Genomic DNA, 72089 nt, shown 5'->3' on the forward strand with positions numbered 1-72089 from the left:
CCTCCCGTCTGATGTTCCTTTTATCCAGGGTATGGACAGATGAGTGAAAAAAAATAAGGATAAAAAATAAATAATGGGGGGTTAAAGGGTAAAAATTTGGGTAGATTGAAATGGTCAATGAGAGGGAGGGGTAAAGGGTATGGGATGTTTGAGTTTTTTCTTTTTTTTTTTTTAATTTTTTTTTCCTGGAGTGATACAAAAGTTCTAAAAATGATCACGGTGATAAAAACACAACTATGTGATGATATTGTGAACCATGAATTGTGTACCATGGGTGGACTGTATGTGTGTGATGGTTTCTCAAGAAAATTTTTTGAAAAACTTCTCTTTAAAATATTTTTATCATTTTATTATTAAGGGTTATGATCTTATATATTCACATGCATCAACAAATCCAAACCTTATAATACATGGATAGTGCTCGAGGTCTCTCTGTTTTTAAAAAGGTAGGAAGAGGGAGTTACTGCTAAATGGGTGCAGAGTTTCTGTTTGAGATGATGAATTGTGAACATAATTAGTACTACTGAATTGTATACTTGAACATGGTTAAAACGGGAAACTTTGAGCTGTTATATATGTTACTAGAATAAAAACTTTTAAGAAAAGTTATCCTGTAACTTTCAGTGTCCATTAAATGTGTGAGCAGTTAAGTTTAGTTAATGAGTTTTAAAATCTCTCTGCTTACCCAAACTCATGATGTAAAAGGAACATGTGAGGTGGGAGGTGAAGGAGGGAGGAGAGCTGCTGGGAGAGATTTCACTTAGTGACTGTTGCCATGGGAACCATTTACCAGTTGCTCAAGATATCAGGAAGAAGGAATCGCAAACAAAATAAAATCAACAAATGAAGAAAACAAAGGGATCTGGCAACAGAAAATATGAAACATCTTTTTATGAGCATGTGTTTGAGAGGATGGTGTCTTCTCAGGAAAAACAAGGGTGAACAGGGGGTTAACAAAAGTGTGGTGACCATTTCCTTTTTCAATGAGCAGTCAGTGAAGTGTTCAGAGGGCCTGCTTAGCCGCCACATCTTCCTCCATAGCTCACTACCATTCTCTGGATCAAACTCGAGATCACGAACTTCAACTTTTGATGGCTTCTGGGTAAGAGAAGTGAGGCAGCCCTACACCTCCTTCAGCCAATACCCCCGTTCCCCCCAAGTCTGCACAAGCATCCCTTTTGTTTAGTCAAAAGCAGTTAGTGCAGAAAACTTTGTGTGGAGGATGTGTATGAAAGAGAGAGAGAGAGAGAGCCAGCCAGCCAGACACGGTGGGAGAGGGTGGTTCTAGATATATCCTTAGCTTCCCTCTGACCCCTCTTTCCTTCACTGTTCTCTCCAAACTTGCTCCAGTCAAAGGACCATATAGCCAACTTCAACTTGCAGACAGAGAGCCAAGGGAGGAAACCAGGAAGAAAGTCACGTACCTACTGTGATACCTGCCTACCCACTCCAGTGGTTGAGGCCAGGACAAGCAGCAGTCAGAGCACTCACATTTCAGGATGACACCACTACTACTTTAAATCCTGTTTCCAATAACATTATGAAGACAGAGATGAGCTCCAGAGCTCCAGAGCTCCAGCTCCATGGTGAGTTCCAGAGCAGGTAAACTCAAGTTGAAATCTTGACTCTGCCATTTACCTTGGTGCAAATGAATATGGACGCGAATGAGCTTTCCTTCAGTACCTTACTCAACCTCGCTCAGTTGCAAAATCCTTGTGTGTAAAATGGAGTCACATTTGTTTGAGGATTCAATGATATAATGAATGCCAGATGCATAGCACATAGTAGGTATTCAATGAATGATAGCCTTCTTTCCTTTCCCCAAGTCACATGTTTGCTAAAACCATTCTAGGGGATTTGGTTCCTTCCCTTCTCTTAAGACACTTTCAGCATTGCCCTTACTTTTTAAAAATACATTACTCAAAAAAAAAAAAAACCTTCATTTTCCCTCAATCTGTTGTCCATATCATAAACATTTCTTAGATCTTAAAGTCTTCCCTTAAAATGTTTTTTTTTTCCAAAACATATATTCTTAAAGATTCTGCATTTTTCTCTTTCTTTTAAAAAATTATTTTGTTGCTACATGAGAATCTTTTGGTCTTATTTTCAAAGTCCTTCATGGTTTCTGCATATTTGATACCTAAGACATCACCAAAAGGGCCAGTGACATAGACTGATTAAAATAAAACAAAACCAGGAATGACATTTAAACCTATGTAAATTCACATTTTTTTAGTTCCTTAAACACCCACTAATTTTTAAAACACTCTCTGCTTCACCCTAAAGTGTCTGGTTGCTGGTTTTTGTCTATATAAATCCGGCAGCAACAGACTCACATGTTCCTGTGTGACCTGGAAATGCCCAAACAATCACTTTTGAGTAGCAGATGTTTAGATAAGCTAACAAGTTCTTGGGGAAATAAATCCTTTTATGATTATTTCAGAAGGGATCTGTATATTTGGTTTAAAATTTTAGCAGAACTGTGCTCGCAACAGGTGAAAATAAATACATACAGAGCCAGGGTTTAAATCCAGAGAAGAGGATCTGGCATCTATTTTCTAGTAACTATGTAAAGCCAGGCCAGGGGCTGACCCCAGGATGGGTGTGGGTCAGAGGGCAGGAAGGGAATCTGCTTGTCCTCCTGATCTCTTTAAAGTCCTGTAAGTGCAAATACATGTCACTTTTTTAAAAAGAGGCTTGGGAAAGGAAGCACTGTTAGTAGGATAACAGAATATTTATAAAGATTATCATGTGTAGGACTAAGTGGGGGAAATAATATAATTTATCAATACCATCAGCTATTTATTACATATCCTTGGGAATATGTCAGCACTGGACAGGGTTATGGAGACCCATGTATTTCAGTAACAATGTTGGTAGAGAACCATTTATTACTACTATGGGTTTTGTATGATATTGTGTTTTGTCTCTGATAATCCTTAATCCTTTCAATTTCTACAGTACAAAAGGTTTTGAACCTCTAATACTTCCTAGAAGAGAGAGAGAGAGAGAGAGAGAGAGAGAGAGAGAGAGAGAGAGAGAGAGAGAGAGAGAGATGAAAGCAAGAAGGAGGGAAGGAAGGAAAGAAGGAAGGAACGAAGGAAGGAAGGAAGGAAGGAAGGGGAGAGGAAAGGAAGGGAAGGGAAGAAAGAAAGAGAGAGAGAGAACGAACATTATTCAGTAGCCTTTTGTTTTAGGCAAAACCAAGTGCTATGCTTTAGTTCTCTACTCCAGATAAAGCTTAAATCTTCCATTTTGACGGGAGGCAAAGACAAAGGCAGAAACCTCAGATCCAGGGGCCTCCTTTCCTTTCTGTTTTCCCCTCCCTCCCTCCTCTTTCCTTCCTTCCCATTTCTTTCCTGTCCCCCCAGCGCCCTCCACCCCCGCCGCCATGACACTGCTTCACTCTTGGTTGTATTTCTCTTTGAACTTTTCTAATACCCAAGGATTATCCAAAAACCTCCTAAGATTTCTTTTAAAGAAGGACAAATTGTATTAATCTCAATAAGAGACTGCACATGCTTACACAATTTTGCCCACATTAGCATTGAGGTTTAAAAAAACACTAATTTTATTGACTAGGCAAACAACAAGTGCAACTGAGACCACAGACCCTACCTTTTCTAAAGAGAGAGAATAAACTCAGTGGTCTGGGGCTGTTGGTCAAAAAGACACCCTAGTCCTACACTCTTCAGATCTTTCCAATTAGAACTTGAAAGCCCATTTTCCTCCCAGAGAAATGCCAGATGCATTCTTCTTTAATGAGCTTAGGACCAAAACTGCAACATGATCTCCTGGTTCAGGTGGAACATGGATAACAACTTAGAAAGAAAGGAGAATGGGGTCTGGAAGAGGATGTAGATTGAAGGATTACCTTAATTAAATGTAAAAGTAGGATCAGAGATGTAGGAAGACCTTAAAGAAACTCTAGTTCTGTGGTCTGAGAGACAAAGCACTGTAGGGCAGCTGTTCCCATGTTTGGAAAAAATTAAAGTAAGTCTGAATGTTTATTCAATGTTTAAAGAAAATAAGATGGGCATGACAAACACCTCAGTACAATGTGGGCAACCCAGGATCAAAGCTTACTGAGAACTAATAACATCCTAAATGTTTTTACTTAATTCTATGTTCTAATTCCTGCATTTTATCCAAATCTAACTCATAAATTAGGTTATTTCCAATGATCCCTGACTCCATAGGTTCACTATATTTTCCTGTTTTAAAAATTCAGACTACGAAAGAGAAAAATTTAATTTACTGTCATAATATAAATGAAAATACTTACAGTTGATGGCTTGTCATATCTCATTTTTGCTGGTTTTCTAAGAGTTATACCAGGGTTTAAAAATGTGGTGGTTTGGATTAAATGCATTATAATACATTCAAACAATAGGATATTATGCAGCCGTTAAAGTGGGTGAGGAACTCATGTACTGAGATAATAATATCTCCAAGATATATTGTTAAGTGGGAAAGTAAGATAAAAAAGAGTGTGTGCTGATTTTTGGTATAAAAATGGATGAGGGGGCGGGCAGCGGTGGCTCAGTGGCAGAGTTCTTGTCTGCCATGCCAGAGACCCGGGTTCGTTTCCTGGTGCCTGCCCATGTCAAAAAAATAATAATAATGGATGAGTACAATAATATATATGTATATATTTACTTGAATATAGAAAAAGAGTCACAAAAACTTATAAGAGTGGTTATGCAGGGAAAGAGGAACAGGCAGGAGCCAGCTGACATGACTGGGGACAGGGGTAAGGAGACACTGTACCATAGACCAATTTTTTTACTTTTAAATTCTTAAGTCATGAATTTAGCTATATATATGGTAATTTTTAAGTTCTTTATTATACCAAAAAAACATAATAAGTATAATGTAGCAGTCGAAAAGAAGATTGTAAGCCGATGGATCTGTAGGGCTAATCTATATTATTGACCTATAGACTTATACGCAACCCCTGTCATCCTGTGTCTTGCTAATATCTCAAGGGTAAGCTACCAATTGCCGACAGTTTGACCCCTAGGTAAAAGGAGAGATCAGGAAACTTCAGAAAACACAACCACCTGATAATCTTCTTAGAAGCATTTGGAACTGCTCAGTGATCCATGAATGTCAAGGCAAACCTCTGATATGCCTCTTCCAAGTTTCATATAAATCTCGTTAAGGTAAACTTTGGGTCAATAAGAAATACCTGTGACCTTCGTTGTATACTCCTGAGTGTTTTAGAGGCATTATTTCACATATCCTGCTCATAGCTCAAGAAACATACAGCATTTCTAATATCTTTTCTTAAGCAAAGACGCTAAGGTACTGAATAGGTTGGAGCAACCAGCGTGGTTTAACAGTCTTAAGGCTCAGTGGTAAGGAGAACATATATTTGTTTGGATTCCTCTCCACAGAATTACAAAAATTCACAGATTTCCCCCTTCTATCCATGTCTTTATCAACCCCCCTTCCCCCAATAAATTCTCCATTCTCCAATTGCAGTGGCAGCTCCAGTATCATTTTTAAGCTTGTTTCTTTTGTACCTAGATTCCTTTCTTTTGTTCAGATGGCAAATTTGCCTCCATCTGATATCTGGGGAATGCTTATCATTGGAATTATTAAATATACAAGCTGACACAACAAACCACCAATTCGTTACTTTGATGAAAATATTTTTGTATTTTCAGCAGATGGCTAAAAATGTTGCCTTTGTTATGCATTCTTTGTTTTGACAAAGACAGAAAAAAAAGCAAGCAAGCAAGCTCTGGATCATTTTTCCTATGAAACTTAATCTAAAACCAAACAATTTGGCACGTGATTTCTGAGCGCTTTCCACATTTCACTTCTAGAGCCATTTCCCTGGCAACCTCCACCCTCTCCCAGCTGTAGAGGTCAACACAATAGACTTGTCACAGGTTTTAAGTCGGGTAACCACTTTTAATTTGGAGAAATTATTACCCGTGGAGAAAATAGGCTGGTCTTGTACTTCAAAGAAAAAAAATAGAAATCAAGATGCACATAGCCCCCTGAATTGGACTGACTGAGCATTGCTGTGTGCCTCATAAGCAGCTGTTCAAATAAGTAGCTGCCCCGAGGTAATGTATATTCAAATGCTCCTTGTCATTTGCCTCTCCTTGCTTCACACCTAAAAGCCAGATGCAAGCTCTTCCAGGGCTTACAAATAGATGCCTTCTGGTGGCTCATTATGGTAATTACTAGCCATATATTATTGCCATGTGAAAAGGGCTGTGAGCCCAGGGGCATTTACAAGTGGTTTATTTGTGTTGAGCTATTAAGAATCCTCAAGTTATCAGATCAACCACTGCTCTTTGGGTTTTACAAGCAAGTTGTTCAGTAACTATCTGATTCTTCATCTGCTACCTTTGTGATATATTTAAGCACCACTTATGGAGCTAACATGCTGCTCAGGAAAGTTACTTTACCGGTTTATAAAGGGTTCCCCAAGTCCTCTGTGTACTGTGAACACTTTCTGCATGACACCGCCCAGCTGCCCTCATCCCTGGGAAGGCTGCGAAGCTTTCTCCATCCTTTGATCTTCAACTGGGCTACACACCTCTTTGTTGGCCACAGACACCTTCTTGGTGTAAATGAATGTTGATGCAACTGGACTTTATGGGTTTGTACAACCTCAGGGTTGTACCCAGGTTATGTAGGGTCTGAAGCTCTCACAAATTGGGCGGGGGTAGGAGTGGATTGGAGGGTCTTTAACAAAAAGAACTAATTGTTTATGAATACAAAATTAGGTACAAAATGAATAGTTAGAACAAGAAACAAATTACAAAATTGTAAAAGCCAAACCTATAGGCATCACATAATTAGAAAATAAACAAACAAAAGAAAACACGTAACTTAAAAATTTAACTTCCTGACTCTATTATATGGTGTTTTTTCAACTTTGGTGGTATTGGTAGGGCCGGCGGCAGTCTTGGATGCCTTTTCATATGACTATGGTTTTATCATTTTTTATATTGGGAAAAGAAAGATAGTTCAATCTGTCCTCTAGCAGTATTGCTTGAAATTTGTTTTTCATTTGTTAGAAAAGTTGCTTTCAACGTCACAACTTATTATTGCTGATGTCATGTAAAGTTTTAGAATTCTCGTTAAACTTGGGAAAATGTTTATAGACTGTTTCCTACATGAACTATAATACTTCAGGATATTTTAAGTTTTATTTTGCAGTGACTAATCTTAAATATACTTTGAACTAAGGCCATTCAACAACTCATTGCTGTAGATGACATCAGAAAGTTGGAGTATTTGAGCTTTATGTTATCTTTGCGAATGTCAGTATTTTGTGCCAAAGCAGCAAAACATTTAAATCTTTTTTTCTTAATGAGTTCATTTGATTCATTCCTCTTCATTAACTGAGCTATCAAACAATCCAAGGATTCACTACTTCTATTTGGAAGTTCTCACTTTCTCTTAATCAATTGCTGCTTTTGTTTCAATCTGTAAAGTTTTCTCGTGGTAAATTGCTTCTCTGTAACAGAGAAATTGCTAATGGCTTCATCACTCATCTATATTGCTTTAATTTTCAAATTCTATTGATTATTTCTGAATTTCTTCCTAGTTCTTTAATATATTTATGGATGACAAAAAAAAAAAAAAGATACCCTCCATAGACATTCAAATCGAGAAGACACTGTGGATAAATTAACACCTGTTCTATTGAAGCCTTCCAAGACATCCTCCCGAATTTGTTTCTCAAATGTCAGACTCATTTTTCAAATTTTATAAAGACATAATATTTGGAAGGAATCCATGCAAAGTAAGAGGCCGTGAAGCTTAGGCTTCATTGAAGTCATGGAAAAACTGCCTTTGGGCCTCTAAGAGATGATGAGTTTGTAGTAAATGTGTTGTTGGGAATAGGTCATGCCCCACTCCTCTGTGCATCCCTGCTCAACGCAGTGGATCACTAAATGCACAGGTATTAAGCTTAAATTTAAAGTTAGGAGCCTTAAGCTAATTTGGGGGAGAGGGAGTGCATCTCTAAATTCCCCAAATCCTCATAAGATGAAGGATGGGAAATGGAGTTGGCAGGAGCTCTGGGTGTGGGGAGGCAGGGAATGGCTGAGAAGGAATGGCTCTGGGGACTCTCCCCATTTCATGCACAAGCTTATTTCCAATCTACTTCTAATTATGGGCACTTGGTTGTTTGCGGCTGTATGAATTCACTTCATACAAGACACAGACTATTCAGCAAACTCTTCCTGGCTGACACTACCAGCTCACTGGCTGCAACAGCAATGTTGGAAATCACCTCAATATTCAAAAATGGGGGTTAGTTGTATATACATGGTATACCATACAACAGAATATCATGTAACATCTAAAAGTGTTCCATAACAGTGTATTTAGTGACTTGAAAATTGGCCAAAATAGTATTTTTTTGCATGAAGCAAACAGAAAACAATATGAATGGTGAAATCCCAGTTTTATTTTTTATACAAATCTCTATTTCTCTGTCTATATGGATCTGAATGTATATGTGCCAAGGTGTTGACAATAGTTGTCCCTGGGCAGGTAGAATCATAAGATTTCAAATTAAAAAAAAATACTTATTTGAATCATTTTCACTCTTTTCCCCAATGACCATCGATTATTTTAGTAATAAGGGAAATTTTTTAATGAAAAAAAGAAAATATTGCTTCAACATTGGATTTCTTTGGCCTTTCCAAATAAAATAATTGCCTGAAATTTAAATTTTAGTTATGCAATTCAATATTCATGTTAAAATGCAATTTCCAAAAGGTATTAATCTATTTCTAAGAGGTGTTACCTTGCAGGACTTACCCTAGCCATTTGAGACAGGTCAGTCTCACACATGGCACACTGGAATCTGCAAATTCTATCCCTGTGATTAGGGAATAGGCCAACATTTCCAAAAATTAGTTCCAGGTGTCTGTAAGAGAAAACTTACATTTAATTGTGTTTTCTGGTATGTATGTATGTATATATATATATATATATATATGTAATATATATATATTTCAGTCTTTTCTGAAAAAGATTATATTTATTTCTTCACACTTTATATATATATATATAACAAGGAAAGGCCAGTACTCCTTTAGAAATTTGGGCTGTGTATAGATACTCAGCATTAATTTCTGAATGGCCATCAGGCAGGATTTATTGTTGTGACTCCATTGTGAACCACTTGGAAACTATGAAACTCAGAACACACCTATTTACATAACTTTATTCTTTTTTCCCAAGACAATGGTCATCCATCCTTGATGTGCAAAAGAAAAACCTAGGATACTTGGTAAAATGCAGAGTACAAGGCTCCACTCCAGAAAAGTCTGATTTGGTAGATCGCCTATCCAGGAATGGGCAATATCAACTGGGGTCCATACTTGGAGAAACACCACTTTCAGATGGTGGACCTCTCTCTTAAGTTTGGGAAAATGATAGTAGACAGTGATGAAGAGTCTTCTCTAGAGCTCCATGGACTGTGTGTGTGTTGAATAGCAGCAGCATTGCTTCCCGTTCTACTTACATGCTTTCTCCATCCCTCTTTCACTAGGTGATCAATGTGCCCCCTGAGTTATTTAATGTGAACCCTTTGACCAAATTAATCAATGCCTCAGACCCATGCTCTGGCAGTTCATGAAATCGTACTGTGTGGAAAAATCCTTTTTTCCTCAGAGTAGCTTGAAACCCTGTTAATATAATGACTTGGCCCTTGCTTCAAAATCTGCTGCATTTAGCCATCTATATTGATACACCTACAGATTGTCGCCCCAGTACATGTGCTTTGTCTCCACTTGGGCTAATGGTTTGCTATGTTCCATTCTAGACACGTGACAGCCTGGTGTCACAGTGCTGCTGAAAAATGCATTCTCTGTGCCCAGGAAGAACCTGTATAAATATTCTCAATAAATAAATAACAGTTGTCATTTTCAGAATACGACAATCTCCAGCTGCCTGTGCTTAAAGTGAGCGACGTGTCATTTATCCTAATAGATATGAACGCGTGTATTGTACATACCAGTGAGTTACCTAATTCTTATTCACTCCAGCCTTGGTCTCAGTTGGGGGCAAGTGCCTCTAACAGGGTTTGGCTGGATCAAATCACAAACTGAAAAATCTTAGTCAATTATGGAAGCCAGAGGGTAAGGGGCGAGTTGTCTTTTCATACCTCACAGACCCAAAGGCCTTCCTCTTCCCAGGCTTACCCAAGACGCCAGTCAACCTCCCATCTGTGGAATTTCTGGGAATCTTTCCCCCCCTGTAATTTAATGTGACTCAGTTGTTCTCTGTCCTGATAATACAAGTGGTGAGAAAGTCGCCTAATCTTACTGGCATCCCCTCTTGTCAGCACCTCTTCATTTCATTCTTTAAAGGCTCAACATGTTTTGATTTACAATCCGCACCAAGATGACTGCAGGTGCCCTCTCTAAAAAGCGAGGTTAACTCACCTGAGATGAATTCTTTTATTGCAAACAAAAGCAACACGTGAGCAGGAAATACAATTAATACAGGTGCTTCCCTGAAACTTAGCAAATGCCTGTCATCTTGAAAGGAGAAAAAAAAAAAAATCCTCACCATAGCCCCAAGGTTCCTTTCACACTATTTCAGTGAAGGAAGGATTTGAATTAGAATACATTTGAAGGGGAAAGTAATAGCCCTCTATGCACAGGAGACGCCCCAAGAAAGAACTTCGGGTAAGGAGCTGTAAATTGTTTTAAGGATTTAGGAACTTTAGGAATGAGTCAAATGCTGACCAAAACTGACCCTGAAGTCATTTCTCAGCACAGCCCTTTCAATGAAATCATCAAACCTATATTAGATACTTGTTTAAAGACTGTATTCTTGCTAAATGACTTTTTTAAAGTACTCTAGTTAAAGCAGCCTTTGTAGAACCTGTCATCTGATTCTCCTTGAAATATATAATGCACATATTAATTCAAAAAAGTATTTTCAATTCTCTTAGATGGAGCCAGATGTGCTACTTTATCTTCAATTCGCTTAAGGACCAAAGTTTGCCTTTCTGGTGGTTGATGGTTCATTACTTTAAAACCTCAGAAGTTAATTGAAAGTCTTCTATAGCGAGATGTAGGTGTATCTTTCCAGGTGGGGTTAAAGCTATTTGGTTTCATTTTAAGAAATCAAGCAAAATAAACGCTGCAATCCTACCAAATAGCTTAATTCATTGAGTCTTGTATAGTTTAAGAAAATTAAGATAAAAATCCACGAAAAACAAAAGGGGAAAATTGTAGACTTAACGAGAACACCTGACAACGAGTAACAATTAAGTTGCCAAGTATGTTACATCTATTTTTTAAAAGCCTGATCGCTTCTCTAAACAAGTAATGTGTCTTCTCTCTTTTGGCTCCTAGTCCTGGTATTCATTTAATTTGGTCAGTTTCATCAAGTAAAGTGTTACTCTTCAGCTTTGGCCAGGTACTTTCTAATATAAATTCACCTAGGGGCCCACATTCCTGTGTTTACAAACTCCCCCGCCCCCAGCAGTCTCCTCCTCCTCCAGCGCACACACAAAATAGGGTTTCAAGAAATGCTTTTGGTGTAACCACACTTCCTCAATGGCAGAATCTACCTGCTCTTGGAATGACAAAATGACAAGGCTGCACGCTCAATTACACCAGCTCCTCTTTCTAAGTAATTGCCTTAGATCTTGCCAAATTACGTGCTAGTTTTCTCAGGCATTCTAATTTAAATTAGAATGGAGGTGCTAAACTTTTATTAATTAGTACAGCCCGATCATTTGAAGCAATGTCTTTTTGTTTTGCGAAATTCTACTGTATTTTATGACCCAATTAGAAAAGGCTAAAAGAATCGTGTTATTTAGGACCTCAGTATATATTATTATATTACTTACTGCATATTCTGTGATGAAACTAGTCTATTTCTGAATTTTATTTTCTCTTTATGAATTAATGTAACAAAAAAAGCTACTTTGTGGATTTTTCTGTGACTTATAGAAATAAATAAAAGCAGTGAAGGAGTTGAGTAGGGTTGCCAGATTTAGCAAATAAAAGTACAGGATTCCCAGTTGAATCTGAATTTCAGATAAACAATGAATAATCTATTTGTATAAGTAGTTCTATGCAATCTTTGGGATATTTTTATACTATACTAAATTACTTGTTTATCTGAAATTCAAATTTAAAACCAGGCACCGAGTATTTTATCTAGCAATCTTAGAGTTAATTAAAGCCCAAATTGATTTTTATCTGTGGGTTTTCTCTATGAATAACACTTTATTAAGAAGCAAAGAAACGAAATAAATTTCAGTTTTGTAATTGGGAACTTATGAGAAGATTCATCTAAATAATAGGGAAAATTAAGATAATCTTGGCAAACTGAAGGGAGATTTCATGCTTTTTTTCACACTAGAGTAAAATATACATTTTCTCTCTATGTATTTCATGTATAAACATGAAATCGTCATTGTTTTCTCTCTGTATTAGCATTTTTTATTTTTGTGCATGACCGTGTAAAACACTTTCCATTATTCGAGTCACCTGCAGTCACTCAAAACTGGTGAAGCCTTATGAGAATAACAAATGGCGGGGTAATAGTCAGATTACCATTAGTTCAGCCTGGGGATGATAAGACGCTGCATTAAATTGAGCTGTCATAAGGACAATATTAGAAAACAGAAATATTTCACATGGTGTTTGGATCCCAAGAAAAATGTTCTAAGCCAATTTCTTTCAAAATCATAATTGCAGTAGCAGAATGTCCTAATTTTTAGTTTCATGGCTCAGGATTATTAGCAAAATAGTTACAAAATCAATTGAATGTGAGTTTTGCCTTATGATTTCTAACACAACAAATTTTATAATAAAGCCAGTTTTTAAAAATATATCTTAATAAATCTAAGACGTGCTAAATTGTTTTGTTTTTTGCATGCTGTATGGTGGGGATCACATTTCATTGTTTTTCTATGTGAGAACCCGTTATTGTGGCACCATTTGAATTTTTGTTTGTTTGCTTATTTTTTTGGATGTACATGGGCTGGGAATCGAGCCCGGGGCTCCCGCATGGCAGGTGAGAATTCTACCGCTGAGCTACCCTCACACACCCCTTCAGTCTGCTTTTTTTTTTTTTATTATTAATTAAAGAAAAAAAAAAGAAATTAACCCAACATTTAGAAATCATTCCATTCTACATATGCAATCAGTAATTCTTAACATCGTCACATAGATGCATGATCATCATTTCTTAGTACATTTGCATCGATTTAGGAAAAGAACTAGCAAAACAACAGAAAAAGATATACAATGTTAATATAGAGAAAAAATAAAAATAATAATAGTAAAAAAAAGACACAAACAAACAAACAAAAACCTATAGCTCAGATGCAGCTTCATTCAGTGTTTTAACATGATTACTTTACAATTAGGTATTATTGTGCTGTCCATTTTTGAGTTTTTGTATCTAGTCCTGTTGCACAGTCTGTATCCCTTCAGCTCCAATTACCCATTATCTTACCCTGTTTCTAATTCCTGCTGGACTCTGTTACCAATGACATATTCCAAGTTTATTCTCGCTTTCAGTCTGCTTTTAATAATTTTAATTGTGTTTTTTTCCTTACTCTTCTGATGAGTTCAAATTGGAAATAAATAGAGTATTGGTACTTCTATTATTGCAATGTAATGGGCTTTTATTATCAAATAATATACCTATTGTGTTAAACCTAATGTTGTCGTTATAATCTGAAGTGCCCAAATTAAAACTCCTTTCGTTTCCATTGGTTTGATGAAATATGAGGCAATGACAAGTGTTTCTGACCAGTGTGCTTAGAGGATGAACAATGGGCTTATACCATGTAGGATCTTAGTTAACGTGACAAAGGACAGATACTGAATTACTAGTATATTTTTCTCAGCATTCCATGGTCAATTATGTTTAAGAAATGTATTTACGCCCATCTTCGAGATCTGCAATAAATAATTCAACATCACAATTTCTGAGAGGTCCTATTGTTTAAAAAAATCTGTTTAATTTTAATAAATGTATGTATGTTTAATGTTTTTCTCAAATTTCTTTGACTACAGAATTCTTTTTATCAGACCACTTTGTACAGTCCCTTTCTATGATTATATGAAGCAATTAACTCTGCCGTTCTGTGAAATCACTTGGGAAGCCTGGATCAGGATAATGTGTCCATCTCAATGGTATCTGGTATCTGAAGTCATTGCTTTATTAATCCATGGTATTATTTGGTAACGACCAGAACAGCAAAGTGATTAAAAGGGTGAGTTTGAAGGAAGTAATTCCTGGGTTCAAATTCCAGGTCTTATGATTTGCCTTAACAAGCTCCCTGACCCCTTTAAGTCTCAGTTCCTCACACTTCAGTCATAACGACAGCAGAGTAATTCTTAGATTGTTGGAGGAATCCGATGAGATATTCGTTGTAAAGCACCTGACTTAACGCCTAGGGTGTGGGAACCAAAAAAAAATCCTCAATAGTGAAGATCCTTCTCTAGGCAGGGTTTTATCTGTACCACCACCTGCAAGCTCCTTGGGGGAGAGTCTATGTTTCACTCATCTTTTTTTGGCATGTGTAGGCCCCGCGTATCGAACCCGCGTCCCTCACAATGGCAGGCGAGAATTGTACCACCGAGCTACCCCTGCACTACCTACCGTCTTACTCATCTTTGAATCATCATCCGGGGACTACTCAAACAGTTTTCAAAGATGAAATGAGCAATGCATCACTCACCGAGGAGGCACACACAGGTGCCTGGGCCTATGGTCAAATGTAAATAAGAATGCTCTTTAAAAAAAGAAAAGATCTTATCAGCCTCGTGGTGGGCTGAGAGGAGTCAATGAGGTTATGTGGGTAAAGGGTCTAGTGATTTGATGGGCAAGTAGGGCGTTTTGACTGGGCAGTGAGGAACTGACGGTCTATATAAGTGGCGTGAAGGGGTCTCCCTTTCACAAGCTTTCAATATCTGCTTTGCTGAGAAATGGACTGGCTATGGCCTTTGTGTCAGCTCAGGTGGGAAGAGTCCTTCTTACCACTGAAGCTGGCTGGCACTGAGCAGGAAAGATGGGCGCATCTGGGCGAGGTGGTGAATCCTCAGCAACAACCAGAAGCCAAGCCGCCACTGTGCTTTTGCCCAGGGTCAAAGAAAATTCCCCAGCCTTTATCTTTTTTTTGAAATTGAGAGGTGAGGAAATAGATTTTTTTTTTTTTTGTAAGCTGTATGGTGGGGTCACATTTCATTCTTTTTCCATGTGAGTGCCGCCTTATTGCAGCACCACTGTTTGTTTTTTGGGAAGTGCATGGACCGGGAATCGAACCCAGATCTTCCTCATGGTACGTGAGAATTCTACCACTGAACTACCCTTGCACCCCCGGAAATAGGTTTTTTAAAACTTTTAGAAAAAATTATGGGTTCACAGAAAATCACAAAGGTGGTTTTCTAGACGTCCTGTATATCCTTTCCCCAGTTCCTTCCATTGGTTAGAGCTTACATAACTATGATGTTGAAACAGAAAATTTACATTGGTTTGAAGTGAGTGTTTGGTTTTATGTCACTTTTTATCACACGTAGATTCAGGTGCCCAATCACTATCGTCAAGATACAGAACTAAAGATTTTAAATTACCTGTTTTTCCCTTTCTAGAGGCAACATTTTCTTACTATAAAACTTCATTTTACTATGATCTTTTATTTGATTTTATTATTTGTATTTCAACTTTCACAAGTGGAGGTAGGTAGGAGTGAAAGCTAGTTTGATATCACACTCAAGGGTTTTTATTGGATTTTGAAAATTTCTTATTTGGTTACAATGTGCTTTCTCTTTCCTCTTTGTAAAACTGGACAGCATATGTAAATTTGGGGGAATTAATTTGCCTCTTAATTTTGTTCTTTTCCTCTCTCATCAGTTATGATTGCATTGGCAGAAATGTATGTGTTTTACAAAAGGCAAAATGTGCCGGAGAAAGAATGGTAAAACAGATCCCATTTAACAAGTCATAAACAAACTTACAACAGTAAGTGTGACATGAATAAATTGCTTTTGCAAGAAAATTCAGACTTGATATCATTACTAAGAGACAGCCAAAAGGCTTAACTATAGTTCAAATGGTGGTAGTGACTGGCACCACTGGGTTTGAAATGACCTCATGATGGTATCATAATGACTTTTCTTATTAAAACACACACACACGCACACACACGCACACACACACCAAAGGAAACCTTGGAATCTCATCATGGTTGTCATGGAAGGAAAAATTAAAATGATGATGTGACTGTTTTTATACTATATTCTTTGCCATGTTCTCCTGTGGTCTTTACTACAAATATGCCAAGATTTGAGAGACTAATTCTTATAATTTCAGTATAGCTATGGCTTTTAAGTTGATATATGACATAATGATGACATTCATAGGTTAAACTGCTGAACTTATAAGATGTCCAGACCTATGCACAGCATTAGCCAACAATTTCATCTTTAAAATGATTTCTTTATGTTCTAGTTTGTTCTAGTTTGCTAGCTGCTGGAATGCAATATACCAGGGACGGAATGGCTTTTAAAAGGGGAATTTAATAAGTTGCTAGTTTACAGTTCTAAGGCCGAGAAAATGTCCCAATTAAAACAAGTCTGTAGAAATGTCCAATCTAGGGCATCCATGGGAAAGACCTTGGTTCAACAAGGCCGATGAAGTTCAGAGTTTCTCTCTCAAGTAGAAGGGCACATGGCGAACACAGTCCGAGTTTCTCTCTCATCTGGAAAGGCACATGGTGAATAGGGTCAGGGCTCCTCTCTCATCTGGAACGGCACACAGCGAGCACAGCGTCATCTGCCAGCTTTCTCTCCTGGCTTATTGTTTCATGAAGCTCCCCAGGAGGCATTTTCCTTCTTCATCTCCAAAGGTAGTTGCCTGGTGGACTCTGCTTCATGGTGCTACAGCATTCTCTGCTCTCTGAATCTCTCACTCTCCAAAATGTTTCCTCTTTTATAGGACTTCAGAAACTAATCAAGACCCACCCAAATGGGTGGAGACATGTCGTCACCTAATCCAGTTTAACAACCACTCTTGATTAAATCACATCACCAGGGAGATGACCTAATTACAGTTTCAAACATACAATACTGAATAGGGATTGGAAGAAACGGCTGCCTTTACAAAATGGGGTTAGGATTAACACATGGCTTTTCTAGGGTACTTACATCCTTTCAAACCAGCTCAGAACTAGAGATCAAAGTTTCCCTGAAATAAAGAGGCTGGGTGGGCATGCACCTGCACGCACTACCTCAGCAAGGAGGCTGCCTACGGCGTACCCCTTGGCAGTAATCAGCAGCATCTCTCAGAGAGTAGTTCATAAGGTAGGATGGTCTACTAACCTGCTCTGTGGCAAGAGTGTCATTTTGAAGGCCACACCAAGACGCTATTGTTTTTATCACAGATATGCCACTTGTTTACTTATATCCTTTCCTACCATGCTCCCCTGTCCTTCAGGGATCATTTTCTTCGTCCTAAAGGTCTTCTCTTAAACGTTTCTTTAGAAAAGAGAGCTTGTATTTTGTCGGAAATATGTTAATTTCACATTGGAAAATGTATCACTGGCTATACGACTTTAGGCTGACAGTTATTTTCTCTTAGCATTTTGAAGATATTATCCAATCTTCTGATGGTCTCAATCAAATTTTCATTCCTGTTAAGTTTTCTGTGCCCCCTCTAATCCCTTTTAGGAACTTCTCTCTGTCTTTGGCAACCTGCAGTTTCCTTGTGTACCTAGTGACTTTTTCTTTTTTCTTAATATTATTTGAATTTCTTTTGGAATGTGAATCTAAGTTTGTGTTTTCCTCATTCTGCAAAATTCTTGCCGCGATTTGAATCTTGTCCTTCCCCAAGTCTATTTTCTCACTTAAGTGATGTGATTAGACCTTTGTTAGCCATCCTTACTCTGTCAACCATGTTCACTGAGTTTCTCCTCGTTGTTTACTCAGCTGTTAGAGTTTAATATACTTAGTCTATTGAGTTTCTAATCTGATTTTGTTGGTTCATTTTCTATTTCGCCTGGTCATTTTTCATATTCTTTTGGTCCTAGCTTTACTTAGACTCTATTTTATTTCTTTAAGCATGTTAAACATACCTATATATAGTTTCTAATCTGTATGTAATGATTTCTAGTCCTATAGTCTTTATGGGTCTAATGTAGTTACTTGTTTTTTTCTTTCATTATGTTGGCTCTCGCTCATGGTGGTTTATTTCCTCATTTAATTTGATGTTTTTTTCCTGAGTGCACTTACTTTGGAATTTTGGCTGTGGGAAGTTTTTTGAGGTTCAAGTTTAAAGTGTTTCCCTTTAGCTATCATTTATTTTTGCTTCTGAAAGTCATCTGGGGTTTTCAGATCACTGAATCACTGAATTTTTTAAAATCCATCCCTAAACCCATGTAAAGGTTGGCTTCTCTTGAATTCAAAGAGAGACATTTCCCCAAACTCCTCTGCCTAGAACCAAATCTGAGAGAGCTAAACATTTCTTTCCTTTTTCCCTCTGCCGAGTGTTTTGTTTGTTAGTTCATTAGTTAGTTAATTAAATTTAATATTTTTTATCTTTTCACTGAAAGGGTCACTGTTGGAGGTCCTGGACTGATGCGGCAGTCTCTGAACCAAACTTTCTGCCTTGGGTAGGCCCTAAACTTAGCTTCAGTTCCCTGAACAGATGCAGCCCATTTAAGGCCCAACCTCTAGGCCATCAGGAAATGGTAGAGGCCCCCAGAGCAGCTGTGGGTGACGGCACAGTGTTTATTCTCTGTAGCTATCCTGTCTCATGGTTGGTGGCTCAGTTGCTTGCTGGCTCCGTTATCATTCAAAATATTAAATATTGTATCCTGCATTTCTAATTGTTTTGAACAAGAAATGTTTTTATGATAGCATTTTTGCCATATGAAAAACATAATTCAGAATATCATTTAAAGGCTTAAAGAAAATTGCTAGAAGAATTAAGGATTATATTATAGCTAAGTAAATTGAATGGTGGAATGAAGGGAAGAGAGGTGGAAGGAAGTGGAACTATATTTAATCTATTTATCATTTCTTGTGGGAAGTCAAAAGAATGCCTTAAAAATGTAATTGAAAATATGTAAAATTTATAAAGGTAAATATTGGAAAACTTTAAAAAGATTATAAACCTTTCAAATTATTAGAAGGACAATACATGTACAATAACAAAGCAGAGCAAACACAGACCATTTATAGGAGTATAAAAGACAAACCTGGCAATCAACATTAGAAAATATATGCATACACACAAAAGAAAGCAAACATAGACAATATAGTAAAATATATATATAAAGGGGGGAACTAAAAGTAGAAATTAAAGTAAGATGGTAGAATATAAACAAACCTATAAGAAAGGTAAGTGTTATGAACTCACCCATGAAATTACTTTTAGATTGAATCAAATAAAATTCAACTATATTCTAGACATAGAGATGCTTATAAAATGAAGTATATCAGAATGGTTGAAAAATAAAAGGAGAGAAAAGTTGTGTCATGCATATGAAAACAGGCAATCATGCAGGGACTAAGTTGTCAGGCAAAATTGAATCACAGCAAAGAAACATAAATAAGACAAATAAAAAAAAAACATAATGGGTCAAGATGGCGGCTTAACAACGTGCGCATTTTAGTTCGTCCTCCAGAACAACTACTAAATAACCAGAAACAGTACAGAACAGCTCCTGGGGCCATGTCAGTGACCAGACACACAGCGTACCCCAGTCTGGACCAGCTGGACCGGCTGCGAGCACCCCCCAGAACCGTGAGTTCCCAAAGCTGCGGCGGCCAGCGCCCCTCCCCCACAGGCCACTTCCCAGAGGGGAAAGGAAAGGACTTTACCAGCAGCAGGGACTGGGTACAATCAAACGCCAATTGGGGAACTAATTAACAAATTCTGACTACTAAAAATAGGGCCCCAGCTTAGGTGAACCTGATCAAAGTGGAGGTTGCTCATTTTTGCCCCGGCGCTAAGGGGGCAGGACTAACAGAAAAAGGGGGGAAAAAAAAAGAAGGAAACAGAGGTTTTTGTGGCTATGTATCTACAAAGGCTTGACTGCCTCTGGATACAGCAGCAGGACTCTTCAGGCTGCAACTGCCCCAGGCATAGGCAGAAGTGAGCTCTTTTGGGGGCTTATCTGGAGCCTGTGCCTTCCCCAGGGGAGGGGTGAAGCCCTACCCAGGTGGAATCCCTCCATGAAGGAATTGAGACACCAGGGGTTGGTAATTTGAAGCCATTAAAACCAGCCTACAACCTCTCCTCTGTCTCCACCATGCCCCCAGCAGGGAGAGTCTGCCAAAGTTAAAGGTACCACATCATCTTATGCTGGTGGGACCTGCAGTCAGACAAGCGCCACATATTGGGCAGGATAAGAAAAACAGAGTCCAGAGACTTCACAGGAGAGTCTTTCAACCTGCTGGGTCTCACCCTCAGGGAAAACTGACACAGGTGACTCTATCCTCCTGATAGGAGGCCAATTTGGTCTGGGAAAATCTGGCTGGGGTCTATAATATCTAAGTAGACCCTCCTAAGTGTGGGGAGGGGAAAGGCACCACACAAGCAGGGAAAGAATCAAGAAAACAAGAACTGAAAAATTCTCCTCTGTTAAACGAAACTTAAGCTAAAGGTCCAGATAAAGCTGAACGGAATGTCAAAGAACAAATAGACAACAAATTCATCCAGCAAGAAAACCCTAGATAAAAGAAGTGAAAGCAATCTCCAGAATAAATTAAGTAAGGTAATTAAATGCCTAGACGCCAGCAAAAAATAGAAAATCACACTAGGAAAATTGAAGATATGGCCCAGTCAAAGGAACAGACCAACAATTCAAATGGCATACAGGAGCTGAAACAATTCAGAATGTACGAACAGACATGGAAAAACTCATCAAAAACCAAATCAATGAATTGAGGGAGGATATAAAGAAGGCAAGGAAAGAACAAAAAGAAGAAACTGAAAGTCTGAAAAAACAAATCACAGAACTTATGGGAATGAAAGACACAGTAGAAGAGATGAAAAAAACAATGCAAACCTACCATGGTAGATTTCGAGAGACAGAACATAGGATTTCTGAACTGGAGGACGGAACATCTGAAATCCGACAAGAAACAGAAACTATAGGAAAAAAAATGGAAAAATATGAGCAGGGACTCATGGAATTGAAAGACAATATGAAGCACATGAATATACATGTTGTGGGTGTCCCAGAAGGAGAAGAGAAGGGAAAAGGAGGAGAAAAACTAATGGAAGAAATTATCACTGAAAATTTCCCAACTCTTATGAAAGACTTAAAATTACAGATCCAAGAAGTGCAGCGTACCCCAAAGAGAACAGATCCAAATAGACGTACTCCAAGACATTTAATAATCAGAATGTCAGAGGTCAAAGAGAAAGAGAAGATCTTGAAAGCAGCAAGAGAAAAGCAATCCATCACATACAAGGGAAGCCCAATAAGACTATGCGCAGATCTCTCAGCAGAAACCATGGAGGCAAGAAGACAGTGGGATAATATATTTAAATTATTAAAAGAGAAAAACTGCCAACCAAGAATTCTATATCCAGCAAAAAATTGTCCTTCAAAAATGAGGGAGAAATTAAAACATTTTCAGACAAAAAATCACTGAGAGAATTTGTGACCAAGAGACCAGCTCTGCAAGAAATACTAAAGGAAATACTAGAGACAGATACGAAGACAGAAGGGAGAGGTGTGGAGAAGAGTGTAGAAAGGAAGACTGTGAGTAAAGGTAAAAAGAAGGAAAATTAGATATGACATATAAAATCCAGAAGGCAAAATAGTAGAAGAAAGTACTACCCATGCAGTAATAACACTGAATGTTAATGGATTAAACTCTCCAATCAAAAGACATAGTCTGGCAGAATGGATTAAAAAACAGGACCCATCTATATGCTGTCTCTACTCAAAGGACATGAGGCCAAGGACACAAATGGACATTTACACACCAATGTTTATAGCAGCATTATTAACAATTACCAAGAGATGGAAACAGCCAAAATGTCCATCAACAAACAGTTGGCTAAACAAACTGTGACATTTACATAAGATGGAATATTATGCAGCTGTAAGACAGAATGAAGTTATGAAGTGTGTAACAACATGAATGGACCTTAAGGACATTATGCTGAGTGTGATTAGCCAGAAACAAAAGGACAAATACTGTATGGTCTCACTGATATGAACTGACATTAGTGAATAAATTTGGAATATTTCCTTGCTGACAGAGACCATCAGGAAATAGAAATAGGGTAAGATATTGGGTAATTGGAGCTGAAGGGATACAGACTGTGCAACAGACTGAATATAAAAACTCAGAAGTGGACAGCACAATATTACCTAACTGTAATACAATTATGTTAAAACACTGAATGAAGCTGCACATGAGAATGATAGAGGGAGGAAGGCCGAGGCATAAATGAAATCACAAAGAAAGATAGACGATAAAGATTGAGATGGTGTAATCTAGGAATGCCTAGAGTGTATAATGATAGTGACTAAATGTACAAATTTTAAAAATGTTTTTGCATGAGGAAGAACAAAACAATGTCATTACTGCAGTGTGCTGAAAAGAGATAGTACTTAATATTTAAAAATTTCAACTAATGTGTGAGACTAAAGCAAAAAATGTTTATTTGGTACAAATCTATACTTTGACTACTGCATCTTGTAATATAACTTATATAGATAGTTGATTGAACACCTTAAGTACATGGAACTTTGTATAGGACATGAGATTTTGTTGGTTTGTCCAGGTGATGCCCTGATGAATCCCAGAGTGATTTGATCAGTGAGTGGAAAAATATTTGCAAAGTCCCCTTCAGGGAATGGTGAGAACGGGGGAAAACTCAACTTCCCCAAGATGAAATTTTTTTTTTATTAATTAAAAAAAATTAACTAACAACATTTAGAAATCATTCCATTCTACATATGCAATCAGTAATTCTTAATATCATCACATAGATGTATGATCATCATTTCTTAGTACATTTGCATCAATTTAGGAAAAGAACTGGCAAAACAACAGAAAAAGATATAGAATGATAATATAGAGAAAAAATAAAAATAATAATAAAAATAAAAAATATATATAAAAAGACAAAAAAGGAAAAAGAAAAAAAAACAAAAAACACAAACAAACAAACAAAAAACTATAGCTCAGATGCAGCTTCATTCAGTGTTTTAGCAAAATCACATTACAATTAGGTAGTATTGTGCTGTCCATTTTTGAGTTTTTGTATCTAGTCCTGTTGCACAGTCTGTATCCCTTCAGCTCCAATTACCCATTATCTTACCCTGTTTCTAACTCCTGCTGGTCTCTGTTACCAATGACATATTCCAAGTTTATTCTCGAATGTTGGTTCACATCAGTGGGACCATACAGTATTTGTCTTTCAGTTTTTGGCTAGACTCACTCAGCATAATGTTCTCTAGGTCCATCCATGTTATTACATGCTTCATAAGTTTATCCTGTCTTAAAGCTGCATAATATTCCATCGTATGTATATACCACAGTTTGTTTAGCCACTCGTCTGTTGATGGATATTTTGGCTGTTTCCATCTCCTTGCAATTGTAAATAATGCTGCTATAAACATTGGTGTGCAAATGTCCATTTGTGTCTTTGCCCTTAAGCCCTCTGAGTAGATACCTAGCAATGGTATTGCTGGGTCGTATGGCAATTCTATATTCAGTTTTTTGAGGAACTGCCAAACTGCCTTCCACAGTGGTTGCACCATTTGACATTCCCACCAACAGTGGATAAGTGTGCCTCCTTCTCCACATCCTCTCCAGCACTTGTCATTTTCTGTTTTGTTGATAATGGCCATTCTGGTGGGTGTGAGATGATATCTCATTGTGGTTTTGATTTGCATTTCTCTAATGGCCAGGGACATTGAGCATCTCTTCATGTGCCTTTTGGCCATTTGTATTTCCTCTTCTGAGAGGTGTCTGTTCAAGTCTTTTTCCCATTTTGTAATTGGGTTGGCTGTCTTTTTGTTGTTGAGTTGAACAATCTCTTTATAAATTCTGGATACTAGACCTTTATCTGATATGTCGTTTCCAAATATTGTCTCCCATTGTGTAGGCTGTCTTTCTACTTTCTTGATGAAGTTCTTTGATGCACAAAAGTGTTTAATTTTGAGGAGCTCCCATTTCTTTCTTTCTTTCTTTCTTCAATGCTCTTGCTTTAGGTTTAAGGTCCATAAAACCGCCTCCAATTGTAAGTTTCATAAGATATCTCCCTACATTTTCCTCTAACTGTTTTATGGTCTTAGACCTAATGTTTAGATCTTTGATCCATTTTGAGTTAACTTTTGTATAGGGTGTGAGATACGGGTCCTCTTTCATTCTTTTGCATATGGATATCCAGTTCTGTAGGCACCATTTATTGAAGAGACTGTTCTGTCCCAGGTGAGTTGGCTTGACTGCCTTATCAAAGATCAAATGTCCATAGATGAGAGGGTCTATATCTGAGCACTCTATTCGATTCCATTGGTCGATATATCTATCTTTATGCCAATACCATGCTGTTTTGACCACTGTGGCTTCATAATATGCCTTAAAGTCCGGCAGCATGAGACCTCCAGCTTCGTTTTTTTTCCTCAAGATACTTTTAGCAATTCGGGGCACCCTGCCCTTCCAGATAAATTTGCCTACTGGTTTTTCTATTTCTGAAAAATAAGTTGTTGGGATTTTGATTGGTATTGCATTGAATCTGTAAATCAATTTAGGTAGGATTGACATCTTAACTATATTTAGTCTTCCAATCCATGAACACAGTATGCCCTTCCATCTATTTAGGTCTTCTGTGATTTCTTTTAACAGTTTTTTGTAGTTTTCTTTGTATAGGTTTTTTGTCTCTTTAGTTAAATTTATTCCTAAGTATTTTATTCTTTTAGTTGCAATTGTAAATGGAATTCGTTTTTTGATTTCCCCATCAGCTTGTTCATTGCTAGTGTATAGAAATGCTACAGATTTTTGAATGTTGATCTTGTAACCTGCTACTTTGCTGTACTCATTTATTAGCTCTAGTAGTTTTGTTGTGGATTTTTCCGGGTTTTCGATGTATAGTATCATATCATCTGCAAACAGTGATAGTTTTACTTCTTCCTTTCCAATTTTGATGCCTTGTATTTCTTTTTCTTGTCTAATTGCTCTGGCTAGAACCTCCAACACAATGTTGAATAATAGTGGTGATAGTGGACATCCTTGTCTTGTTCCTGATCTTAGGGGGAAAGTTTTCAATTTTTCCCCATTGAGGATGATATTAGCTGTGGGTTTTTCATATATTCCCTCTATCATTTTAAGGAAGTTCCCTTGTATTCCTATCTTTTGAAGTGTTTTCAGCAGGAAAGGATGTTGAATCTTGTCAAATGCCTTCTCTGCATCAATCGAGATGATCATGTGATTTTTCTGCTTTGATTTGTTGATATGGTGTATTACATTAATTGATTTTCTTATGTTGAACCATCCTTGCATACCTGGGATGAATCCTACTTGGTCATGATGTATAATTCTTTTAATGTGTTGTTGGATTCGATTTGCTAGAATTTTGTTGAGGATTTTTGCATCTATATTCATTAGAGAGATTGGTCTGTAGTTTTCTTTTTTTGTAATATCTTTGCCTGGTTTTGGTATGAGGGTGATGTTGGCTTCATAGAATGAATTAGGTAGTTTTCCCTCCACTTTGATTTTTTTGAAGAGTTTGAGGAGAGTTGTTACTAATTCTTTCTGGAATGTTTGATAGAATTCACATGTGAAGCCGTCTGGTCCTGGACTTTTCTTTTTAGGAAGCTTTTGAATGACTGATTCAATTTCTTTACTTGTGATTGGTTTGTTGAGGTCATCTATTTCTTCTTGAGTCAAAGTTGGTTGTTCATGCCTTTCCAGGAACCTGTCCATTTCATCTAAATTGTTGTATTTATTAGCATAAAGTTACTCATAGTATCCTGTTATTACCTCCTTTATTTCTGTGAGGTCAGTAGTTATGGCTCCTCTTCCATTTCTGATCTTATTTATTTGCGTCCTCTCTCTTCTTCTTTTTGTCAATCTTGCTAAGGGCCCATCAATCTTATTGATTTTCTCATAGAACCAACTTCTGGCCTTATTGATTTTCTCTATTGTTTTCATGTTTTCAATTTCATTTATTTCTGCTCTAATCCTTGTTATTTCTTTCCTTTTGCTTGCTTGCTTTGGGGTTAGCTTGCTGTTCTTTCTCCAGTTCTTCCAAGTGGACAGTTAATTCCTGAATTTTTGCCTTTTCTTTTTTTCTGATATAGGTATTTAGGGCAATAAATTTCCCTCTTAGCACTGCCTTTGATGTGTCCCATAGGTTTTGATATGTTGTGTTTTCATTTTCATTCACCTCGAGATATCTACTAATTTCTCTTGCAATTTCTTCGTTGACCCACTCGTTGTTTAAGAGTGTGTTGTTGAGTCTCCATGTATTTGTGAATTTACTGGCACTCCGCCTATTATTGATTTCAAACTTCATTCCTTTATGATCCGAGAAATTGTTGTGTATGATTTCAATCTTTTTAAATTTTTTAAGACTTGCTTTGTGACCCAGCATATGGTCTATCTTTGAGAATGATCCATGAGCACTTGAGAAAAAGGTGTATCCTGCTGTTGTGGGATGTAATGTCCTATAAATGTCTGTTAAGTCTAGCTCATTTATTGTAATATTCAAATTCTCTATTTCTTTATTGATCCTCTGTCTAGATGTTCTGTCCATTGATGAGAGTGGTGAATTGAAGTCTCCAACTATTATGGTATATGTGTCTATTTCCCTTTTCAGTGATTGTAGTGTATTCCTCACGTATTTTGGGGCATTCTGGTTCGGTGCATAAATATTTATGATTGTTATGTCTTCTTGTTTAATTGTTCCTTTTATTAGTAGATAATGTCCTTCTTTGTCTCTTTTAACTGTTTTACATTTGAAGTCTAATTTGTTGGATATTAGTATAGCTACTCCTGCTCTTTTCTGGTTGTTATTTGCATGAAATATCTTTTCCCAACCTTTCACTTTCAACCTATGTTTATCTTTGGGTCTAAGATGTGTTTCCTGTAGACAGCATATAGAAGGATCCTGTTTTTTTAATCCATTCTGCCAGTCTATGTCTTTTGATTGGGGAATTCAGTCCATTAACATTTAGTGTTATTACTGTTTGGATAATATTTTCCTCTACCATTTTGCCTTTTGTATTATATATATCATATCTGATTTTCCTTCTTTCTACACTCTTCTCCATACCTCTCTCTTCTGTCTTTTCGTATCTGACTCTAGTGCTCCCTTTAGTATTTCTTGCAGAGCTGGTCTCTTGGTCACAAATTCTCTCAGTGACTTTTTGCCTGAAAATGTTTTAATTTCTTCCTCATTTTGAAGGACAGTTTTGCTGGATATAGAAGTCTTGGTTGGCAGTTTTTCTCTTTTAGCAATTTAAATATATCATCCCACTGTCTTCTAGATTCCATGGTTTCTGCTGAGAAATCTACACATAGTCTTATTGGGTTTCCTTTGTATGTGATGGATTGTTTTTCTCTTGCTGCTTTCAAGATCCTCTCTTTCTCTTTGACCTCTGACATTCTAACTAGTAAGTGTCTTGAAGAACGCCTATTTGGGTCTATTCTCTTTGGGGTGTGCTGCACTTCTTGGATCTGTAATTTTAGGTCTTTTATAAGAGTTGGGAAATTTTCAGTGATAATTTCTTCCATTAGGTTTTCTCCTCCTTTCCCCTTCTCTTCTCCTTCTGGGACACCCACAACACATATATTTGTGCGCTTCATATTATCATTCAGTTCCCTGATCCCCTGCTCAAATTTTTCCATTCTTTTCCCTATAGTTTCTGTTTCTTTTTGGAATTCAGATGTTCCATCCTCCAGTTCACTAATTCTAGCCTCTGTCTCTTTAAATCTACCATTGTAGGTATCCATTGCTTTTTCCATCTTTTCTACTTTGTCCTTCAATCCCATAAGTTCTGTGATTTGTTTTTTCACACTTTCTATTTCTTCTTTTTGTTCAGCCCATGTCTTCTTCATGTCCTCCCTTAATTTATTGATTTGGTTTTTGAAGAGGTTTTCTATTTCTGTTCATATATTCATAATTAGTTGTCTCAGCTCCTGTATCTCATTTGAACTATTGGTTTCTTCCTTTGACTGGGCCATATCTTCAATTTTCCTGGCGTGATCCATTATTTTTTGCTGGCACCTGGGCATTTAATCAGATTTTCCTGGGTGTGGGACCCAGCAGGTTGAAAGATTTTCCTGTGAAATCTCTGGGCTCTGTTTTTCTTATCCTGCCCAGTATGTGGCGCTTGTCTGTCTGCGGGTCCCACCAGTAAAAGATGCTGTGGCTCCTTTAACTTTGGAAGACTCTCACTGTGGGGAAGGGTCGCCAGCCGAAGCGGCTTGGGGGAGTTCCAATTCAAATCTCCCAGCCAGCCCGGGAATCTGCATGTGGGGGGGGGACACTGGCCACCGCGGCTTGGGGGAGTGCCGATCCAAATCTCCCAGCCAGCCCGGGAAGTAGCGAGGGGTGCCAGCCACCGCGGCTTGGGGGAGTGCCGATCCAAATCTTCCAGTCGGCCCGGGAAACCATGCGTGGCGGGGGGCGCTGGCCACCACGGCTTGGGGGAGTGCCAATCCAAAGTTCCCAGCCGGACCAGGAAGCCACATGTGTGGAAGGGACCCTGGTGGCCGGCCTCCGCAGCTTGGGGGACCTCTGATCCAAATCTCCCAGCCGGCCCGGGAGGCTGCACGTGGGGGGGGGGGGGCACCGGCTGCCGTGGCTTGAGGGGACCGCCTGTCCAAATCTCCCAGCCGGCCCAGGAAGGAGGGAGGGAGGGACTCCAGCCGCCAGCCGCCACGGCCCGGGGAAGCACGCGCCCCTCGGGAATCTCACCGCAGCGGATTCTCCCAGCCAGTTCAGCCGTTCCAGAATGGGGTACGCTGTCTTTTTGGTCTCTGTCATGGTTCTGGGAGCTGTCCTGTACCGTTTCTGTTTCTTTAGTAGCTGTTCTGGAGGAGGAACTAAGACCCGTACGTCTTACTAAGCTGCCATCTTCTCTGGAAGTCCCAAGTTGAATTCTTGATATTCTCACAAGCAGTGTGGACAACCAAAGCTATAGGCTGAGCCCCCAGTCTTGGGGTTTGTTCATATGAAACTTAATCCCACAGGGGATAGGTCAAGCCTACTTAAAATTAAGCCTAAGAGTCACCCCCCAAAGAACCTCTTTTGTTGCTCAGATGTGGCCTCTCTCTCCAGCCAACATAGCAAGCAGAATCACCACCCTCCCCCTGTCTACATGGGACATGACTACCAGAGGTGTGGATCTTCCTGGCAGCGTGGGACAGAAATCCCAGAATGAGCTGAGATTCAGCATCAAGGGATTGAGAAAAACTCTAGAATGAGCTGAGACCCAGCATCAAGGGATTGAGAAAACCTTCTCAACCAAAAGGGGGAAGAGTGAAATGAGACAAAGTGTCAATGGCTGAGAGATTCCAAACAGAGTCAAGAGGTTATTCTGGAGGTTATTCTTATGCATTAAGTAGATATCACCTTGTTATCCAAGATGTAATGGAGAGGCTGGAGGGAATTGCCTGAAAATGTAGAGCTGTATTCCAGTAGCCATGTTTCTTGATGATGATTGTATAATGATATAGCTTTCACAATGTGACTGTGTGATTGTGAAAACCTTGTGTCTGATGCTCCTTTTATCTACCTTGTCAACAGATGAGAGGAACATATGGAATAAAAATAAATAATAGGGGGAACAAATGTTAAAATAGAGTTAGTTTGAAATGCTAGTGATCAATGAAAGGGATCAGTAAGGGGTATGGCATGTAAAATTTTTTTTTTCTGTTTGTTATATTTTCCTGCTGTCTTTTTATTTCTTTTTCTGAATTGATGCTAATGATCTGGGAAATGATCATGATGATAAATATGCAAGCATGTGATGATATTGTGAATTGCTGAGTGTATGTGTTGGGAATGTTTGTGTTTCTTGTAATTTTTTTAATTAATAAAAAATTCAAAAAAAATGAAGACAGTGTCTAATGACAATGCTGTAATCCGCAAGAAGGTAAAAAAAAATTATGTACTTAAATAGCATAATATAAAGATTCATCAAGCAAAACTATAACAGATATTAGAATAAATCTGTGCAACAATATAAATGTTCATTTGTCTTCTCCACCCATAAATATTGAGGTAGCCCAAAATAAGGAAAGTTACAAAATATGAAAATAACAAAATTAACAGAGTAGGTCTAACTGATATATGCTGAACTCCATGCATAAATAGACTTTCTTTTCAAGCACACATCGAATTTTTTTAGACTGACCATCTATTAGACCATGAAAATCTTAATACATTCCCAAACAAATGAAAGTTTTGTTTTAATTCATGATGAAATGAATATGTAGTTAACACTTAGCTAGTAGTAAGGAATTGATTAGTAGTTAATTGTTAATACAAGGGATTTTGGTCACCAATAAAATAAGTCTAAGAAAATTAGAATAAAGAAAATGTGAAGTTACTAAATAATACACAACCAACAAAAATACCCCCCAAAAAGAGTAGAACTAGTAATTTCAAGAAATTATCATTTAAAGACATTAATTGTATAGAGAAACCACTGACATAATTTTCTAAAGGATGAGAAATAAAGTATAAATATCTGAATAGAGACATTTGGTTGAGGATCTTGGAGCAAATATTGAGGGAATTAGGAATTAAAGTGTGCCTTTGCTCAGCATTATACATATGGATTTGAAAAACTTAAATGGATCATTTTCCTAGGAAACTTAAATTCCCTAAAATGGCTTCAAAAGGTATAGAAAATGTAAATACACCATTTCAGAGTAATTATAAAAGTTATCCAAAAGTTGCAAGTGTCAGGCCTAGAAGATATTATATGAGTCTACCAAAACTTTTAAGGGACAGAAATTGCCAATGATATTGAAATGTTTCTAGAGCAGAGGCACAAGAAAACTTATGTTTTTCATATGCATTCACCATAATAATCAAACTGCAATCTGTTGGCATATTAAAAGAAAATTGTATATTGGTGTTTCTCATGAATATTGAGCCCCCAAATACAAAATGGTATATATTAGCACACAGAATCTAAAATTATGTTAAAGGAATACATCGTGACCAGAAAGGAAGGATAATTCACTATTAGGAAAATTATTTATATAATTTACATTTCTAATATTTCAGAAAAGAAAAATTGCATGAGTATGCCCATAAAAGCTATAAAGATATTGAAGTTTAAAATCTATTGTTGATTAAAAACTCCTGATAAAAATTAATAGTTATTTCTAATACTTGTCCATTATTTCTAAAATTTCTAATTTGGAACCAAAAGCCTGCATGTGCTTAATAGTAAAACCACTAGAAATATTTTCAGTAGGGAGAAGACAATAATTTCTACTATTACATTTATTGTTACTACTATTGTTTTGGAGGTTCTAGGTTTGCAATTAGAAAGGAGAAATAATTCAGTATAAAGGCTTGATGAGACATTATAGGCTTATCATTATTTACATACGTGATTGAACTGTACAGCTGAAAAACAGAAGAGAATCTGCAAAAAAAATTACAAACAATAAGTAAAATATCTGACTATAACATTAATACACACAAACCAGTTATTTTTATATGCACAAAGGGTAGTTATTTTAAAATATAAATTAAAAAATAACATTTGCCATGGGAACAAAATGTAAAATACAGGAGGAATAAGCTTCACAAGAAATGTTCAAGATCTATATAAAGGGAATTCAAAAGAATACAGAAAAAGGGGGTGCAAGGGTAGTTCAATGGTAGAATCCTCACCTTCCATGCAGGAGACCTGGGTTCGATTTCCGGTCCATACACTTCCCAAAAAACAAACGAACAAGCAAAACAAACAACAAAAATCAACAAATGGTGCTGCAATAACGGGATATTCACATGGCAAAAGCATGAAATGTGACTCTGCCATACAGCATAAAAAAAAAAGAGTACAGAAGAACACTAAAAATTAAACAAATAAAATGATGTACCATGTTCTTGAATAGGAAGCCTCAATATTGTAAAGGTGATAAATCTACCAAGACTGATCTATACACTTAATATTGTCTGACTGAAATTAATGCACAGAACTTTTAGAATAGACCATTTAGAAACAGAAGATTTATGAGCGCCGATTAGTTGTACAAGCATTAAAATAAAATGCTACAAATTTTTACTGATACTTATAAACAGAACATCAGGGAACAAATAAAGAGTTTAGATATGTATCAAAATTTACATGTAAGGTGGCTTGAAGAAGCATTTCAAATTCATGCAAAAATTATTTTTTCTATAACTGATGACCACTTACTTATCTACCCTTCTGGAAAATAATAAAAATTCCGACTCCAATCATTATACCAAAATGAAATAAAATAGGATCAGAGATTTAAACATTATGAAAGAAAATTGTAAAGAATACTAAGGAAATTATGTGAGAATTTTTGAAGTAATCTTGGCATGAAATAGTATTTCTAAACATGACACAAAACTTAGAAAGCATGAGATGATATTTTTTTCTACAGAAAAATTAAACATCTCTGCATAACCATAGAATACTATAAATAAAACCAATTACAAACTGGGAAGATTTGTAACGTACTTCAAATGATAACAGGGTAATTGTTTAATATGGTGAGATTTTTTAGGAATCAATTAGAAAAAAATCTAAAAACCAGTAAGAAATTGGAGAGAAAAGGCAGTTTATTGAAAAATAAATTCAAACAGATTTAATTAAATGGAAACATTCTCAGTCTTGTTATCACTGAAGAAGTGTTCATTAAAACAACAACACTATATAACTTAAATCCATCAAATTGGAATATATTAAAATAAGCATGCATGAATGATTGTACCTGCACTTGATATCTCTGTGGGGAATCATCATGAGAGGTTAATAATAGTTTCCCCTATAGAGGGCAACTAGGGGACAAGGTAGGATAAACAAGGACTTTTTACTGAGCGTTCTATTTTATTTATTTATTTATTTTTCAACATGGGCAGGCACCGGGAATCGAACCCGGGTCCTCGGGCATGGCAGGCAAGCACTCTTACCTGCTGAGCCACCATGGCCCACCCTCTATTTTAATTTTTAATCAAGGGTCTGTTACTTTTTTTTTTTTTTCATAGACAGACACCGGGAATCAAACCCTGGTCTCCCGCATGGCAGGCAAGAATTCTGCCACTGAGCCATCGTTGCACCACCCAAAAATGGAAACTTTTTTTTTTTAAGGGTGTATTACTTTTAAAGAATAAAATAAGTATTTTAAAAAAGAAATAGAAGCCAGGTATGAAGCAAGGTAAATTAAGCAAATTAACTAATGTAGCAGTTTTTAAGCAGCAGATATTTCATTCAAGCCCAAGGTATATGACTTTGAAAAGTGCATGAGTGTATTATTGACATGAATTTGCATTATTATTCCTAAGGTTTTAATGAACTAATCCAGCATGACAAGGACAGTGTATATGGGCTACTCTTGAGAAAGATCCATGTGAGAAGTTGATATTTTTACTCTTTGTTGCACTGCTTTCTCTTTTGATTTTACCCATACTAATAGAGATAGAAAGCAAGTTGTGACACCTTTATTTTTAACAAGCATCTCCAATAGCTCTGGGGTTTTTTTTAAGCCTCTCAGGTTTTCTTCATTGGTAAAATTAGATGTGTATGTGAGAATACATGTGTGTAATCATTAATCAAGCCTTAGACTATTAAATTGCAAAGTCTATATTGAGAATAAAAAACATTTTAGTGTCCTATTTGGCTTCAGTGAGTTACAGGTTTCTGAAGGAATTTATTGCAGAGCACCTTTGAATGGATTGGACTGGTAGAATTATTTTCTTCTTCCTCGCTTCTTTCTTTTTCTTCTTTTTTTTAAATCACAAAACCCACTCACTAACAATGTGCCTCACAGAGTATCAACCTTTAGACTATAAAGGCAGCATCGCGGGCATTACAATTTATGGGACAAGTACCTTCCAATCCTTCAACTTACAAGTAAAGGCTATAAAGCTATAGGGCACGAAGTACTGTACTCTTATAAATTCACTTTCCCCACCAAAAGCCAAAACTATTAGCCCACTTTGGGAGACTTTTAGTGTATGAAATGACATTTTAAAAAAATCAAATTCACCTTTGAGTAGAAAAGAAACTTTTAAAGAAAATAAAAGATCCTAGGATGATTGACTGAAACCCTAAAAGCCACTAAGTAAAACCTCCTGCTCTGATCAGGATTCCAGGGTTGTTTTCTAACCACAGAGGAGGTAAATTTTTGAGCCTTCATCTTCATTCTACCCTGATTTGTGAAATCGAAACCTTATATATAATGGGAAAACTTTTAGAATAACATAAATCATCAAAATTGACTCAAGATGAAATAGAAAATAACACACCAATAGCTCCTAAAAAGTTGCATTTATCACTGATTGTCTACCCCCAACTTTCCTATATACCCAAGAAAAGCATCCAGCCCAAACAGGTAGTTTTACTGAATTCTCTAGCTACAAATAAAAATAATCTCTATTTCATACAAGCTGTCTCAGAGAATAGAGAGGGAGGGAAATTGTTTCAATTATTTTATGAGGCCAGTGTATTCTTTATACCAGAACTTAAGGACAGCATAATGAAATAGAATCAGAGAAGAATCCCGCTTAAGCTTGTAAAGTGCCATAAAAAAATTGTGAGATTTTTGTTGGGTTTATTTTGCATTTATAGAACAATTTAGGTGGGTCTGTATGTGTCTATAGGGATGGTGTTGACACATTTTAATTTTTTCATCTCATTTTTTTCTCCTCTACTATTTTGGAAATTAAACATTCTATAACTAGAATAACAATCAATGTATCTATCCTCTTTGCTAACAGTACAAAAATCTTAGAATGCTTTATCTCTGATCATACTTTCTTTTATTATAAATGATAGTTGGCAAAATTTTAGTTTTTCTCCCATAAATTAAACATGATTATATGTAAGGTCATTATTTTTTTAGTTTTATAAGCATATTAGTGACATATTTGCTCAGGATATTTACATTTCAGATCTTCCTTTGGGACCATTTTATCTCTGCTTGAAGTGCATTCTTTAGGTTTTCCTTTACTGCCAAGTATTCTCTCAGTGACTGGGTGAAACTGTTTTAACTTCATTTTATTACAAGACAGTTTTACTGAGTATGCAAATTGCTGAATATGAAATAAGTTAATTTCTTTCAGCACATTTATGATACTCGCCTACCATGTCTGCTTCCATTATTGCTGTTGGGTCAGCTGCAAGTGCTGTTTTTGTAAGCAATCTACTTTTTACCTCTAGGCTGCCTGTATAGCTGTCTTTATTTTTAGTTTCCTGGTATTTGTATTTTGAAGTTTAGCTATGATGTATCTAGATGTGTACGTCATTTTATTTATCATATTTGGGCTTTTTTGGACTTCTTGTGTATAAGAAATGGTGTATTTTCATGGGATTAAAAAATTCATAGCCCATTAACTCTTTGAATTTTTTCTCCTCTCTTTCTGAAACTCCAATTCGATGTATGCTCAACATTCGTATTTTATTCTCTATGTCTCATACTGTCTCTTTCATGTTATCCAAATCTCTGAACTGTATTCTGTAATTTCTTTGGACCTGACTTCCAGATTGTTGATTCTCTCCTTAGCTATTTAATCTTTAATTCAGGTTTTAATAATGAATTTCTCATTTCTAGTCATTCTGTTTACTTCTTTTCCAAATCTTTTTGTTTGTTCTTTAAAGTATTGTATGCCTTGATCATATTTTCAAGATAGTTTTCAAAAATCTCTTTAATCATGTTAAATATAATTATATTCTGTTTCTGATAATATTAATATTTGAAGTATTTCTGCACCTAGTTCTTTTTCTGCTCGATTTAACCCCTTGGCTTGTTGATTTCTCATGAGTTTTGTAATACTTATCATAAGTGACTTATTTTCCTGTGAAATTTGGGAATTGTTAGAACTGGGGTTGAAATTCAGTTCTTCTGGAACAGATTTACATCTGCTTCTGATAAAACTACCTTAAATTTCATTTATTAGCTCTGCTTATTATTGTTTGTGGATTTGAGTGGTTTGCGGTTGTTTTGTTTGTTTGGGTAGTTTATAGTTGGATCATATACCTTATAAAATGAGTTCATAATAAAAATCAAACTAAAGGCACACTTGTGGCCAGGAATTCTCAAGGTAGAATATTTTTCCTTTTCCACTCCATGCCATAGTCAAGATAGGCATGTTTTTTTGTACTTTTTGTGTTCTGAGATTTTATTTGTCATGTTTCCTTGTACTGAGGGTGTGGCTTTTAAGGAAGAATCTTTTTTTTGAGATCTCCTATTATATCTCTTCCTGAGTACTAATCTCAGGCTTTTCCTTTCATCTCCTGCACCTATTGTACCTATCAAAGTGGAAGCTCAATGTGCTCAGAGGGTGTCAGAATCCCTCAGAGAAATGGCTTCTCTGTATAACTCCACCATCACCTTTGATCTTTCTATCCCACTCTTAGGGGTATTTGGAGCTATGACCAGTCTAACTTTTTTTTTATGTTGGAAGGGACTGTCAGTAATATGGGATAGGGAGATGGAACTAGGCGATGTTCTGGAGAGGTTAGGTTCTCTAAGTTTCAGGACTTATCTGGTCCAGGGACCCATCTGAATGTTGTAGGTTTCTGGGAAGTTATCCTAGTGCATGGAACCTTTCTAGAATCTTATATATATTGCCCTGGGTATTCTTTAGGATTGGTTGGAACAGTTTGGTTGGGTTTTAGCAAGTTATGGTGGGTGGCAGTGTCTAACTGAAGGTTGCATAACAGTGACCTCCAACAGTTCTTGACTCTCTTTGAAATCTCTCTGCCACTGATACTTTATTAGTTACACTTCTTTTCCCCCTTTCGGTCAAGATGGAATTGTAGATCCCATGGTGCCAGGGCCGGACTTATCCCTGGGAGTCATCTCTCATGCTGCCAGGGAGACTTTCACTCCTGGATGTCATGTGCCACATGGGGGTAGGGCAATTATTTTACTTACAGAGTTGGGCTTAGAAAGGGTGAGGCCACATCTGAACAACAAAAGAGGTCCTCCAGAAGTAACTCTTAGGCATACCTATAGGTAGGCTGAGCTTCTCCGCTACCAACATACACTTACCTCACAAGAGTAAGTTTCAAGATCAAGGGCTTGGCCTGTTGATTTTGGTGTCCCTAATGTTTGATACAGTTTCAGGAAGTTCCCTGGTGGTAAAGTTGAATAGTTCCATATTTTTTTCTCCCATCCCTCAAGGGACTTTGCCAAAACTTTTTGATTATCTGCTTAATATATTCTAGGATGTATCCAGGCATTACATTAAGCAATACAGGATTAAAGGCCCTCTTTCTTATTCTGTGTTCCCTGTGTTTCAGTTGTTCAAATGAGCTATCCAGGAGGGTTGAGTTAGATTGTGTGCTACAGAAAATTTAGGTTCCAGACAAAATAAACCTTTGTTCCTTTGATCTCAAAGAGTAAGGTGTGGTTCTGAAACATAGACAATGTCTTCCTTACCCCTGTGTTCTGAATTACCTTCATCCCAGCCTGATCAGCTTTGTTCTTATCTCTAAACACCAGGTTACACATATATAAAACAGCCTCTCAATATCCAGAAATAAAAATTCTCCTTTGGACTAAATGCATCTGCTATAAGGGTTTGCAATCTAGGCCCCTGTTTTCTTATAAGCAATTTTTAAAGGAGACCATACAATAATTGTTCTTTCATTTCTGGGTTATTTTGCCTCACCAAATGTCCCACAGGTTCATACACATCGTTGCATGCCTCATGACTTCGTTCCTTTTTGTAGCAGCCCAATATCTGATCATATGTATACACCATCATTCGCCAATCTACTTCTCAGTCAGTGCATCCTTCAGCCACCTCTATTTGTTAAGCATCATGTATAATGCCCAAAGTCCAGAGTCCACCAACATTCTCAATTCTAGATAATTTCATTGTTCCCAAGAGAAAGATAACACACCCTCACCAAATAGGAAATAAACACACCCTCACCAAATGGGAAATCTAAACTTCCCCTTAGCTTTGGTCCCTGCCCCCATTATTTACCCCTGCTGTTCCTGTGGTACTACTGATGTTTTTCTGTTTAACATAGCCCATAACGTGCAATGGCAGTTTTCCCCCTGGACCCTGGACTTAAACACTTTTTGTACATGAATCATACCTTTGAAGTAGTTCTTGGAAAAATTTATTTATATTGCTAGTGTTAATCAGTGGGACACATAGGTCTATCAACCCCTTTCAGTCATGTTCACCTTCAGTATGGTGATATTACTTATAGACTCACTAGAGACCGTGGTCATTTCCACCATGTTTTATTATAGCTTCTTATCCATGTCTCATCACTCCAATTAATTCTTGGAAGTTTCAATATCCAAATAGAAGGTCCTTCTGTAACCTGGACTCGCAGTTGTTTACTCTCATCTCTTCCATTGACCTTTTTTCTCAACCTCAGCCAATCATGCCCAGGGTGATATCTTAGTCTTTGTCATTATCCCAAACTGAAATTACTCCATAATCTTAATTTCAACAATTCTACTTTTCCCACCACCTCCTATCTTTCCAGCTCACTCCTAGTACTCAATTCTGATAACTCCTCCATTCCTCTAGGATCCACAAACTGTTGATCATACTACCTTTTCCCTGTTGCTCTTGACCATCTCCCAACCATGAGCTGTCTGTCTCCACACTCTTATCCCTAACAAGCTTATATTCCCATGGTACCTCATAAAAATCACCACTTTGCGTAAATCTTCAACTCTGTTGTCCATCTCTGGCTTTGACAAATATCAACCCTGGAAAATTTGGATTTTCTGTATATTTTCCATGTGCCCCGATGTAGCTAAAATCCACTAGACAAAAACAAATCCATACTGACCTGTCTCACTTTAAATTTTTGACCATTAACTTTAAGAAGGTTTTTTGTGCTGTCTGGCAATCATCTTACATTTTCCAAGTAAATTCAGTCTCCCATGCTCCTATATTACTATCTTACATTTCTTCCTTTAAACCTCACACCTATTTTACCTTTTCTCCTCAAACCTCCACCATATGCTTCCCCATCCCCACTCTCAGTAATGATCTTGCTTCCCATTCAATTGAGAAAACAGAAGTAATCAGAATAGACCTTCCAAATGCTCCCATTGTCACTTTAACCCACCTACTTTCCCCTAGACTGAACAGGCCACTTTCCTTCTTGTCATGAATGAATAGTCTGTTCTGGGCCATCCTTCCCTACAACTCTTCTTGCCTACTCAGGCTCATCTCTCCAATAATTTTTCCCTCTCCCCAGCATTGTCTTTTCCCCCTCATCTACTGCAATTTTTTTTCATACTTTGCCCCTCTTTTCAATGATCTATTTAGCAATCATAATGCTGTAAATGTAAATCAGAACATTTCACCCACTTGCTTATTACTTTCCAATGGCTTTCCTTCATACTTGGAATAAAATCCAAACTGCTTAAATTAGTTTGCACAGACCTCTGTGATGTGACTCCTGTCTATTTACTCTCATCTTCTACCACATTCCCTGTTGTTCACTATATTCCAGGCACAGTAGCCTCCCAAAGCTTACCAAACTTCTTCCTACCTGTGCCAGTTTGAAGATATTGTGATGTACTTCAGAAAAGACATGTTGTAATCCTCATTCAATATTGTGGGAGCAGCTGTTTCTTTTAATCCTGATTCAATAGCTTAGGGTGGAAACTCTTAATTAGTTATCGCCATGGAGATGTGACACATCCAATTGTGGGTGTGATCTTTTAATTAGATGGAGATGTGAGCCCACCTATTCCAGGTAGGTCCTGATTAATTTACTGGAGTCCTTCAAAAGAGGAAACATTTTGGCAAGAGCTCAGGGCATAGCAGATGCCCATGCTTGGAGAGCAGTTGCTTCAGGGTTGACAGAGCTGATATGAGACCCAGATGTTTGGAGATGCGGGCCCTGCAGACATCACCGTGTGTATCCCCATGAGATGCTGAGAAGGCCAGAGCCTACAGTTGTGTCCTGGAGGAGCCAAATTAAGTCCCACAGATGCAAAGTGAGGGATCTCCACAGGAACAGAGGCTGACAGCAACAGATCCCAGGAGCCAGGGACAAGAGGATGCCAGCAACGTGCTTTCCCACCTGACAGAGGTGTTCCAGACCCATAGGCCTTTCTTCAATTTAGTTTATCTCTACCTAAATGCCTTAGTTTGGTCATTTTTATAGGCTTAGAACTGTAAACTTCTAACTTATTAAATTCCCCTTGTAAAAGCCATCCCATTTCTGGTAGATTGCATTCTGGCAGCTTAACAAACTAATATACGACCCTATGACTTTTGCTCTAGATTTCTTTCTAACCTGATCTTTACCAAACTAGAATGTGTGTTCACTAAATATTCTTTACCTTAATATTTTCATGGGTGTCTCCCTCTTTTCATTCACATTTTGACTTAAAGTCATGTCCACAGAGAAATTTCCATGACCATCTAATCCAAAGGAGACAACCTCCAGCAATCACTCAGTTTTATTTCTGAGTATAGCACTTATCACTCAGTGTGATATTTTTCTTATTTCTTTATCAGTTTTCTATCTCTCTGCACTAAACTTTTAGCTCCGTGATAGTATGAGCTTTCTCCTCGCTATATACGAATATATTGCACTACAGTCTTGGCCCCTGGAACAGTAGTTTATATTACACATTCAATAAATATTTAATGAATGAATGAATAAATGAAGAATGAATGACCAGAAAGCCTTCTGATCTTTTTAAACAAATTCCAGTAAAGGTAAGTCAAACTTCTTATTAAGATGTATGTTCTATTGCCTTGTTTTAACAAATTAATGTGATTTTAATTTGTATTTATATATTCTAAAATCGTTACAACAAAGGAAAGATAGTTTTCTATAAAACTCTCTCAACTTCACTTTGACCAAATGAATTAAATGCAATCTATAGTAATTACAAGTAGTGGAATGAGCTGGATCTACAGGTGATCATTACCAAGACTAGAATGTGTGTTCACTAGTAGTGTATAACTTGGCCTTTCTTATTCCATGGTATAGATGTAAAAAGAACCAGCAGTAAATGTTCTATCCTTTTTAGTGAATAAGGATAATATAAACGTTCCAGTCGTAGTTAGAAGGATGGATTACTTTTCCTCCTAAGGCGCTAAGAACATGTAAATGGAACTTAAAATATTCAGACCACCACAGAGCTTTCTCCTTTTACCCGTGGGAAGCGAGTCTCCACATATTTGTCACCTCTCCATCTACAGCAGATCTTTAATGTTTCACATTTTATACTCCCTTCAGCTGAGTATGGAAATAGTTATTTAAATGGCTCCAAAGCTACTGTTAAGTGAAATACTTAAATGTGGAACAGATGTTAAGATGCTGGGGCAAAAATATATTATTTAGGGCAGCTGAGACACAGATAAAAGGGCAGGGGCCATCGACTGGTGGTGGAGGGCAGTGAGTAGAAGCAGAAGGTTGTAGGTAACCGAGGGTGTGGGAGACTCTGCCACTTTGTGAGCAGACAACGGATGCAGAGAAAAGAACATAGCCCTCTGTCTGTGTTTGCCCCGTAGTGCTTGCTGACGAGACGGGATGTCCATATGAGCAGGAGGAGTCTCCAGAGAAGTGGTTACCCAAATTCCTCCTCAGGGGTCGCAGCAGGGATCCAGTGAAGGCAAGTGGGCAAGACTTTAGCCATCTCTATTGGAACAATTCTTCAGATTTAATTCAAAACAATAAATACTTTGTTTTCTGGAACTTCACAAAGTTATTCCAAACAGCTTGAAGAATTGATGTAGAAAAATATCTAGAAAGTTTTCCATTTCTTTTTAAATGGGAGGGGTAGAATTTGCCCTCGACTTAGTAAGTTCTAAACTTGCAGTAAATAAAATAGCATGCACTGGTTTAGGATTAAACAGCTAGATTGACTTAATAAGGTGTACACAAACATTAAAAATATATTGGAATTTAGTATGTGATGGATTGTAATTTCAAATCAGATAGAAAATGACTAGTCAACATATAATATAAAGAGCCCTATTGTACAACTTCCAGATGGATTAATAATTCAAGTATAAAAAACAAAATCTTATAGATACTTGAATAAAATATGAGTAAAGTTTTAAGAATCTTGCAATAGAAAAGATTAGAACCCTAATCGGGACACCAAAACTAGAAACTACAACAGAAAAGTTTAATAATTTTAACTATATAAAAAGTAAAGATACCCATATGGCAAAACACTAAAAGATTGAAAGACAAATAACAAACAAAAAACATATTTGGAAAATATAAGCAGACAGAGGGTTGATATTCTTGACATATTGAGTACTATAATAGAACAAACAACCAAATAGAAAAAACACACTAAATATGTTAATTGGCATTTTATTAAATAAATGGAAATGACTAGTAAATATATGAAAAATTAAACCTCACTAGCAACCAGACACATTAATTTTTTAAAACTTTTGTGGATAATCTCCAGTTTTGTCACACATATATAATAAATGATACTCTAATATATACTGGATGGCTTTACAAGTTGGGCACAATCTCTAGGGAGGAGCAATTAGACAATATGTATCAAAAGTTAAGGTGTGCATATTTTTTAACCCCAAATTTCTATTTCTAAGACTTTAGTCTAAGGAAATAGACCAATTTGCAAATATATATATACAAGGATGTCCATTGCAGAATCGCTTATAATAATAATTTGAAACAACCTATTTGTGCAAATATAGTGTTTTTCCCTGTATGTTAGTCAAAATAAGGTAGAGTATATTGCATCAAACGCATTCTGAACTCATAGAGGCTTAATTTATAAAAGGTTTTTCTTTTTGCTCACATGAAGTCCATTGAGAGTCTAATGGTCTCCCAGGGCAGCATCTTTTCCAGGCTGTTTCCATCCTATAACACCACCAGTATGTCTAGGTAGCATCACTAAGGCAGGACTGGAGGGCTATGGAAGGGCTTTTCATTCTCAGCCTATAAGTGATGCACACCATTTTCACTTAAACCTAGTTGGCCAGAAGTAGTCACATAGCCCTGGTAAGCTTCAAAGAAGCTAGCGTGTGTCATTTTCTGTGTGCCCAGGAAGAAGAGGAGAATAGGATATGGGCAAGCTCTAATACTCTCTACTCTATGTGGCCATTAAAATACTAAAGATCTCTATTTACCAAGACAAACTGATGTTCACAATGCATTAAGTTGGGGAAAAACATGCTCTAGTTAATTCATTTGAATAGGGGTTGGGGGGTAAGTGGCAGCATAGGCAGGAACTATATATGTACAAATATATCTCTTTACATATAAATTGAGAAAATATTGAAGGACTTATACACTAAAAAGTTAATAGTAATTGTCTTTGGGTGATGGAATCAGAGATACTTAAGTCTGTTAAAATCAAATTTAGGTGATAGTGTGTCTCCGTAAAGCATACCACCATGTTGCAACATCACAGGAATATTAGTATAAATACAAGGAAACACCAACTACAAAGTGTCCAGTAGATGAGTATAAAGAATAAGTCAGGCTTTATGAATGGGATCATAAACCATTTTGTAATCAAAGTAATAAATGCAGTTCAGAAACTATTAATGCACTTCAGTTGGTAATTGCATTTGCCATTATTAAGTGCTGAGTAATATAGTACTTAGCTATTCTAAAGTCACTCAGGTATATTGAACAATTAAACATGAGTCTGGGGAATAGCTTTATTTAGCCCTCTTTAATTCTAGAACTACATGTCATGTTCTGTATTTTCCCAATCAAGTCTATGAAACAATAATGTTTAAAACAGAGTTTTTAGAATATACAAAAGGTGAATAGATTTAAATGCCTATTTCCTCCTAACCCTTCCCAAAATTTTCTATGATATCTTACTGGTTTTATTTTAAAGAATAAATTAAACTATTTAAACCCTAGAAGCTTTTCCTTGATAAAAGCCTGCTCTTAAATTCACAAGAGTCCAGCTTTGAACAGTCCTTTATTCTTTGCATAGTGGCCACCTATCACTGTGGCAATCACTTCTTGGCGAAAACATGAAGCATAGTCCATTTATAGTTTAAATAATAAGTAATACTGTTTAGTTACAGAGCCAATATACTGCTGTGTATATGTAAAAGCATGGCAATAGAACCCAAGCAGTTTGCCATGAAATTATCTGGTTCTACTTTTGTAACACCAAAACCTTATCTCACCCCATTCCATCCCTGTCTTTTTGTTTTAGGAGGAAAAATAACTAGATATACTTGGAAATGGCAGGCATAAAAATTATATTTTGAAATGCATGTAATTTAATGAAATAATCCCTGTGGCTTCAATGTGTGAAAATATTTCCAACAAGGTATTTTTCAGCCCTTGGAATAGTGTACCTCCAAAATGTTTCAGATGTTAGCACCTTCCTGGTAGTATCAGGGTGAAAACTAAGATTGTTAAAATGGTACTTTTGAGGAAACGATTATCATGACAGAAAATGACCACACCTGCCCACATTTACCAAAAAGACAAACTTAGGTGATTCTCTTTTTTTTAGAATAATGGGATTTAAGCCACCATACCACAGATGGACTTAATAGGCCTGCCTCTAGGTAAGTTTCTGCTGTTGTACATACTTGATTGAATCAAAAACTGCCCCTAAAACCTAAATGACTGCCAACATCCCCATTTGACTGGGGAATCTCAGCAAATATGGTGTTCCAACAAGCCCTCAAGTCAGGTGTCCTATCATCCTGGTTTTCCTGGAGCTCAGGCTGTTGGGACATGGGGCTGGCAGTTCTAAAATTGGAACAACCCCAGGCAAACAGGATGACTTGGTTGTCCCTCCACATCTCAGGTCCCGCGACATTTCAGGCTGCTTTTCCAGTCATCTGTGCATGGTGGTTTTACCAAGGGATGCTTTGGTTCAACTGGAATGTGTTGGCATTTTGCAGTAAGCATGTTAACTTTTCCAGTCTCCAGAAATTAGGGGAAGAAAAGACAGGGCCACCACTCTTTCCCTAGATAGCCAAAGTTTCTTCCAGTGCTCTCAATGGGGTATGATCTCCGAACATCTAAACGCCGTATCTCAACCGTCTCCCTCACCTGCTTACCCCAGATGCTGATGTGCTGAGGCCCTGAGGCAACTCCATGGGATTACGGAACTTGATCTGCCAGTCTTCAGTTACTATGCACACGTTCTGTCTGCAATCGGTCATTTGCCTGCTTTTTTCTAACTCAGCAAATATTTGTTGAATGTTAAATATGTGGTAAGCATTATTCCACTTGCTGCAGATGGTGTAGCAACAACAACAAAAAAATAAAATAAAAACAAGGAAAGTACCTATGGTCAAAGAGCTTATATTATAGAGAGGGAGTAGTGGAAGATAAGTGAACAAATAAATGAACCAGATGTTTTCCGTTGACAAGTGCTCTGAATTCAATAAAATACATTATGCTTATTAGCAACCACTAGTAGGTAGCAATCAGATTCTCAGACCAGCCAGTTATGGTTTTGGGGAGCAAATCATAAAGTTCTAAAGCAATCTGACAAACTTTAATGTGTATAAAATTGCCTGGGGATTTTATCAAAATGCAGATATCAGTTCAGTAGGTCTGGAGTGGAGCCATAGATCTTATGTGTCGAACAGAATCTCACATCAGCTGATACTCTTGGTTCAAGGATCATACTTTGGGTAGCAAGTTTCTAAAGACATTTAGGGAATTTTGCTTGGTTGTGAAAACTCAAGGTATTGACCTACCTAGGCAGTGAAAGCTCCTGAAAAGATAGGGTGCTCTTTTAAACAGTGGTAGAGGCCCTAGCATATTAACACATCACATCCAATAAGCATTAGAGCTGATTCATGTGTCATTCATATGCTGTCATTTGCTGCATTCAGGCTTCATCTTCATTCTTCTGATTAACCACAGCTCTATGTGAGTAAGTGAATCAAATGCAACGCTTTTGTCTTGTTCACTGTATCTGCTCATCTCAATTTAGAGCTAATATATCACTTAAAAATAGAGTTTTTATAAACAATAGTATTTCAGAAGTGAGAGTGGCATTGTCGCCAGTTTTTACAGGACATGTCTTGCAAGGTGAAACTTCCTTTGTGACCGCATTTTTAATTGAGCCGAGAAACAACATTTGAGTCGCAGTGAGTAAACAAGAATCCTACTTGTATGGAAGATCTGGGCCCTCTGTGGCTCTTCTAGGTACCACTTTATAACTCATCATCACATCAGCAGAACCACAACAAGCTCTGTGCGAGCCAAGGGGGAAAGTGCCATTGTAAAACTGAATACAGCTGCTTCCATAATAGAACTAATTGCACACTGCAGCACAGAACTAAATTAGTAGTGAAAACAGTTATAAAAACCAACAGACAGTGAAACATGACTCACTTAGGAACTGCTGCCAGTCAAGCAAATTCTCATTGGCCAGTGTTCAAAAACCCCCCACACCTGCATGTTTTGAATAGTAAATATATAAGAAGATGTAATTACTAGAAAAACATATGCCACTTTTCAAATGTGACAACAGTACGTTTTTTCATTGGGACTGTGAGTGGTGTGGGATTAAACTGACCACAATATTCATTCATCCCCAGGAGTCTAAGCAGATGGATGAAAGCATAAGCAAAGGCTACCAGCTCTACTCATACATAAGAGACTTTTTTTAGCTTAAGCAGTTCTAGGGGACACGTTTTGCTCACAGAAATCCCTCGATGTCTTCTGGACTGTCAATCAAAGGAAAATTAACATGGAGCTATAAGAAACATCAAGTCTAAAACACATGCGAATGTATGGCTTAGTTTAAATATTCAAGCCACAGTGAGTTGGGGTGTCTTCCCTGGCTTCTCTCTCAGCCATACAGTAATTGCTGGCTCAATAAAAAACAGATGTGCAGAGAAGACTTCATCTGCTGCTCCATTCCTAAACTCCTCGTTTCTGACTCCTCATCTGCAATCTGCTTTCAAGAATTGGTAGGTTCCCCTCCCCGTCCACATATACTTCATGTCAGGTACAACCAGAAGGGTGTCTCCTCAGTGATAGCAAATGTCCTCTGTGTCCTCTGACCAACAAGCTGTGGGATAATGACCCTTAACTAAAGGCACTTTTAGCTAGGGCACATCAGTTTACCCTTAAATAACATCTCACACCCTGGTCTGATGTTATTAAATATCCAAATTGTGTTGAACCACATTTGTCAGCAAAGAAGGTGAGTAGAGTTTCATTCTGCAACAAATCACATAACTAAACCTGTTCAATGGCCACGTAAGGATTGTGCCTGTGGAAGGTTTCAGCTTTAAGTAATGGAGCCCTCGAGTTGCCTTGAGTTGTAAAACTCTATGGTGGCTAATCCTCCTTTCTCCTGCTCAATTAATTGGTCGAACCTAAACATAAATCCAGAAACTCTTGAGAAACTCTGTTGGTTTTGTTGGCACATGAGAGGTGGGTACTAAAAACAACCAGCATTTTCCTCATGTGAAAGATGGTGGAGCATTATATAAATATTTTTTTAAGGTCACATTACTTCATAAGTTCTAGTAATGCTTGAGTAAGCAAAAGGAGGTATGTGACAGTCGGTGTGAGAGCGTGAGCAATAGGGGTCCAGTTCTAGTTGAGGAACTTGTGTGAACATCTACTGTAGCATTTATGACCATGTATTGCAATCATTTATTTGCTGTTCCTTAAAAATATTGAGTTCCTTGAATGCAGGAAACATCACATCTTTGAATCCTCACTATTTAACAGAAGGTGGCATTTGTAGGGTCCTCCTTATCTGAGCTTGCCTTGTTGGTCATTCCAAGATTCAACAAATCTGAAGAGCATCTCCGTCCCCCCCGAAACCAGAGTAAGTTTCTCCCCAGCAGAGTAAGTCTACAGAGCAGCTGCTTATCCTACCAGTTGATTCAAAGGATGAGGCACAAATGTGCCTCAAGTTAACTAAGTTTCCACATCTCACTCCTCAGAGACCATTTCTCAAGAAGGAGGGAAGAGAATCTGTTAGGCTGAAGTGTCTCTTAAATTGATAGGATTGTTAGACTCATTGGAATGTTAAGCTTGACAGTTTGGATCTCAAATCTCTTTTCAGCTCTATCACTTCTTGCAGATTCAAAATGTTAAGCTGGAGAAATTCAGGCAGAGAATAAAAATAGTCGTCCTGTTGTTCTCATGTATCTGCCAGGGCCAAATGTGGATAGCCTTTGGAAGCTGTGAGTATTAAGAAGTGAAAGTTCAGGGCTGTATTTTTGGATCCAGCTTAGAAAGATGTTTAAGAAGCCTAGATTTTTTAAAAACATTCTACGCTGAATAAATGTTTCTGCCAAGTATTGGAAATCTTTCAGAAGTCATGTTATCAGCTTCTTGTTAGCAATAACATAAAACTTAGAGCCAGCCAAGCGCTAACAAATAGTCTTTTATTCTGCAGCGCATTAATTCCTCCATTATAAATTTTTTTTCTCCCATGGCAATGTTGTAGCAAGCTGTTGAGTTTTATTACTTCAGCTTTAGGAACTGCTACTTCCAAGCCTCAGGAACTCTGGGCAGCTTGTGACTTCCTTCATTTAATCTTCCTGCATCCCCTTAAAAAACATGAAGTGTTATTAGTCCGTCAATAAAATCAGCAAGAAAATTCGAAAACACTGGACTAAATTTTTAACACCACCCATACACCTCTGTAACCCCGGGATCTGGGAGTCAAGTTTTCTTTTGGGCCATAAAAGTGGCTGCAAGTGACATGAGAGAAAGGGCCTAGAAAGCAGCTTATCCATTTCCCGATTCTCGTTGACACAGTCCAGGTGAGGTTGGGAAGGCCTTACTGAAGAATGACTCAAAGTTAGGTTAGGAAGCAACAGATAGAAGAGATTCTAAGGCTAACACAGGGCTTGGGATGGCACAACAATGGAGCTGAGTGTGAACCCAGTGAGGCAGCCTCTTCAGAGGGTAGTCCCTGAAATCTGTCCTCTCCCTTCTATTCTCGCTGTCACTGCCCTAATTGTGTTATGATATCCACCTGTCCCATTTCCCTGCCTCTAACCTGCCCTCATCTTTTCCAGTGCTACCAAAACGATCTTCCTAAAAGCAAGCCTGAAAAGGTCACTTTATGGTTTAAAACTCCACCATGACTCCTCATCACCAAAAGAAAAGCTGGTGCAGGCTTCCTTCTCTCCCAGCCCTGAGGTTCTTTATGTCTCGGCAGTGCAGGTCTGCAGGCTGCCCCACAAAGTCCTTGTGTGGTTCAGATCTCCATGGCTTCTCCTGGACTGTTCCTCTACCTAGAAAGCCCTTCCCCTCCCCACCTGACAGTTTCCTCAGGAATTACCTCATCCAGGAAGTTCTTGCTGAGAGATACCCCCTTTCCTATCCCCTTCTTTCCCTCACCTTATTAAATCTAGCCCTTCTCTTTGTATTATTTCTCTTTCTGGTAAAAGCTTCAGTCAGGACATATTTCACACTACTACTGCTACTAATACTACTATCAATAGTAGTAGTTGTTGGTTTTCCTTTTCTGGAATATGAATTTCTTGAAGCCAGGGTTGTTTTTGGTTTTTCAACATTGTTCACTCAAAGCCTGGGTTGGTGCTACTGCAAGACGAAAAAAAGTGCACCAGGCACAGAAGCAGACATAGATTTATTGGGACTTACAAGCAGGAGAGATAGTCTGGTGGCAGCTGGTCTGGAGGGATAGCATCCCACCAGGGTATGGAGGTACAGGGGGCAATATACGATTTTGGAATAGAGACATTTCATATAGTATGAGGACATCAAGCCTCTAGTATAACGATTAAAAGGGCCTAAAGGATGCATGGGAATGCTTGCCTTCCATGCTGGAGACCCAATTTTGATTCCTGGACCATGCACCACCACCCCTCTTCCCCCCAAAAGGGCTTAAAACCTGACATTTTACTAAGATCAATATTTAGGACTAAAATACAATCAATGTCATTTTACATCCACAGTTACATTCTTCTCCCTCCGGAGAGATTTGTTTACTTTCTTTTGCTTGGCTACAGCAGGCTAGCTACATGACATTTAGGAGGGGCCCTAGCCCTGGGCTGCCACAACTATCTATCCCTAATCTGCCACAGTGCCTGGTCCATAGTAGCTATGCAATATATGCTTAAATAAATTATAAAGCCCTAGAGTAACCCCAGAGCAATCAGCCATCCAAGGAAATAACCTCAACTACCCTAACAGTGAGAGAGATCTCTGGGCCAACCTCCCATGTGACACTGAAACTTACACATTTCCTTTCATTAGCCAATGAAAGCTATCTCACTCATAGCATTGCCTTTTTTGTTGTTTATTTTAGAAGCTGTGGGTTTACAGAACAGTCATGCATAAAATAGAGGATCCCCATAAGCCAGCCTATGATTAATGTTTTGTATTGGTGTGGCGTATTCGTTACTATTAACTACATTCACAGTGTTGTGCTGCCGTCACCACCATCCATTACCAAAACATTGCCATCTTTCCACATAGGAACCCTATGCATTTAAGCCTTAACGTCCCATTCCCTACCCCCACCCCATCCCCTGGTAAATTGTAATCTAAATTCTGACTCTAGGAGGTCACTTATTCTAATTTTTTTCAAATCATTGCGATCATACAATATTGTCCATTTTGTCTGCCTTATTTCATTTCCTGGAGGTTTTAAACATATGAGATTCTCATTTTAGTGTGATGGCTCAACTAATGAATACAGAATATGGGAACCAGAAGTTCATGCTCTTATGCATGAATATATTTAGGCGAGAGTAGCAATGGGAAAATTAAGAAAATTTTCAAATAGAAAACAATGATCAGAGTTCAGCTTTTATTTAAAGACAAAATTTTATTATAAAAGTGACACATGTTTTGTAGAGTTTTTAGAAATTGAAGAGTAAACAAGAAAATACAAATTCCCTATAATTTCACCATCTCAAGGACCACTGGCAGTGTTTTGGGGTTATTTCTTACCTCTAGTGCCTTTCCCCAGTTGTACCTTCAGATGAGACCACAAAACTCTTGGTCAATATCTTGATTGCAGGTTTTTGAAAGATCATGAAACAGAGGACCCAGCTAAGACCAATTTACTACAACTCCTATTACTCAGTGCAACCCATCTTGCTTTCAACAAAAATTATATGGCATGCCAAAAGGCAAGGGAAAAATAATCAGTCTGGCGACAAAATAAGTATCAGCATCAGACTCAGATATGAAACAGCTTTTAGAACTATCAAAGAGGGAATTTAAAATAACTATGATAAATGTGTTAAGGGTTCTAATGTAAAAGCAGACTATATGCAAGAAGATTTGGGTAATGTAAGCAGAGAAATAGAGAGTCTAAGAAAGAATCAAAAGAAAAGCTGAAAATAGAAAATGGTAGCAGAGATTAAGAACTTTGAATGAGCTCATAAGTGTACTTGATACAGTCAAAAACAGAATTAGTAAGTGTGAAGACAGGTCAATAGAAACTTCACAAATTGAGATGCAAAGAGAAGGAGAGAAACAAATCCAGAACAGAACCTCTAAGAACTGTGGGACAATTTCAAAAAGTGTAGCATCCACATAATTGGAATACCAGACAGAGAAGAGAAAATGGAGCAGAAGAAATATTTAGAGTAATAATGGGGGAGAGTATTCCAAAATTAATGACAGAAACCAAATCGCAAGCTCATAGAACATTAAATACCAAAACAAACAAACAAAAAATAGACACTTAGACATATTATATTCAAACTGCAACAAACCAATGTAAAGAGAAAGTCTTGAAAGAAACTGGGGTGGGGATGGGCGCACTTTAACTGTAAAAGAGCAAAGATAAGAATTACAGTGTACTTCTCATCAGAAATTATTCAAGCAAGAAGAAAGTGAAATTAAATATTTAAACTGCTGGGGAAAAAAGCCACCAATTCAAAAGAAATCAATATCCAGTGAAATTATCCTTCAAAAGTGAAGGATAAATAACGACTCTAACAAATGAACAATAAATGAAAGAATTAATCATCAGCAGGCATTCCCTGCAAGAAATGTTTAAAAATATCTTCAGGAAAAAATGAAAAAATATAGATACAACAAATAAATAATACAGTCAGGATTTATAAATAGCAAGGAAAAGCATCAGAGAAGGAATAAATTAAGGTAAAATAAAATCGTTTATTGCTGTTATTTTTAATTTATCTAAAATTTAACTGTTCAAAGCATTAATGGCTGAGGCATCAGGTAATCACAGCATATGGAGAAGTGAAATGAATGACAGCACTGTCACAAGGGACAGTTAGAGAAGAATTGGAAATACTGAGTTATAAGGCACAAGTGAAGTGGCAGAGTAGTATATGAAGGTGTAGTTATATTAGTTTAAAATGTATATCAAAATATCTAGGGAAACCACTAAAACTTTTTTAAAGAAGTAATATTGATACACTAAGACTGGAAATAAAATGAAATTGTATAGATTTTTCAACTAAACCCAGGGAAGGCAGAAAAAAGAGGGAAAATAATGAACAAATGCAATGAATAGGAAACAGTTACAAACAAGGTAGATATTAATCCAATATACCAATAATCACTTTAAACATGACGGGTCTAAATACACCATTTAAAAAAGAGAGGTTGTCAGAGTGGATTAAAAAACAAGACCCAACTGCATTTGTCTATCTGAAACCCACTTTAAGTTAAACTCTCAAATAGGTTAAAAATAAAGGTATGGGCAGCCGCCCTGCTCGTGGCATTTCTGGGCGCCACTGGCCTGGCGCACTGTGCCAGTAGCACAGCACCTATTCCCCTCAGGCTCCTGGGTGCCACCCGGAAAGCTGGCGGGCACTATGGGGGAGAAAACAAAACCGTAACAAAGTGGAAGAAGTGCAGAGAAAGAGGAAGAGGAATGTGTGGTGGGAAAAGTCCTTGACTGTCAAGTGGGAAAGAGCAAAGAGGAGGCCCTCCTGAAGTGGAGAGGTGTCTCCGAAGAGGACGATACCAGGGAGCCGGAAGACAACCTGGATGGCCCTGACCTCATGGCTGAGTTTCTACAGTCTCAGAAAAGAGCACATGAGGCAGATAAGTCAGAGGGAGGTAAGTGCTTCAGAAACTTCTGATTCTAAAGATAAGGAAAAGGAGAATAAACCAGAGAAGAAAGAAGAGTCAGAGAAATCACCAGGCTTTGCCCTGGGTTTGGAGCCAGAGCAGATTATTGGCGCTACAGACTCCAGGGAGAATTCATGTTCCTGATGAAATGGAAAAAATCTGATGAGGGTGATCTGGTCCCTGCCCAGGAAACCAATGTCAAGGGCCCACAGATTGTCATATCCTATGAGGAAATGCTGACATGGCACTCAAATCCCTCTGAGGACGATGACAAAAAAAGATGACAAGAATTAACTAAGTACCAGCCGCTGTCACTTCTGACTGTGGGTTTACAGTGGGGAGGAAAGGAGTTCTACTTGCCTTGATGCAAGACAAGTATAGTTTCTGTGCCCTGCAGCAGCCCAAGTGCTTTGAAAGCCGTTCCATGCTGTATAGTTTGCACACCCATCAGTGGAGGGGAAGGGGGGTTGAAAAGTGTTCCAAGGCCAACATTCTGCACTTTACTGAGAAAGCAAAGGGCCTTCTAGGAAGGACAAAACTTGCAGAGTGGTGTGTGAGAGAGCAAAAAGATACTGTAGATCCCGAAAGAGCAAATCCGCAGCCCACAGCCTTCTTTCCAATGGTGTTAACTCTGCATTTGTACAGCAAAGCATGTATGCCATTTTGACTGCTATTGGTTTATTACTGGGTGGTGAAGATGGGATGGGAGGAAGGGAGATGGGTATAATCATTTTCATTGAAAATTTGGGATCTGATTGGGCAAATGGTGAAGCAGTAGAAAATACAAGTAACTTATGATTTGGCAACTTAAATGAGGACGGTGAGAGACTGTTTCCAAGTTGTGAATGCCTAAAACCCATAAAGCAAAGGTGTTTCCTGCCTGAGCTTAAATGCTGTCTCCCACAAAGGACTAAGCCTATTAGTAACTTACCAAAGCTGCCACTTGGAGATGGAACCTGACTGAAAAGAAAAGTCTTTTACTGGAGTGTGTACACAGGCAGATCATTCTGTCTTTCAGGTGCTAATTCTTGAGATTGACAAAAAGACCCTTTCATTTCCAATTAAGTTGTAAATATCAGTTTTTCCATCCAAGCCAACTGGCCAGGTATTTGAAGGGAGGGGAGGATAAGAGCTAGGTATTTGAGGAGAGGTATAGGAGATAGGAGACTAGGGAAAGACAAGGGCCCATGTTCTAAGTGTGGAAGTGTTCTAGTTTGCTAGCTGCTGGAATACAATATACCAGAAACAGAATGGCTTTTAAAAGGAGGAATTTAATGAGTTGCTAGTTTACAGTTCTAAGGCTGAGAAGATGCCCCAATTAAAATAAGTCTATAGAAATGTCCAATCAAAGGCATCCAGGGAAAGATACCTTGGTTCAAGAAGGCCGATGAAGTTCAGGGTTTCTGTCTCTCTCAATTGAGAAGGCATGTAGTGAACACAGTCTGGGCTTCTGTCTCAGCTGGAAGGGCACGTGGCGAACATGGTGTGATCTGCTAGTTTTCTCTCCTGGCTTCTGGTTTCATGAAGATCCCCGGGAGGCGTTTTCCTTCTTCATCTCCAAAGGTGCTGGCTTGTGGACTCTCTGTGTCTCATGGCTATGTCGTTCTGCTCTCTCTGAATCTCCATTCTCCACAATGTTTACTCTTTTATAGGACTCCAATAAGCCAATCAAGACCCACCTAAATGGGTGGAGACATGTCGTCACCTAATCCAGTTTAACAACCACTCTTGAACATACAGTATTGAATAGGGACTATTCTACCTTTATGAAATGGGATTTTGATTAAAACATGGCTTTTCTAAGGGGCATACATCCTTTCAAACCAGCACAGGAAGATTCCTAGAGCTTCACTGCTTTTTGAATTTTGAACTCAGAAACCACTGGTGGCAGCATCACACACTGACAGCACAGGTTTCGTTGAATCAACTCAAGGGCTGAATGACTTCAGAAGTCCTGGTCTCAGAAGAAATTAAACTTTCACATGCATGGTCAGTGGTTCACTTCAACAAGCAAATTAACAATAAAAAAGCCACGTTAAAAAAAAATCCTAAGAATTACTGATGCCCAAAATGCTTTGTCTTCAATCATGAGTTCCATCTTTCTTGACACCATCTAGACTTGCATCTAGAGTTCACTGTAAAATCTTTTTAGGCATGTGTTAGATTTCTTTGAAAACTTTGCATAAGTGTAAACTTCATACCACACTGTCGGTTTCTATCTTAAACTATAGATTCATATATATATATATATATATTTTAAAGTAAAGGGAGGAAGAAAGATATGTAGGCTGAAACTAATCAAAAGAAAACCAGAGTAGTTGTATTGACGTCATACAAAGCAGACGTCAGCACATGGAAAATTATCAAGGATAAATGGGGATATTACATATTGATAAAGGGGCGGATTCGTTAAGAAGACATAATCCTTAATGTATAGGCTCATAACAAAAGAACATCAGAATGTGTGAGGCAAACACTGAAAGAAGTGCAAGGGGAAATAGACAAATCCCTTATTATAGTTGGAGATACCAATATCTTTCTGTCAATAATTGAAAATAAAACAGGAAAAAGTCAGCAATAATTAAATGACCTGAAGAACCATATCAATGAATTTCATCTCCTTGACATTTGTAGACCACTCCATCCAAAAGAGCCCACTTCTCAAGCTCACACGGAAAATTCATCAAGATAGACTTCATTCTGGGCCATAACAAAGTTAAAAGAATAGAAATCATACAAAGTATTTTCCCAGATAACAATTGAATTAAATAGAAGTCAATAACGGAAAGGCAGTTGGAAAGTCTTCAACTATTTGGAAATAAAACAACACACTTCTAAACAACACAGGACTCAAAGAAGAAGTCTTGAAAGATATTTAAAAAATATTCTGAATTAAGTAAAATTGAAAGTACAGCTTATCAAAATTTGTGGGCTATGGACAAAGAAGTCCTTAGAGGAAAATTCAAAGTATTAAATGCATATATTTAAAAAGCAGAAAGATCTTAAGTTAGGCATATCTGCATTCCCTAAGTGAATGATTTTTGTTCATAAAAATGGTTATTTTTAATGTACTGAAAAATTTAGTGAGCTAGAACAGAATTTCCTTGGCTATGCCACACAATGACTTCACAAACTCAGTTTTACAAAGACTGTTTATTAAAGCAAATAATAAATTTTTAGCTATTTCGCATATTTTTTACGTACATGTAAATAAAAAATATTTGGTGAAGATTACTACCTTGAAGTGAGAATATAAACCACACAGTGGGGCCATCATAATTTTACTATCCAAACCATGGCATGACATAGAACAGCAGTCTTCAAACTTTTTGGTCTCAGGACCTCTTTACACTTTTAAAAACTATTGCCCAAAAGATTTTGTCTATATAGGTTATATCTATTGGTATATATCATATTAGAAATTCAGCAGAGACTTTAAAAATATTTATTAATTCTTTCTAAAATAATAATAAACCTATTACACAGTAATATAACCTTTTTTTTTATAAAAGTAACTATATTTTCCTAAACAAAAATATTTCGTGAGAAAAGTGGCATTGTTTTTCTTAAAAAATATTTCCTTAATATTGCATTTAAATATTCTCTTTAAATACATCATTATCACAAAGTAAAGGACCTAAAATGCAAAAAAAAAAAAGTTTTTTTTCAGAGAAACAGACAAGCTTTGGATTTACATTGAAACTATTTCCTGTGTATGGTATGTAAGAAAGGAAATTTGAAAATAATAATAATTTCAAAGTCATTTATTTTACCTAGGCCTAGACAGAGCAGGGTTGAAGCTATCTGCTTTTGTGATTGGTGGCCCAGCTTCCTAGCAACCATGAGTCAAAATTCTCCTGTCCATCTCAGGTAGCATCAAAAATTAGATGGACTAGGCTGTAGAAAAGGTCCTTTGCTGGACAAGAGTTAATGCTAAATATTAATATTTAGTGTTCAAAAGTCTGGGATCAGAGTGAGTCAGAAGTGTAGCTAATGAAGAGATGTACTTATATTAAGAAACTACAGTTTCAGAAAAATCAAATATCTTATGGGTTGTAAATGGCTTAATTACAACTTCAAACTCCTGGTTTGATCTCAAAGGCTAATGTCTCTCACTAAGAAGCTGGAATCCCCTTTCCTAGAGTTGGCTGGAGCCCTACTGAGGAGAGCATCTGTAGAGATCACCCTCCCTTTCCAATACAAACTTTCAAAATGATTTGAGGGTACCGAACTAAAATGGGGAAGTATAACTCAGTTTGTGATACCATCTAAATTTCAAATATGTTTTGTGAGGCTAGGAGCTGGGGAGAGATCAGGATTTATGTACTTAAGAACTTCCCTCCAAATATAAAACCATTGAAAAACAGGAATGAATAGTAGGGTCATAATGTGTTAAAAGATTTATCTGTATTAAGTACAAGACCTTCCAGGCTCAATGTTTAGAGATTTTATAGGTGAAATGCTACTGCAATGTACATACATGAAGGTTGTTTTAACTTACCAAGGCCAATATCTCACAAGAAATGGCTTTATGAGCAAGATATGTAGGAACAGTTATCTCCACATATTCCCCACCCCACCCCCCATGCCAAGTGGCATTGCTTTTATTTTTGCAAATCTGTTCAAGGTCTAGTTTAATAGGAGAAAATTTGAATTTCATTTCTGCTCCTATATTCAGTCTGTTGTGGTATATTATGTAACTGAATTATATGAAGAGAATCCAGACTCACACAGATGTGTGGTTGGTAAAGGGAGAAGTAATCTAATAGTCTTTAAAAATAATTGTGGTTATTCTTTTATACTACACCAAAACTCAACAAGTGGCAGTTCTTTAAAGGTTAATTGCAATGTGGAATCTGAAACTTTATCAATGAACTTTTCATAGTCCATTACATTAAAATCCATGGGTCTATTTTGCACTTTGAATGGATCTTTTACTCATGTATGATTCTGTAACCTCATGCACTGGTCATTTGGAAACCATTGCTTTACTGAGTTATGCAGACTTTCCAAATGTTGACACAGTTCATTTTACAGTGTCAACAAATCACATTCATTAACATCACACCAGTCACATAAGAAAAGTCTTTTAAGTATTGGGAAGCTGTCAAACTCAAGCAGATACAAATTTCCCAAAATTCTAATCTTTGCTTGAAAGCTCAAATTTTATTATCAGCAACAAATACTGTCAGTTGTTTTCCTTGAAGTGACAGGTTCACTTTGTTCATCTTTGACAAAATGTCTGCCGAATACCCAAGTCTGAATAACCCTAGTTTGTCAGTCATTCTTTCAAGTAAAACTGGCATTTATGAAAAAGAACTGCTAGTTCAGCTTTCAACTCACATATCTGCATACCGTGCTTCAGTATGCAGCAGAAATGCTCTCTTCATACTTCCAATTTTGTCACCCAGGATGTTAAAGTGTACTCAGGGGTGAGATTTAATAAAACTAGGACAATCTTAAGTAACACTCTTTCCCTTCCACCCCTGCAAGAACATGGTGGTAAAGCATACAATGAGGACTGGTCCAATTTGATGCCACTCTCTCCCAGGCTAAGGAGCCAGTAGTTTTACCCAGCATTGCTTTTGTACCATCAGTTCAAATGAAAAAAGCAGATAATGCCTTAGTAATTTTTATAAAAATAATTTTGACCTCATGGACCCCTAAAGGTTCTGGGGAGCTGAAGGACTCTCAGGGACTTTGAAAACTACTGTATACAGAAACACATGAAGAGAAGAAAAAAGCTTCTAATCATCAGGTCCAGAGCTTGCTGCCCTTTGCTGCCATCATATGTGATCTCTTGAGGTGGCATCTGTAGAACAGGGAAGGTAAAGAAAAAGTAATCATAATGTATGTAGGAAATTCTCATTTTATTAGGGAGAAATTGTAAATAGATTTAGTAAACTAAGCAGCTTAGAGGTTCATGGCTACTGCACAGTGTGGGGATTCTGCAGCTGACTCCTCTAGAAGGCAGGAGCAGGTAGATGATCTCTGACTTCTCTGGATTGATGGAGAGTGGTGGTGGGCGGGTGGCTGCTTTTCAGGGGGAAGGTAGGAAGGATCAACTAGCAGATGGAGCTGACCAGAACGAGCCCAGCCATTCACGATACACACAAAGCTAGCAGGTAACGAAACAGTGGGCACGAGTTCATTTTGATGAAAAAAGAGGAGAGCACATCTGAGATGGCATGATGGTATTAACAGCCTGGCTTATGTAGATACATGTGGTTTGGGCTTGTTTTGCCTTGTAGTCATGTTGCTATGCCTGTAAGAAATGTAACCTCTTTTCAGGAAGTGGTGAATGAAAGGCAGGTGAGAGACACCCCTGCTTTCTGGATGTTCAGGGGCTGATTAGTTCAGGTAGTGATGCTGATCTGTGCCAGGAGTAAGACACTTTTCTTATTAGGGAGTGTGGTTCAGGGGTATTAACAAGACCACAGCCTCCTGCAGTCAACTGATTCAAACCTTCCTCCTCCGCCTTATGGAGAAAACGTCTTCCAGGGACTGAAGCAAAAGCAGAACTGGATGTAAACAAAATTAAAAAGTCAGGTTTTCAGGCTGTATCTGTAATTAGCTTTCAGCTGAAACAAAATGTAATTAGCAAGTAAGATAATGCAGTTTGCTTCATTTAGCTCTTCAGTGGGCTTATAAACAAATTCTGCCAGTTAACTTGTAAGGCAGATGCAACACACTCTGGCTAAGCACATTAAAGAAAACAGCCTGATGCAGGTGCAAGCAATACAACCGGATGATACATTTATCAATTTACCAATCGGGAATATTGGCAACAATGAAAATATATAATTTCTTAAAGCTCCTCAGTATAGAAGGTGAAAAAATATTTCCTCTGAGGGGCTAAGAAAGAAAAGCCAACGAGCAGAATTCAAAGTAACTATTTATGTTTCCTTCACTGTGTTCCCATGAAGACAACTTCAATTGTCATTTGGATGCCTAGACAACACTAAATACTAGTTACTCTCACCAAAATACTAGCAGTGGTAATCTATGAGATGCGGTCAGAGATGTTTCAACCTTTTTTGAATTTTTATATTTTGCCCATACTGCCCTTTTACAATTTTAAAAGTTAAATTTATTTTGAAAAAGTGAATAAAAACAAAACGGTGTGCTCGTCTCAGGAAAGATTTCTTTTAAATACTAATGAAGTTTTCTTTTAAATATTTTTTCACACTGTTTGGGTTTGGGAAAACCAAATTCTCTCACACTTAGATGGCCACATTGGAAACAGACTTGTTTTGCCTTAAAATTCTATTTTTGACTTAAAATATGAGCCGTCAACCAAGTTAGCATGAAAAGAAACAATTCTAGCTTTTCTAAATTAGAAATCTGCATCTACATTCATGTAAAACAAATTAGGGAATCAGCTCGTGAAAGAGCAGAGCACACTCGCTACTATTTTGTAGACAAAACTCAAGTAGAATAGAAGATGTGGCTGGCCTATAAAACTACTCTTTCATCATCATTCTGTCAAATCCTCTCAAGGCTTAACTCAAATTGTGACTCCCACAACAGAACCATCTCTTCAGTTGCTCCAACTCTGATTCTCATGTCCTCCTCTGGAATTGTATGGTTCTTTCTGTCTGCACCATTGTTGTGACCCTCTACCTGCTTCCTCTATACTCTTTACGGGCATGCAGAGGACACACAGTTTGTTAGGAGCAGAGATTGTGACTTACACCTTTTGGCATTCTTGAGGGCTAGCAGCATGCTCTAGGGAGGGGACTTTAAAATAGATTGATGATCAGATGAGAGAAGGACATGTGTGTGTTTCTGTAGGATTAGCTCAGAGACATGGAAATGATTTTTCACCAGAACACTCTTATATACCAAAATTTCTAACAGTTTAATATAGATGCAGGTCATGTTTTTGGTTTTGTTGTTACTTGGTCTTAATGGATTGAGCCTCAATAATGGCTGGAAAACAGCAAGTACTACATGATGGTTACACTGTACCTATGTAAATTTCTTCAATAGCATGGTAGGTGGAAGAACACACCCACAACAGCAAATATGGTATGCTGGTTGTGTCAGCCTAAAAATCTCTCATCAGAATGAACAATTAAAAAAACAAAACAAAACTTGGGTGGGCCATGGTGGCTCAGGAGGCAGAGTTCTTGCCTGCCATGCCGGAGACCCAGGTTCGATTCCTGGTGACTGCACATGCAAAAACAAACAAACAAAACAAACAACTTTATTAGAACTGGTCTGTCTTATGAAACATTTTATTAAAATATACTGAATTAGACTTGTAATGTCTAATGGTGGTACATCTTTTATTCTGACCCTCTGAACCTCTACTCAAAGGTTAAGAGGTGGACCTATCTGTCTTGTTTTGCCATACATGTGAGGGTTTACTTCTTGGCATTCAATTCTAACCCATTGTTCTAATAGGCATCCTTATGTCAGTACCACCCTGTTTTGATTATCATAGCTTTGTATTAGTTTTGCAATCAGGAAGTGTGAGTCCTTCAACTTTGTTGTTCTTTCTCAAAGTTGTTTTGGCTATTCTGGGTCCGTTGAAATTGCATATGGATTTTGGGGTTGACCCCACCACCACCATACACACACAAAACACAGGTTGACCCCACCATTACCACACACACACACACACACAAACACACACACACAAAACACAATGCCATTGGAATTTTGATAGGGATTGCATTGACTTTGTAGATCACTTTGGATAGTGCTGTCATCTTAACAATGTTAAGTCTCGCAATCTATGAACATGTATGTCTCCATTTATTTAGGTATTTTTTTTAGCAATAGATTTCAGTTGTTCCACGGGCAAGTCTTGCACCTCCTTGGTTAAATTTCTTCCTAGTATTTTATTCTTTTTGATGCTATTGTAAAAAGAATTTTCTTAATCTGCTTTTTGAATTGTTTATTATTAGTGTATAGAAATTTAACTGATTTATGTTGATTTTGTATCCTGCAAAATCTAACCGTTTTCTTTTTTTTAAGATTGTCTAGATACAAGATCATATCATCTGTGAATAGAAATAATTTCATTCCTTCCTTTCCAATTTGGATGACTTTTATTTCTTTTTCTTGCCCTATCTATTTAATAACCTGCTGAAGTGAAAAACTATAAGCTTATCTAAACCTTTGAGTCTCTTTTCTAAGTCAACAAAACAAAATTTTAAAAATGTTGTTTTTTTTTACAAGATCCCTATTCATTAATTTATTCATCAAGTATGCATTAAACACCCATGTTGTGCCTGCCCTTGTTTTCGGCATTCAGGATACAGATGTGAACAAAACAGATAAAAACTCTTACCCTTAGAGCACTTATAGTCTAGTACTGAAAGCAAGCAACAAGCAAACATAACAGATGCTAATGAAGAAATAGAACAGGGTAAGAGAGGTCTGGGAGTATAAGGCTGGTGTGGGGGATTGCAGTTTTAAAGAGGGTGGTGAAGAAAGCAACACGATATTTGAGTCAAGACTCGAAGGAGGAGGGAGTTACCATAAGAATATCTCCTCCAATCTTTTAATAGTATTTGGAATTTTACACTGGATTCAGTCGCTGAGTCTATGCAGTTGGTCCCACTTGACACACGTCTCAAATTCTCAACTCTTTTTTATACCTCTGTTTAACAAATATTTATTAACTACATACTGTGTTCCATACTTCTAGGCTTTAAGGATACATTCCATATTCCCTTAATCAAGGAGCTTGAACTTAATGGGAGAGGCAGACAGATGGATACATAACTTATAACACTGAGCAGAGGCCAAGGGAACCCAAGAAAGGAAGACTAACTACCTAGAAGAATTAAGGAAGTCCTCATGAAGGAGATGAAGACACTTAAATTAGATCTCCAGAAACAATTAACAGGGATAAAAATCTAAAGTGATAAAAATATAGAGAACTAAATAGTACCTTGATTCTTATAGACCCAGAAGGTGTATAGGATTGCCATTCATAATATTTTTGAGACTTGCATTTGGAATTGATCAAATGTCTAGATACTTGCCATATTAACTATAGTAATAATAGGGTAAATGGTAAAATTTCTGTAATACTGAGCATCTACGTATTCTGATCCTTGTCATGTATTCTTATTTCAACTCTCAGGAAGTTTTCTTTCAAAGTTTGATAGACATATGAACAATTATTGTGCATTTTCAATGCAAAGCCATTAGACTGGATCTCATGCAGAGAATCTTCACTCACATTTTTCCTATCAGAGAATACATTTTCATATGTCTATTCCATCCTCATAATTTTAAAAGTGCTTTCATGTTATATCATTTGGTCATCTTTGTATCCCTTATGACTACTTCATCTACAATAATACTTCAAACATGTCATTTAGTTCTAAGATTCTAAATTCCCTAGAAGATAGGCTTTCTCCCTATCTTCACAGCTAAATTGCATGATACAGATAAGAGATTATAGTAATAGTTTTGCTTATTTGCTCTACAATGGTGCTTAGAAACTATAGTGTACTAAATAAATACTCCTTTTTCCTCCCTTCCATGTTTATCATATTCTTAAAGACGCAGCTCAACTTAGTGGAACTAGGACTTCTTTATTGCCCACTCTACCCCACGTGAATTCTTGTCTTCACTTTACAAAGCTCAGCTCTTCTCTCTGCTCTTTCCCACTCTGTTTCCCTTAGTTTTAATGAATTTACTCATAGGTGTCTTACAGGCTCTATAATGGACCAGTATTTCTCCAGGTCTGTATGTTTCTTAAATGCTGCCAGAATGCGATATACCAGAACTGGAATGGCTTTTAAAAAGGGAGATTTAATAAGTTACAAGTTTATAGTTCTAAGCCTACGAAAATGTCCACTAAGGCATCCAGGGACAGATACCTTAATTCAAGAAAGGCCAATGTGCCTGGAACACTTCTGTCAGCCAGGTAGTCACATGGCTATTCTGCTGGTCCCTTGCTTCTGGGCTCTGTTGCTTTCAGCCTCTGTTCCTGTGAGGGCTCCTCACTTTGCTTTTCCAGGGCTGGCTTTCATCTCTTGGCTTCCCTTGGCTCTCTCCAGGTTCTGGCTTGTTTAACATCTCATGGCAACATCCTCTGGGCTCCAAGCATCTCCAAACATCCACGTCTCTGTTCTCCAAGTGTTGGCGTCTGTGTCAGTTCTGCTCTGAAGTTTCTGTCAGCTCTGTCATTTTTGTCAGCTCTGAAATTTCTCTCCAAAACGTTTCCTCTTTTAAAGGATCTTGGTAATCTAATCAAGACCCACCTGAAATAGGTGGAGTCACATCTCCATCTAATCAAATGGCCATACCCACAATTGGTGTGTCACATCTCCATGGAGAAAATCTAATCAAAATATTCCAACCTACAGTATTGAATCAGGATTAAAAGAAATGGCTGCTCCCACAAGATTGGATCAGAATTAAAGCATAGTTTTTTTCTGGGGTACATAGTACTTTCAAACCAGCACAGGGTCCATCAAGAGTTTTGGTGCAATTCAAAATTATTTGCATTTATGCAGTAGCAGGGAGGCTAGTTTCTGCTTAGGAATGCTACACTGAATTGTTTTCTGGCCCTTGGTCACTAGAGAAAAGGGGGCTGGGGGAATGAGGGATCACTGTGAACTCTTTTGTACTTCATTAGGACTCTGATACTGAAGGAGTATGTCTCTGACTCTTAAGCAACCTACTGGGGCTTGCTCTCCCTTTTGTTCCCACCAGCCCTAGAGGCATGCTCTTATTTTCTGAAGATATTCTTCTCTGACAGATTTCTCAGGACCAAGCCCGGGGATCATAGCACATACCATCTGGCCCTCCTGGACCTGGTTTCAGCTCCCGAGCTCCCTACATGAGACCTCCATGGCATTCCACTGGGCATGGATATAGGCAAGCTCTGTGATGATCTGGGCCCTTTTTGTGATGGAGCCTTCCCTAACCCTGGCTAGGAACAGCAGCACTTTCATCATATTCGCTCATATTCTTGCTAATTCCTGCCCTCCCACCTCCCTGCCACCACCATGCAGACCCTGCCCTCTGGTCTGCTCTCCCCTCTTCTCCGGGCTGTTTCTCTCAGTCCAGACAAGCTCTGATCTTGCAACCCTTCCTTACACTCTTGTCCTTCCTGCAGGCACTACAGGCTAACCCCATTATGATCGCAGCCCTTCTTCCCTGCCACACCTGGAGCCATGAAAAGCCTCCACACCTGGAGCCATGAAAAGCAACCACCCTAGAACAAATTCTAACGAAATCAAAACATGATGTCCTCAGATGTTCATGAATATTACTTGAGAGTTTTTGTGTGAGTAAAGTACCATCGTCTGCAAAGTGTTTCGGGGGAGGGAACAGAACAGCTATTTTTACATGAGGAGCTAGGGATTCCCAGAGTTCCTCCTCAGTGCTTCAGAATGCCTTCGCACCCCAGCAAAAGCTCTTCCTCTACATATCACCAGGGGAATTTTTAAACCAAAAGTGTGCATTTGCTTTTAGAAAAGGATCACAGTTACTATATATAAAAAGCATTTTATTTGCATCTCCCCAAAGATGGTTAAAGCTAGTGTAAAACACCTGGAAAACTATTTCTGTAAATAGATGGCCCTTTTTAGAAAGGCTGCTTTTCTGTGCTCAGAATAATTCCAAGTGTGAACTCTTCTCCAAGAACTACATTTTTTTTTTTTTTTGCCAAGAACGTCAGCAGTGTGGATATTTAGATCTTACTTCCTAGTACAAAGAACTTTATCCTACTTATGATTATTGAAATACCCAATTATTTTGCCTGGATATTTTTATAGGTATTGAAGAGATAATTTATTTTTCTTAATTTGAGATGAAAATTAAGAGAGAATTGTCATTATTTTGTCTTGTAACTGTGATCCATCAGAGATACACAATGCTATTATTAGTAGCTGAAAAAGAATAAGATACTTTTGATATGTTGTGAGGTTCAAGGAGGCCTTCATGGTAGGGAAGACGGTGAATTCCAAATAAGCATTTTGTTTACTTTACAAATTAACATTTTTATTTTTAAAATATTTTGTGCAACTTTTTATTTTTTTTCCCTTTTGTTTTCTAAAAAAGTGTTGTGTGTATGAGTGTGTGTGTGTGTGTGTGTGTGTGTGTGGTGGTCAGGCGTAGGGTAGAAGGATGGTCTGCAGACAGTTATATCCTGAAGACTTTTCTCACTATGCAACATTAGCTAAACCCTGGGACATGGAGTATAAAAAAGTGATTGTATCATAGGGGATGAGGTCAGTTACCCAGTGACAATCCAACACATTTGATTCTTTCTTCCAAACCAGCATGATCTACATGTTAGACCATCATACAATAAATGTTTCCCAAAATAGATAAATGTTTTGTATTGGGTAAATTACATTAAATTTTTTCACTATGGGAACATATTTTAGGATATAGAGCTGAAATTTGTCAACATAGATATGTTTCAAAGTTTGGTGCAGAAAATCATGGTGGCAGGATGCTTGCTGGTGGGGCTGAGATGAGAAGAAATATTTCTCTACTCCTTTACACACTCGTTGCACGCCACAAACTTTAATGTGTATACGAATCACCTGGCGATCTTGTTAAAGTGCAGCTTTTGATTCAGGTGGTCTAGGGTGGGTCTGAGACTCTGCATTTTTAACAAGTCCCTGGGTGATTCTAAAGCTGCTGCTCCAAGGACCACACGTTGGGTAGCAAGGCGTACAGGTCAAAATTGTTTTATCCCCCAAATTAGAAATCCTCTTGCACTAATTTGGGAGACATTTTGTGACTCACAAAATGTAATATAGTTTCCAGCTAAGTTTAGCTCATTTCAGCCAAGTCTTCTCAAATTTGCCCCAAATTACTGAGCAAATGAGCACATATACAATTGGCCATTGATCTTTAATAACGACATAGGACCAATCTGACTCCAGAAAACTCCTTTACATATACCATAAATTCTCCCTGAGGGATAAAGAGCAGTTCTGATTCCACTGGATTTGAATTTGGGAATCTGAGTTTTACATATCAGCAAAGCGCAGGAACAGCAGCCCGCAAGGAGCTGATATCCAGAACCAAACTTACTTCTGTTGTGAGAACACTGGCAAAAGCAGAAGGAAAAAAAGAAAAGTCCTTGTGGATTTTCATTATTTCCAAAGATTAACAAACAAAAATAACTCAGAACATGCCTTTTGGGGAACTGGGATTTAGGACAAATGAGGTTTGCTTTCTAGGAATGGTACTCAGGAGAGAAACCAACAGCTAACCAGGGTATGACTGAGCACTAACAGCATGTACGTTTTGCTATCTCATGAAAAGCATAATTTCACAGAGTTGTAATAATAACAATGATAACGATGTGAATTAATAAAGCCGCCAGGGAAACCACCATTCAAATACATGTTGGGTAATTTAATTAGCCTCGGCTGCACTTTCTCTGTCAATCCCAAACTTACAGGGATTGAATTGTTAGGTACATTTTTCACTCTGTGATTCTGAGAAGTTTATTTTTACCTGGCAAATTATTTTAAATGTGAGATAAAGCAGGGCCGCGGTGGTGAAATCACATAGGAAGTCTGCGTTCCCGCTGCCCGGGCCTGGGCCCCTGCCTCCCGGACCTGGTGCACAAAGAGCTGGTGTGAATTTCAGATCCTGCGCCTGCACTACATCACGGGAACTGGCGAAATTAGAAATGACACCGTTTACCCAGGGGCCTTTGCCTTGGAGTATTTTTATTTTTTATTTTTTTCACTTTTACATCAGTCTGCACTCTCGGGCTTCGTTCAGTCACGTGTGCCATTGTGTTAGGAAGGAAGGAAATAACATGTTATTAGCTTGGGATTTTTCCCCCCTTGGCTGTGCCCGCACCCACCCTCCTTTCTCATTTCACGTCATTGCATGCGGTGTGCCTCCCCACCCCCACACCCCCACACCCCCACAAAGATAACTATTAAATCCTAGTCTCCAGATTCTTTAGGCGGCAACCTGTGTTAACTTTCTTGGCACATGCTTCTAGGAAAGATTTTTCTTTTTTGTGCACGTAGTTATGGAAGCAAACTCCATGGCGCCGCTTGAGGGATGATTCTATGGGTTATCGTTTCACTTCTCTGTTGATAGGTTCTTTTCCTTCTCTTACTCACTTTCTCCTTTCTCCTTAAGGCTTAAATGTTCAGAGCAAGGGAGGAAATAATGGGAAATACATTTCTTAGGAGGAGGCGGACTGTCATTGAAACTGATGTGTCTAGTCGACAACAAAAACTGTCCTAACCTCCCCACGACGCGCCCCGAGGGCTGGGGAGAACAAAGCCGTCCTCAGAGGGAAGAAAGGAGGGGGGGCGGGGGCCGCGCTCAGCCTCTCATCCCCGTGGCACCAGCCGGAGCCTACAAACCATTTTATCATCCTCTGGCTCCAAGAGATCAAGGAAGGCACTGTGTGGAAGGTTCCCTTCTAGGCTGAGTTCAATATTCTCGTCTTTTGTTTGGCCTAGAGGCCTTTCCCTGGCTTTTTCTAGGATACTCGGCATGGTCTGGGCTAAAGGAAGCTTCTGGACCCCCACTTTTCTCCCATTGGTTTAGCTTGGGTGGACGTCTTCATTTAGTGCTCCCTGATGTGTTTCCTGCCTCCCTCGCCCCTGTGTAAATTTGGGACGATTTTACAAGGATTTGGGACTAAGAGGAAAACCTTTTCTCTTTCTATTAAGCTTTTGCTTTTACCAAAAGCAGCTTTGACTACTGTTTGCAGAAACTTTGCATACTGTTTGTATTTTGGGAAAAGTATAAATAAATAGATAAATAAATAAACAAGGCTTGAGAGGTGCCTATGATCCAGGGAGATATTTTAATATTGAGGTGATTAATATGGATGTCTAAAAAAAAATGTATCTCGTTTGGATAGATAATAGTTAATGATATGAATTCTTAAGTTGCTAGCAATAAAATGTCCATTTTAAATAATAAAGTACTAGAAGTCTGGGGGGATTAAGGGGGAATGAGAAGGGTATAGGGTTTCTTTTGGAGGTGATGAAAATGTTCGAAAATTAATTGTGATGGCTGCACAATCTGTGAATATACAAAAAATATTTAATTGTACACTTTAAATAGGTGAATTGTATAGCATGTGAATTTTTTCTCCATGTAGCTGCTATTAAAAAATAATAAAAAGACACATTGGGAGTGGCATTTATTAACTGACAAACCAATAGATGAGGGAAATACTTTATCTCATGAAGAGTTCTCAGATATCCATCAATCAATTTGATTGACCTTCAATTTGAGGTCTGAACCTTCATATGCTTTCTGAATATCCTCCTCTTTTTAGAACTCCACCCTTAAGTTGTTCAAAAATCATAATAATATAAAAAGCCTCACTTCTAGCTTTCTCTCTATCCTTGTCCCACTCTATACAGAGGTAGCCCTTTTATTAGTTTTTTTTTTTTGCATCTTACCAATGTACTTTTTTTATAAACCAGTGGTTTTCAAACTATAGCATGCATCAGAATCAGCTGGAGAGCTTGTTAAAATACAGATTGCTTGGCTCTACCACACAGTCTCTAATTCAGTAGACCTGGGGTGGGTCTCCCAAATTTTCCTTTCTAGGAAGTTCCTACGTGATGCTGATGCTGCTTGCTGGAGACCACACTTTGAGAACCACTGTTTCAAAAAAAATGGAGGAGTTGGTTGAAGGAGAAATTGATGATGTGAATAAGAAAAGGAGGGTTAAATTAAACACGATCCTGACAGTGGCAGGGATGGTCTAGGTCACACTGAGGATGAGGGGGTTAAGGAAGATGTGTCTTCCATGTATAAGCTGGCAAACCTACAGGGAGAGTCAATATACTGACCATGCTATCCAATATGGTGGCCACTAGCTATATGTGGCTATTGACAGTTGAAATGTGGCTTATGTAACTGAAAAAAATTAATTTTTAATTTTTAATTTTATTTCATTTTAATGAATTTAAATTTAAATTGAAGAATTGATTCTTGACTCAGGGAACAGAAAATTTATAAGTGTGTTTGGAAGAATGTGGTATGTGAGTCTATGTTTTAACTTGTAAATTCTATGAAATCTAAATATAGATCAAGTATTTCCCATGAAAATTTAGTGCCTGAATTGAGATGTGGTGAAAGCAGGAAATATCTATCAGATATTTAACATTTAGTCTAAAAAAAAGAAGTTAAAATATCTTATCAATAATTTTATATTGATTACATACAGAAATAATATTTTTGGATTAAATAAAAATAATAATATAAAATCAAATATTATTGATTAGATAAAATGAAATACACCTGTTTATTTTTGTTTTTTTAAATCTAGTTACTAGAAAATGTAAAATTACATATGAGGCTACTATATCTCTGTTGGACAGCACTGGACTATACTAATGCTTCCACTATAGTACCTACTACCTACATGTTGCTATTTAAATTTAAATTGAAACTAATTAAAATTTAATAAAACATAAATTCCATATATTAGTCGTACTAGCTGCACATTTCTAGTGGTCAACAACATATGAGCCTAGTAGATACCGTATTGGACAGTCCAGATAGAAAACATTTCATCATCACAGGAATTCTGTTGGACAGCTTTGGTCTTAACTTTTAAATCAGTTTAGAGGAGAAGTGTTTTCTTAAAAATGATGCTAGGAAATTTGAGGAAAAGGGTGACAGTGTGAAACAGTAGACATGGGAAACGCTTTAAAGAGTCTACAAAACAGGAGTAAAAGGATTTTGAGGGTAGCTATAATGGCCACAGTGAAGCAAGGCAATTGAAGGTTGACAGAGTCATAATGGCAGCATGTCAAGGGATCCTATCTAGGAAGCAAATGCATTGTTTGATACATGTGGCAGATTGAGTTATATTCCCCTGGGGCGGGGGGGATGTTCGTAATCTTAATCCATTCCTGTAGGTGTGAACTGTCAAAGAAAAACTGCATTGACAATTTTAAACCAGCAAGCATGACTTTATTTATAGCTATAGAATGGAACTCAGTTCCAAGGAGGGAGTTGGCTGAGTTTTATAGTCACAGCAAGGGCAGTGGTAGAGTACCAGGAGACCATCTGGTTAAAGCAGGGAGAGGTCGATGCATTGGTACAGCTAGTTATTTTTTCCCTTTTTTCCTTGCAATCTGGGTTGTTTCCCTCTGCAGTCCCATGCAAAACTAGTTGCAAGGTAGTCAAGGCTAGGGAGCAGGTGGTAGGGGTCCATGAGGAGCAAGTCTGGCATTTTGGTTAAAACAAACAAAAATCCTGGTCAGTACCCATTGTAAATAGACCTTTTGAAGCTATTATTTAAATTAAGGTGTGGCCAACTGAATCAGAACGGGCCTTAATCCAGCTCAGTGGCGACCCGTATAAGCAGAAGAAATCCACACACAGTAGGAGAGAAAGCCTCGGGGAAGGGATGAGAGCCTCAAGCCAGGAGCTGGAAACCGGAAGTTGATGGAACCGAAGGGAAAGGGGACGACTTTGCTGTGTGACAGTAAAGCTAAGGACTCCCAAGGATTGCCAGTAAGCCAGCTCCAAAACACTATAGTTTTCCTGGAGAGAGCAAGCCCTCTAGCCCCTGAACTCAGGAGACAATAGATTCCCATTGTTTAAGCCAAAACATTTGGTGATATTTGTGTTGCAGCCGGGAAGTTAAGACAATCGACACACTAGAGACTTTAGCCTGCTGAAAAAGATAACAAAAGCCAAAATGGAGGCGGAAGGAGTAGAATTGTGAAGGATCAAGAGACAGAATGAAGATTCCAATGAGGGCAAAGGGCAAAAGTAAGTTTGTTGAATGTGAGGTGATAAGTGAAATGAAAGAGGAATGAATGGGAAAATAGGTAAGAGAAATTTAGAAGTTTGCTTTATCAGAAATGGAGCAATTTCAAGTAGGTGATGAGGCCAAGATATCACTACATCAGTGGGTAACTGAGTTTGGAGTTGGTAATGAGCTTGGAGCAGGGTATGAGAACATTAATAACATAACAGAGTTTTTGAGAATGAT

General features: G+C 37.8%; 1 long non-coding RNA gene across 1 annotated transcript; it reads left to right on the forward strand.

Annotated features, from left to right (window-relative positions):
• Window positions 1-782: 782 nt before the first annotated feature.
• On the forward strand, window positions 783-41827 carry LOC143686221 (uncharacterized). The gene is made up of 3 exons (XR_013176975.1): window positions 783-1102; window positions 1351-1602; window positions 41674-41827. It is a non-coding gene; the product is annotated as an uncharacterized LOC143686221 (long non-coding RNA).
• The last annotated feature ends 30262 nt before the right edge of the window (window positions 41828-72089 follow it).

Source organism: Tamandua tetradactyla, chromosome 1, assembly GCF_023851605.1.
Source record: "Tamandua tetradactyla isolate mTamTet1 chromosome 1, mTamTet1.pri, whole genome shotgun sequence".
NCBI classification, from domain to species: domain Eukaryota; kingdom Metazoa; phylum Chordata; class Mammalia; order Pilosa; family Myrmecophagidae; genus Tamandua; species Tamandua tetradactyla.